The 72089-nt window shown below is 42.9% G+C and overlaps 1 long non-coding RNA gene across 2 annotated transcripts; it reads left to right on the forward strand.

The window, feature by feature from the left end:
* Positions 1-5005: 5005 nt before the first annotated feature.
* On the forward strand, positions 5006-35791 carry LOC130277589 (uncharacterized). 2 transcript variants are annotated; one of them, XR_008845482.1, is made up of 3 exons: positions 5006-5132; positions 10190-10824; positions 35665-35791. It is a non-coding gene; the product is annotated as an uncharacterized LOC130277589 (long non-coding RNA). The 2 variants fall into 2 exon arrangements; XR_008845481.1 differs by lacking the exon at positions 35665-35791 and adding an exon at positions 12979-13155.
* The last annotated feature ends 36298 nt before the right edge of the window (positions 35792-72089 follow it).

A 72089-nucleotide genomic window follows, 5' to 3' on the forward strand; every position in this document is an offset into this window, starting at 1 on the left:
TTTGATACCACATTTGCATATAAAAAACTTTTAATACATTTTTTATAATTTTTTTTTTCATAAAATGTATTTAAAAAGTAGGAATTTTGGACTTTTTTTTTTTTCGTTCACGCCGTTCACCGTAAGGGATCATTAACATTTTATTTTAATAGTTCGGACATTTACGCACATGGCGATACCAAATGTCTATAAAAAAATTTTTACGCTTTTTGGGGGTAAAATAGGAAAAAACGGACGTTTTACTTTTTTATTGGGGGAGGGGATTTTTCACTTTTTTTTTTTACTTTTACTTTTAAATTTTTTTACATTTTTTTTTACACTTGAATAGTCCCCATAGGGCACTATTCATAGCAATACCATGATTGCTAATACTGATCTGTTCTATGTATAGGACATAGAACAGATCAGTATTATCGGTCATCTCCTGCTCTGGTCTGCTCGATCACAGACCAGAGCAGGAGACGCCGGGAGCCGCACGGAGGAAGGAGAGGGGACCTCCGTGTGGCGTTATGAATGATCGGATCCCCGCAGCAGTGCTGCGGGCGATCCGATCATTCATTCAAATCGCGCACTGCCGCAGATGTCGGGATCTGTATTGATCCCGGCACCTGAGGGGTTAATGGCGGACGCCCGCGAGATCGCGGGCGTCGGCCATTGCCGGCAGGTCCCTGGCTGCGATCAGCAGCCGGGATCAGCCGCGCATGACACGGGCATCGCTCCGATGCCCGCGGTTATGCTTAGGACGTAAATGTACGTCCTGGTGCGGTAAGTACCACCGCACCAGGACGTACATTTACGTCCTGCGTCCTTAAGGGGTTAATCTTGCCATAAAATATGCTTATATGGTGTCAAACATTTTCAGGTCTAAAAAGCATGTGATATCTTACCACAATATTTCCTCATCCTCACCCAGGTCTTGTAGGGGTCCATAAAACTATACTGTTCAGATCGAGTGCAAAAGTGGAATAAAGGGGAATAAAGAGTCTACCACATTATTAAAGCAAACCATTGAGCTAGTATGGAGCTATTATAAGGCCTGTTTTGGGGAAGTGCCATAGCCAGGGCTTACAGCACTATTTTTTGTTACTTATGGGCGGTGTCAACCTACATAGAGCTCCTCCTCTGAAGATCTCTGCAATCTTAGTATATACATGAGAATATCAGTTTCATGGTCTGTTCCATTCTTGCTTAATATGGGAAGGAGAAATACATGCACTGGAGTCACCCGTCTGAAGATGGAAGAGCGGGGGAGTGAACAAGTAAAGGATGAAGCCTCATCTTCTAATGTGCTTTAGAGCCCGCTCTCCTCTATGCATTGTATACGTCTTCTCCTAATGTTAATCTTTACTCAATTGTCCCTCCTAAAAGCAAATAAATCTCTGCATTTCATCTTAAAGGCAAAAATATATTTTACAAGTTTCAAAGCTGAAGACAAAGCTCTTTCATGTGCTTGCTTCTCCAGATTTAACAGCAATAAAAATACATACATAAATGCCAATGCGTTAACATTCAATCTATAGATATTTCCATTTTTTCCACTGGAGCCTCGACCGGCTATGTTCAGCTTTTAAATAAACATATGAAGGCTTGAAGACGGCAGTATAAACATTCCCAAGTTCCTCAGCTCTAATTTAGGTAAAGTTCCAAGGTTGTTTGTACAGCAATGTTGTGTTTTTTTTTTTTTTCCTGTCCCGGCTATGTTTACTTTTAAAAGAGGCATGGAAATTATTTCACACAGAAAATCCCTGGATATCTTACTTAAAGCATCAGTCCATCCGAGCATGTGAAACTAAATAAACACCCCCTTAAAGGGTAGTCATTGTGGCCTAGGCTTCTAGGCATTAATATTTCCGTCCTTCACTATACAGGGGCAGCTTTATAGAAATCACATATTGGGCTGTGTATGTTTTGTATTTTTATAATTCTACCGCCTGCTTCTCTCCACATGTACATAGGTCTCCGTACTGTTTATGTCAATATTGATGTAAGGCAAAATGGTTGTATGATTATACAACTCTAGATTCCTTCTGTATGGGGGCTGCATACTAAAATTCGGTATATGCTATTTGTGTGAAGAGCAGCTAGGTCAGTGCTAAGCCGTGACTTCAGACACAGTCAACAAGTTTTACTGGTATATTACCTGATACATTTTGAGGGCACATACAATCTCATGTCTGAGAACCTTGTGCAGGTAAAACATAGAAGGGGTTTTCCAGAATGTTTTATTTATTTAATGGCTTATCCTCAGTAGGACATCAATATTAGATCTGTAGGAGATTCAACACCAGGCACCTATGCTGATCAGCTATTAGAAAGAACCCCAGCCTTGTGATAGTGCTGCTACCTCCTGATTATCTACCAGACCTGTAATCTGCAGTAGCAGTGGTGCAGCAGCAATGAAGGGGTTACACTAAGTACTGCAGCTACTGAGAAGCTAAAGGAAGGGGGAGAATACAAAGCTGCACTGTGGACATACATCAGCATGTTGACTACACCATACCCAAGTGACAGTTGCTTGTATGAGTGGTTTAGAGATGAGAGGGAAGCCTTGGTTTACCTTTGTGGATGATCTTCAGCAGGCTGATTGGCTCAGCTTACTTGTACACAGCCTAGGCTCTCTCAGCCTCTCTTTTCTGCATGTAGCGGATACTAACCCCCACCACTACTTCCTGTATTTTGTCCTGGATTACTAGAGACAGAAATCCCCTGGCAAAAGTCAGTGCACATCAGATTGCAAAGGAGTGAGACACCTGGTGGCCAAGAAATTAGGCTGTTTTCTGGATTAAGAAGTCATATTTGATAAATGAACTGATTTACAAATATATTAGCAATCACATGGCTATTACATGGAGGGAAGTTCTTTAAAACAACAGTGACCATTTATGTTTGCCATACCTATTTGACAAGTAATGGTACATGGTACACAATGATAACCTATAATCCCTAAAACAAATATTGGGATGGTGTGTTCTTTCCTTCTATTCTTTTCTTGTGCATGCATTGTTTCAAAATATGTTATAAACAAAACATTATATGACTCAGAGAACTTATTTAATATAGAATAATTGTGATATGAGAACTGGGACCCATGTAAATTTGGCTTCCTTTTTTTTCAGTCTCCCTCTATTCACTTTTAGTCTATTTTTTACTTAAACTTAGTGATTTGTGTAATCCTTGTTTGTTGTTTTTCTTTCTCCAGCAGAAGATTCTGAACTTGTCCTGATGCCGGTTCTGTACCCGTTATATAAACAGTATTTGTTTGAAAAAACATAACAAACTCCGACTGAATAAACAATTCTCACACAATCTACAGCTAAAATAGTTTCTTTCAGCTTCTCACAGCAAATTGTGTTCTTCTCTGGGTGCTATTTTAAGTCCTCTTCTTAGTCTACATTGGTCAATAAAAAAAAATAAAAAAAAGATTGAAGACAATCGTTTGACCATTGGGTTATACTCATCATAAAAACAGCTATATAGTGTACATCAACTGTGGTATCAACAAGGACCAAAAAGGGAGAGGCATTTCTCATGTAAAAAAAAAAAAAAGAAGAAAAAGAAATGGGGACAAACAAGCACAATGGGGGGGGGGCATTCATCATTGTAGGTGAAGCATTTTTTAAACACCTTTTTTGTGTGCTGGTAATGTGTAGGTGCACCAAATGTATTAAATTGTTGAAGGCAGGGGTCAAGTCCTGGAAAAAAAAAGGTGTGGGAACTCACCCAAGATTTCTAATACACCCCCCCCCCACCCAGTTTGCGCAAAAACAAAAATGTCCAAGTTAAAACCTGACATCCTGCACAGTTCCAGGATTCTTACAGGCCACAGCCATACAGCTGCCTACAGAGTATAAGTGTCACACTGTAACAAACCTCCTCCTCATGTAATCTCCTTACTACTGGGGTGACACAATGTAACAAATCTCCTTCCATGTAATAACCTTACTGCTGGGGTGACACCCTGTAACCAACCTCCTCCTTATATAATCCCCTTACTACTGGGGTGACACACTGTAACTGTCACGATTCGGCTGGCTGGAGGTGGATCCTCTGTGCCAGAGAGGGATTGGCGTGGACCGTGTTGGTGGACCGGTTCTAAGTTGCTACTGGTATTCACCAGAGCCCGCCGCAAAGCGGGATGGTCTTGCAGCGGCGGTAGCAACCAGGTCGTATCCACCAGCAACGGCTCAACCTCTCTGACTGCTGAAGATAAGCGCGGTACAAGGGAGTAGACAAGAGCAAGGTCGGACGTAGCAGAAGGTCAGGGCAGGCAGCAAGGATCGTAGTCAGGGGCAACGGCAGGAGGTCTGGAACACAGGCTAGGAACACACAACGGAACGCTTTCACTGGCACGATGGCAACAAGATCCGGTGATGGAGTGCAGGGGAAGTGAGGTATAAGTAGGGAGTGCACAGGTGATAACACTGATTAGGCCTGCTGCGCCAATCAGTGGCGCAGTGGCCCTTTAAATTGCAGAGACCCGGCGCGCGCGCCCCCTAAGGAGCGGGGCCGCGTGCCGGGACAAGACAGACGGGGAACGGGTCAGGTACGGGAGCCGGGAAGCGCATCGCGAGCGGGCGCCTCCCGCGTCGCGAATCGCATCCCGGCTGGGAGTGATATTGCAGTGCACCCGGTCAGCAGGTCTGACCGGGGCGCTGCGAATGAGAGGATGCTGTGAGCGCTCCGGGGAGGAGTGGGGACCCGGAGCGCTCGGCGTAACAGTAACAAACCCCCTCCTCATGTTCTCTCCTTTCTACTGGGGTGACACACTGTAACAAACCTCCTCCTCATGTAATCTCCTTACTACTGGGGTGACAAACTGTAACAAATCTCCTCCTCATGTAATCTCCTTACTACTAGGGTGACACACTGTAACAAACCCCCTTCTCATGTAATCTCCTTACTACTGTGGTGACACACTGTAACAAATCTCCTTCCATGTAATTACCTCACTGGGGTGACATGTGACATGTCTCCTACAGCTCAGCCCCGCCTCCTCCAAGCATCACACAGGTCCTTCAACCACAATCTTTCCTCTCCTCCACATCTAAGCTCCGCCCCCAACATGTGATGGTGACATCATCAAAGGTCCTACATCTCCAGCAGTCCGGGCCAGGGGAGGAGACTGAGGGAGGGTAAGAATAATTCAGAGATCGGTCCTGCAGGACTAATGTAACAGGGATGGCGTTCCTCCTCTGGAAAAAGTAAAGGAACACCGTTACTGTGCGTTCCTGCAGGACTCGAGCCCTGGTTGCAGGGCATTAAGGGGGAGATTTATCAAAACCTGTCCAGAGGAAAAGTTGCTGAGTTGCTCATAGCAACCAATCAGATGACTTTTTTCATTTTGCATAGGCGTTTTCAAAAATGTAAGAAGCGATCTGATTGGTTGCTATGGGCAACTCAGCAACTTTTCCTCTGGACAGGTTTTGATAAATCTCCCCCTGTGCAGGTACACATTTTCTGAAATTTCACTCTACACACACACCAAAAAGCTAAGCAGAGTTTGGGCTAGTGTATTTTTAAGACTTTTTGGTGGTTTTTGCACAAACATTGGTGACTTTTTTTTTTTAAGTCTCAGTTGATAAATTCATTACCACTACAAAAAACTAACATTAACAGCTGGCCTGTAAACAAAAAAGTTTCAAAAGAGAGCATGAGACGTTCCACTGCAACAACTTTGAGACAAATATACACACACAAATAGCTCTAAAGACAATGATAAATTCCCCACAATGCCTTCCTTACTGACCTAATGGTTATGTGTGTGCTGGTGTTATCAACCAGCACACACATAACCATTAGGTCAGTAAGGAAGGCATTGTGGGGAATTTATCATTGTCTTTAGAGCTATTTGTGTGTATATTTGTGTGTATATTTGTGGGCCCTTACCCACATATATCAAACAGTCTTTAAACTAGAAGAGTTTAGTGAAGAGGAGTGAGACAAAAATACCTAAAGCAACAATATTGAGTATTACTAAACAGTGGTGTGGTGGACCATCGGTAAATGGCAGGACCACGTGTGTAGCGGTGTAGGTGGTGGGATCAGATGTTATTAACCCCTAGTGTTTGTGACACCAGAGTGATTTTTGGTACTGGAACCACACAAACGGTATCTCTGCTATACCAATGGCTAGTTAAGGAAAGGAGAGTCCACAACCAGTTATGGTTTAACGGAGGCTTTACTGAGTTTAAGACACATTGAATTATCTTCATAGCTAGGCCAGATTCCCAGAGAGGTGGCCAGGAACTCAGAAGACCTCGCAGCTTGCTGGGACCAATTATACTTGTAATAGACTTGAAACAATTATCTTGAGGCTTGACTATGTGCAGGACTTGACTATTTGTAGTGACCGCAATGCTGCCAGCACTTTTGTAGCACTGCCGGCCATCATCGGGGGTGGGGAGGTGGGGGGTATCGTCAGGCACAGCTGCCTTCATTGTAGCAGGCAGGGAGCTGAGAGTTCGAACTCATGCTGTCAGGCCAGAGTGAGTCTGAAATCTATGCAAAGGCTTGCGGCCAGGACTGCTAGGGAGACCCCTAGTGGTCACTTTTTTAAACAGTAAAAATAAATAAAAGGAAGCAAGTTTTTTAAGGACAACCGGTTTGAAAGTTGTTCATTATGCATTCATCTATCATTTATACATTTATTTGTTTGATCAAAGGTACTCTTTAAAGGGATAAAGGGAAACTTCGCTGGGGGGGGGGGAATTAAGCAATAAGGGGTCAAACTACATTAGGAGATACAGTGGCAATGTTCATTAGGGGTCAGTGATAGAGTTTTTTAGGGACTAGTGACAAAGTTCATTAAGGTGCAGTATCGCAATTAGGGTGGCAATGGCACAAGTAGGATGGCAGTGGAACATTTCCTTGGTAAGCAGTGGCACAATTAAAGTTCCAGTGTTTTAGAGGCAGTGGCACAATTTTGGGGGCAGGGTTAATCCACTAGAGAGCAGCACCACAGTTTATTGGTGGAAAGTTGCAAACAATACATTAGGAGGGCTAAGGTATCATTCAATAAAAAGGCAGTATTTTCATTATTGTTTGAGAAACATCCTCACAATTCCTTAAGGGGGGAACAGTAGCATAATTCATTATTAAAGGAGGCACACAATGGCACAATGGCATGTTTCAGGGTACAAAGTGGCAAAATTATTCAGTGCAGGTTATAGCATATAGAAGTATTATATTTAGGAGCCAAGCATGGGACAGCATTGTATTCAGGGCCATAGGGGGAGATTTATCAAAACCTGTGCAGAGGAAAACTTTCCCAGTTACCTATAGCAACCAATCAGCTTGCTTCTTTCATTTTCATGAAGGCCTGTGAAAAATGAAAGAAGCGATCTGATTGGTTGCTATGGGCAACTGGACAACTTTTCCTCTGCAGAGGTTTTGACAAATCTCCCCCATAATGTGTAGAAGTATTCTATTTAGGGTACACTGTGTGTGGTAGTATTGTATTCAGGGCATAGTAACCGGCAGTATTGTGTTAATAGCACAGTATGTGGCAATATCGGATTCAGTATGTGGAATTTCTCTATTAAGGGGGCACTGTGTGTAGCAGTATTACATAGCAGACATAGCTAAAAGAAGTCTCCATTGCGGTCTGGGACAAATGGGGAAGACAAGGAAAAAGAATGACTGATCAAAGAAGATGTTACCTGTCAGCCATTAGATAAAACTATTCACTCTCTGTCTCTGAGTCTGATGAGTGCTGTAGCCCCTGTATGATCTGCAGTGAGGTGATGACTGACAGCTTTCTCACCTTTGTATAGGTCATACTGGGAGCTGAAAATTTACACATAACAGCAAAATAACTACAGTATAATCCAGGAAATGTCATGTAGTATGTGTCATATAATTTACAACATTTGGAGTTAAGAAGCTATAATCTGCAGAAGAAATAAGCCAATGGGTTTGACCAATGATGTGTATAGGAGCTTTTGACAGTAGATGTCGGAAGGGGGGGGTATCTTTACTTGTAGGTATCTTTACTTGTAAAAGTATGATGTAGCAGCCCATGGGTAAATAGAGCGAGTGATGACCAGAGGATCTGTGGGTATAACTAAAATGATTGGGATATTATTTTCCTGTGGTCAGGGTAACAGTGATGTTGTTCCCCCAGGGCACGCCCAATGTGGTGTCTGTCTGGACAGCATTGTGGCAAACCCAAAATGGTCCACGCAAGGCTAAAATTGGGCATGTTAACCCCTTAACGACGCAGGACGTATATTTACGTCCTGCGCCGGCTCCCGCGATATGAAGCGGGATGTCGCCGCGATCCAGCATCATATCGCGTCGGTACCGGCGCTCATCAACGGCCGGTACCCGCGGCTAATACGACACATCGCCGATCGCGGCGATGTGCGGTATTAACCCTTTAGAAGCGGCGGTCAAAGCTGACCACCGCTTCTAAAGTGAAAGTGACCCGGCTGCTCAGTCGGGCTGTTCGGGACCGCCACGGTGAAATCGCGGCGTCCCGAACAGCTGACCGGACACCGAGAGGGCCCTTACCTGCCTCCTCGGTGTCCGATCGACGAATGACTGCTCTGTGCCTGAGATCCAGGCAGGAGCAGTCAAGCGCCAATAACACTGATCACAGGCGTGTTAATACACGCCTGTGATCAGGATGAGAGATCAGTGTGTGCAGTGTTATAGGTCCCTATGGGACCTATAACAGTGCAAAAAAAATTTTAAAAAAAAATGTTAATAAAGGTCATTTAACCCCTTCCCTAATAAAAGTTTGAATCACCCCCCTTTTCCCATAAAAAAATTAAACAGTGTAAAAAAAAAAATAAATAAACATATGTGGTATCACCGCGTGTGTAAATGTCCGAACTATAAAAATATATAATTAATTAAACCGCACGGTCAATGGCGTACGCGCAAAAAAATTCCAAAGTCCAAAAAAGCGTATTTTGGTCACTTTTTATACCATTTAAAAATGAATAAAAAGTGATCAAAAAGTCCGATCAAAACAAATCATACCGATAAAAACTTCAGATCACGGCGCAAAAAATTAGTCCTCATACCGCCCTGTACGAGGAAAAATAAAAAAGTTATAGGGGTCAGAAGATGACATTTTTAAACGTATAAATTTTCCTGCATGTAGTTATGATTTTTTCCAGAAGTGCGACAAAATCAAACCTATATAAGTAGGGTATCATTTTAACCGTATGGACCTACAGAATAATTATAAGGTGTAGTTTTTACCGAAATTTGCACTGCGTAGAAACGGAAGCCCCCAAAAATTACAAAATGGCGTTTTTTTTTCGATTTTGTCGCACAATGATTTTTTTTCCATTTCGCCGTGCATTTTTGGGTAAAATGACTAATGTCCCTGCAAAGTAGAATTAGCGACGCAAAAAATAAGCCATAATATGGATTTTTAGGTGGAAAAATTGAAAGGGTTATGATTTTTAAAAGGTAAGGAGGAAAAAACGAAAGTGCAAAAACGGAAAAACCCTGAGTCCTTAAGGGGTTAATAACCTGAACAAACCTACAGTATATACTGGTATGCACAGGTTCTTTCATAAAAAGGTATAGTGTCTTAATGGAAAACAGTCATCTGTTCACCCACACTAAACCCAATACACTGGGTTGTAGTGTGGGTGAATAGGAGACCAATGAGGGGTTAATGGGTTAAATATGTGTCTTGCTGTAGGATCCTTGTATAAGTTATCTGCAGAGAATGAGGGGTATGTATATAACCTTTTACTCCATTATTTTGGCTGTAGTTTGTCTCTATTGTTTGGTGCAGTTGCTTCTTGCGACAATATTTTGCACCAAACCATATAGAACATTTTTTACAAAGTGACATTGGAAGTCGTGATTTCAGTTGAAATCATGCAGTGGTCAGGAATTTATGATTTGCGATTTTTTGCATATTTTGGCGCAACTACGCTTATTTAGGCACAATTGTACACCAGTGCTCAGTTGGCTTACAAATTGACTGTGGACAGCATTATTAAAAAGTTGCACATTTGTCGCACAGGTTAAAAAGTTGCACAAAAAGTCGCTGAGAAATGTGATCAGCATCAGATTTAGCCCTGCACCATGTAAAAAAATTGGTGCAGGTACACAGTTTCCAACACGAGAATTAATGGACTAAAAAGATTTTCACCTCCTCCACTTTTCATGCATACCCCCCAATGTCTTTCTCATTGCTCTACTCCACTTTCTTTTCTTTCAGATGAGGGACCAGGTTGAGGGAGTGTCCAAGATTTTGATCTGAGCAGGAGCTCCTGACAAAGTCTAAGAAAGAGAGAGGCTCTAGTACTCTTGTTTCCACCATAATCTATATAAGGCTCCTTCTCTTGTTCCGTTCCTCTTAGCAGGGAGGCTGGGCCAGAGCAAGACAGTGCATTCCCTTTCTAGATATGTTCATGTACATGTTAACCCTTCTGCTCCAGTCATATCTGATACAAATGTAATTCCAATATAAATTTTAAAACAGCATAAATTCATAAAGCACATGTGAAACAATGCACTAGTAGTATGACACCCAACCAAAGGCCATCTCACAGGGATCCCAAAGTTATTGGACCCCCCTCGCCATTGCAACTATATACTTTAGTAGGGCATATGAAAAGGCGTTGCCTAAAGAAAACAAAACCTATAATTTTGAATGGTGGAATAACAACACCAACTACATAGGTTACATACTATATGGTTACGCCACATCTGTAATACATAAATGGACAACTTCCTCTTTATTTTTATGAAATGTAACATTTAAAATAATTTCCACCTACCTATTATAATATAACACAAGCCATGAAGATAAATCATAAATGCGGATATTGTTGAAAGCTTAAACATCTCTAGGTAAGAAAGACCTTTAATGTTTTCATTTGCAACAAATACATAGAATATTGCAAGGGCCTTTCTTCGTAGGTACAGCTGAATGCTGAATATATTTAGCAAACAATATGTATTATCATGCTATTGAATTGTATAACAACCTCTCTCTAAACAGTGAACATGTCTGTTGACAGGAACATTGTATCTTCACAAAGTCAATCAGCGGACAGAATGAGAGAGACCCAGTACTAATGTGTATTTTGAAGGTTTTAGCATACTATTACACTTTCCATTCACTTCCAGGGTTATTTTAACATTACATGGCATTGTATGCACAGTTCTACATTATAAATACAGAACATAGTGGAGTAAATAGAATCAATTTATCATAACAATACAGAACAAAATGTAAGCCTACTGGTCTGTTTAGGCATCGATGTGCATGTGTACTAAGACCATGTTAAAATTTTGGTAACTGAGTACAGTGGTCCCTCAACATACGATGGTAATCCGTTTTTAAATGAACCATCGTTTGTTGAAACCATCGTATGTTGAGGGATCCATGCAATAAAAAGAATAGGAAGTTATACTCACCTGTCCCCGCCGCTCCAGAGCGTCAACGCTCGTCACCGCTACCCTGGATGTCGCCCTCCATCGCTGTTGCCGCATCCCAGGGGTGTCCCCGATGCTCCGGACGTCTCTGCTTCCCCCGGATCCTCGCTCTCCGTTGCCGCCATCACGTCACTACGCACGCTTCTCCTATTGGATGACGGGGCGACGTGATGACGACGAAGGAGAGCGCCGGTGATGCAGGAGATCCCGAAGATGACGCTCCGGAGCCCCGAGGACAGGTGAGAGACCATCACCAGAGCACACGGGGCACCATAAACGGCTATCCAGCGGCAGCTGAAGTAGTCTGCGTTGCCGGATAGCCGTTTATGCGATGGCCCCGACATACAAAAGCATTGTATGTTGATGCTGACTTCAACATGTTGAAATTATCATATGTCGGGGCCATCGTAGGTCGGGGGGTCACTGTATATCCGGTTTGTTTTTGTAGAAATCATGATATCATGCATGAGGGAAAATTTCAATGGGAATGTCTATGGTAGTAAATGTACAGTCCCTAGTTACTTCTGCTTAATGCCATGGGGTTTCCTGGACAAAAAGCAAAAGAGGCACCAGATTTTGGCCTTTGACTCCCCGCCATATGGATTTTGCACCAAAATCTGTCTTTCTTTTTTGCATTTGCCCAGGAAACTCTGTAGCAAGTAAGCAACACAGCTCTGGACTGACGAAAGGTAAGTATAATTTTGCTTTAAAATGTCTTTAATAATCTTTTTTTTTTTTTTTACTTTACGTGCCCTGAATTATTTAGGACTTTTTCAAATTTGAGGACTTAATTGAAAAGGAGATTATTATTATTATTATTTTTTTTTTTTATAAAAGTGTGTAACTGTATTTTATTCTCTTATTTATGTTTTCCTTAGTAGTGGTAGGCAGCAACCATTAATAAACTGGGCCTTAGAGTTATCCTGTAATGTGGATAGCACTAACCAATATATTGCCTTGGTATACACCACCATCAGAAATGGGACTCAGGGCCTGGAAGGTGGCAGGCTTGTATTATTAGATTAGGAAAGGCCAAAATAAATTTCCCTTCTCATCCTGGTAGTACTAGGCTGCTGCTTTGTTTTGCACCTGACTGGTTATGGAAAAGAGAGGGGACCCTGTGCTATTTAAAATAAAAAATATATCATTATTGGGGTCCACCCATTATATATAAATAAAAACTGTGAGGTCCACCCATTTTTTCCATAGGCAGCCAGTACAAAACCAAGCAGCAGAAGCCTAATACTATTAGGGTGGGAAGGGTTATTTATTTTGGCCCTTTCTAGGTTAACAACACCAACCTGCTACTGCCCAGAATCTGAGCCCAATTTCCAAGGCTTGGGGCTTGATGGTACTCAGCTATTCATATTATTCCTAGTACTAATACCAGGTAAGTATTGTGTCCCTGTATCTACAGTAAAGGTCCTCCAACCTGACCTATACTGTAGATACAGGCACACGATACTGACCTGGTATTACAGTGTCCCTGATATTCAAAGAGGTATACATTGGATATGTGGGGGTTGAGAATAATTTTTTCATGTTTTCCCTTTGCTTTTTCTACAGCATTTGAAGTGATAGTATGGTACTCCAGGAGTGATTCTGTTGTTCCCATTGAACCATATTCATGAAGGTGTCTTAGGTTTTGTTTTTCTAGGGGGGATTCCATTTTTTAAGAATTATTATTAAATGTAAATTTTTAATGCCCATGCTCCCTCTCTGTGTTTTTTTCTGGTGATGAACTTGGTGCACATATTATGAGTGCATATGCTTTATATGGGGAATGCCTAGCAAGGATTAGAGGGGGAACCATTAGGAAGTGCACGTTGGCCAGTTCCAAGCAGTACTCGAGCGTGGCCCCTAGTGGACAGAGCAGAAACTGCAGCAAAGGCTGAAGCAGCAGGAGAGAATTCAGAGGTTGCTTGATTCTGGTAAGAACACATAGTACACCAGTGGTTTTAACCAGCAGGGTTACAGCATGCTTAACCCCTTTAGGACCCAGCCCAAATATACCTTAAGGACCCAGCAATTTTTTGAACATCTGACCACTGACACTTCAAGCATTAATAACTCTGGAATGCTTTTACCTTTTATTCTGATTCCAAAATTGTTTTTTCGTGACATATTCTACTTTATGTTAGTGGTAAAATTTTGTCGATACTTGCATCATTTCTTGGTGAAGAATTCCAAAATTTGATGAAAAAATTGAAAATGTTGCATTTTTTTAAAACTTTGAAGCCCTCTGCTTATAAGGAAAATGGATATTCCAAATAAATTATACATTGATTCACATATACAATATGTCTACTTTATGTTTGCATCATAAAGTTTACATGTTTTTACTTTTGGAAGACATCAGAGGGCTTCAAAGTTCAGCAGCAATTTTCACATTTTTCACAAAATTTTCTAAATCGGAATTTTTCAGGGACCAGTTCAGTTTTGAAGTGGATTTGAAGGGCCTTCATATTAGAAATACCCCAGAAATGACCCCATTATAAAAACTGCACCCCTCGAAGTATTCAAAATGACATTCAGTAAGTGTGTTAACCCTTTAGGTGTTTCACAGGAATAGCAGCAAAGTGAAGGAGAAAATTCAAAATCTTCTTCATTTTTTACACTCTCATGTTCTTGTAGACCCAGTTTTTGCATTTTTACAAGTGGTAATAGGAGAAAAAGCCCCCAAAATGTGTAACCCAATTTCTCTCGAGTAAGGAAATACCTCATATGTGTATGTCAAGTGTTCGGCGGGCGCAGTAGAGGGCACAGAAGGGAAGGAGCGACAATGGGATTTTGGAGAGTGAATTTTTCTGAAATGGTTGTTGGGGGGCATGTCACATTTAGAAAGCCCCTATGGTGCCAGAACAGCAGAAAACACCACATGGCATACCATTTTGGAAACTAAACCCCTCAAGGCACGAAAAAAAGGGGCCAGTCAGCCTTAACGCCCCACAGGTGTTTGACAACTTTTCGTTAAAATTGGATGTGTAAATGAAAAAAAAAATTCACTAAAGTGCAGTTTTTTTCCCAAATTTACCATTTTTACAAAAGGTAATGGGAGAAAATGCTCCCCAAAATTTGTAACCCCATCTCTTCTGAGTATGGAAATACCCCATGTTATGACGTAAAATGCTCTGCGGGTGAACTACAATGCTCAGAAGAGAAGGAGTCCCATTTGGCTTTTAGAAAGAAAATTTTGCTGAAATGATTTTTGGTGGGCATGTCGCATTTAGGAAACATTGAGCGTGAGCCCTGCTGTGTGCCCACAGAGCATTTTACACCCACATATGGGGTATTTCCGTACTCAGGAGAAATTGCATTACAAATTTTGGGGGTCTTTTTTTCCTTGTGAAAATAAAAAGTATGGGGCAACACCAGCATGTTAGTGTAAACATTTTTTATTTTTTACACCAACAGGCTGGTGTAGCCCCCAACTTTTCCTTTTCATAAGGGGTAAAAGGAGAAAAAGCCCCACAAAATTTGTAGTGCAATTTCTCCCGAGTACGGAAATACCCCATATGTGGCCCGACAGTGGCTCCGAAGTGAGAGAGCGCCATGCGCATTTGAGGACTAAATTAGGGATTGCAAAGGGGTGGACATAGGGGTATTCTACACCAGTGATTCCCAAACAGAGTACCTTCAGCTGTTGCTAACCTCCCAGCATGCCTGGACAGTCAGTGGCTGTCCGGAAATGCTGGGAGTTGTTGTTTTGCAACAGCTGGAGGCTCCATTTTGGAAACACTGCCGTACGATACGTTTTTCATTTTTATGGGGGGGGGGGAGCAATGTAAGGGGGTGTATATGTAGTGTTTTACTCTCTATCTTGTGTTAGTGTAGTGTAGTCTTTTTAAGGCACATTCGCACTGGCGGGTTACTGCGAATTTCCCACTAGGAGTTTGCGATGCAGCTCAAACTTGAAGCAGGAAACTCACTGTAAACTCGCCCGGGTGAATGTACCCTGTACATTCACATGGGGGGAGGGGCAAACCTCCAGCTGTTTCAAAACTACAACTCCCAGCATGTACTGACAGACCGTGCATGCTGGGAGTTGTACTTTTGCAACAGCTGGAGGAACACTGGTTGGAAAACTTCAGTTAGGTTTTGTTACCTAACTCAGTATTTTCCAATCAGTGTGCCTCCAGCTGTTGCAAAACTACAACTCCACATGTAATGATCGCCGAAGGGCATGCTAGGAGATGTAGTTATGCAACAGCTGGAGGTGCACAACTACAACTCCCAGCATGCCGAGACAGCTGTTTGCTGTTTGGGCATGCTGGGATTTGCAGTTTTGCAACATCTGGAGGGCTACAGTTTAGAGACCACTGCACAGTGATCTCCAAACTGTGGCCCTCCAGATGTTGCAAAACTACAAATCCCAGCATGTCCAGACAGCAAACTGCTGTGTGTACATGCTAGGAGTTGTAGTTTTGCAAGATCTAGAGGGCCACAGTTTAGATACCACTGCATAGTGATCTCCAAACTGTAGCCCTCCAGCTGTTGCAAAACTACAAATCCCAGTATGCCCAAACAGCTGTCTGGGCATTCTGGGAGTTGTAGTTTTGCAACATCTAGAGGGTTACTGTTTAGAGACCACTGTACAGTGGTCTCAAACCGTAGCCCTCCAGATGTTGCTAGGCAGCTCACCAGCATTCATAGGATCCAGGGAACCGCATCGCCGTCCTCTGCTGCCGCCAATCACTGTTGCCGATCATCGCCTCCGCTGCCGTCGATGGGTAAGTGGACGCCAGTCTTCCTCGGTTTCCCTGTTTTGCCCCGCCTATTGTGGGTAGGCAGAACAGGGAAACAGAACGTTAACCCCCCGCTCCCGATCTGCTATTGGTCGTCGCTTCTAGACGACCAATAGCCAGGATATGGGGGGGTGGCACTTTCAGGGGGATCATGGGTGTCTTGGACAACCCTTATTTTCCGGGTCACCGGGTCACCATAGACCCGTATGACCTGGAATTGCTCAAATCGCTGGTGTGAATTCACCAGCGATTTGCAGCGATTGCCAACCTGGAGGAGTCTGATGACCCCCCTGGGCATTTGCGTGGGGTGCCTGCTGATCAATATCAGCAGTCACCCCGGTCCGGTCCCCGCCTGGTACGCGGTGGGGACCGAAATTCCTATGGATGTACATGCACGTCATGGGTCCTTAACTAACAGGGTCCCATGACGTAGCGGTACGACATGGGTCCTTAACACGTTAAGTCAAGCAATCTTACTGGTGTTTATTTGAATTTATGTCCCTAGGACATGTCAAATGTTTTTATAATAACAGGTACACTTTAAGATTAATAGTCTATTCATGTTTAGCTATTGGGAAACCCAATTCTGCAATTTAGGGCTCCTAGTTCTGTATGTAAAGAAAATAAAGGAAATGGTAAAGCTAAACAAGGGACATTGGGATCAAAAATAGGTGCAAATGCTGTGTGCCAAACCGATCCTCCCCTTCACCAACACTACTTATGCCATCTTACTTTCTCAAACTTCACAGCATTTATGGTCAGTCAGCTCTCCCCATTCTACATTTATATAGGATATCACTGTCACTACTTTGGGATAAGGGAAGAGAAAAGGCCAGATGTCAAAAAATCCTTTCAAGATGTTCATGGTAAGAAGCTTACAAGTCTAAGAATAAAATTGTCTTTTAAAGTTGGTTGCTAACCTGGGGATAACAAAGAACCATGGGGTGCTATAGCAAACAGCAAAGTTTAAAATTGAGCACCTCTTTAGCACAATCACATTCAACAGCAAAGGAGTTAAACATATCATAAAGGCTCATAATTTTGTATGTTCACTTAGTGACTTTTATCTGTCCTTAGTGATCTAAAAGAAAAAAAATTCTACCATCCCTTTCATCAACCTGAGTTGGGCACTTTTGACTAAAAGGTGGGCCATTTTGATTAATGTGTCCAGTAGAAGTGGCTATGACTGCCACCCTTAACGGCAACCCCTGTGTGAGATGTAATGGAAACACCATTGGTTATTTATAAACAAAATACCCCATAAGAACCGTTTTTTTATTTTTGTTCATTTTTGAAACTTAAAGTCCAAATTTGTTTTCAGGATAGAAAACCTACTAAATTGTAAAGCGATTAAACAGGAGTTCATGGCTTTGTTAGAAAATTGTGTTGTAATGGAGACCTTGAGCTTGTAAGATATGCCATATGGTTTGTCTGAGATCTCCTTCTATAGAGGTTATCTACATCCTGTTAACATGTTCAAGTGTAAAACGTATTAGGTCTTCTTAAAACCTGTTCTAATCACAAATCCTTTTTCCAACGTCCTTCTAATCATGCATTCCCAACACAGTATTTCTCAAATGAGTGTTTGACAGCTCCCAGACAAAACAAACACCATACTGTCTGCAAAGACATTTTTTGTACTTTTCAAAATGTCACAGACGTACCTTCCAAAGAGTATTTAATTTGACATAGAGCACCAGGGTAAGGACATCAATACTTTATATGTATAATTTTAAAGCAGCAATAAAACCCTTAGCCCCTTAAGGACCTTGGCATATGGGTACGCGTATGGGTACGCACCGGGCAGGGACCCAAACGGGATGCCTGCTGAAATCCCCCCCCCCCCATTTTGGCGATTGTGACCCGGAAAAAAAGGGTGATTGTGAAGTCTGAGTCGGCCCCAATCACCCTTGCCCAGCAGGAGTGAGGTGGCACCGGTGCCACCTCATGGTGTGATTACCCATCCTGCTGGACCAATCACCTGTCCTGCTGGGCGGCATTGGAAGGGCATCGGTGGTGGAGGGAGGGGGTGATTGGTGGTGGGGGGAGGCTTAGGGAGGCTTACCCGGGGTCCGGTGTGGCGGCAGTCCCGAGCGGTGGCGTTACCCAGCGGTGGCGTTCCCCAGCAGCGGCGGTCCGGGCGGTCTTCTGCAGAGGGATCTAACAGCAGGGGGTAAGCAACTCCCAGCATGCACAGGCAAAGGGCATGCTTGGAGTTGTAGTTTTGCAACAACTGGAGGCACAACTGCAACTCCCAGCATGCCCTTTGGCTGTCTGGGCATGCTGGGAGTTGTAGTTTTGAAAATTTGTGCCTCCAGCTGTTTCATAACTACAACTCCCACCATGCATGGACAGCCAAAGGCATGCTGGGAGCTGTAGTAGTGTGCCTCCAGCTGTTTCAAAACTACAACGCTCAGCATGTCCTTCGGCTGTCAGTGAATGCTGAGAGTTGTAGTTTTGCAACAGCTGAAGGCACACTTGTTGTGAAACACAGAGTTTGTTACCTAACTCAGTGTTTTGCAACTAGTATGCCTCCAGCTGTTGCAAAACTACAACTCCCAGCATGCACTGACAGACCGTACATGCTGGGAGTTGTAGTTTTGCAACAGCTGGATGCACACTGGTTGCGAAACACTGAGTTAAGCAACAAACTCTCAGTGTTTTGCAACCATTGAGCCTCCAGCTGTTGCATAACTACAACCCCCAGCATGCACGAACAGCCAAAGGGCATGCTGGAAGTTGTAGTTTCGCAACAGCTGGAGGTTTGCCAACCCCCACCCCCCCATGTGAATGTACAGGGTATATTCACACGGGCGGGGGTTTATAGCAAGATTCTAATTGCAAGTTTCAGAAGCAGTAAATTTTCCGCTGCAGCTCAAATTCCCATGGTAAAACTCACTGTGAACCCCCGCCCGTGTGAATGTACCCTAAAAACACTACACAACTCTACACTAACACAATAAAAAGTAAAGAACACTACATATACACACCCCTACACAGTCCCTTACCCCCTCCCCAAGAAGGAAGGGGGCTATGAGGAGGCAAAATCTCAGCTTGCTTTTTGCCGAAAATATCCTGGTAAGCCTTGGGAGGGGCCGGTAAGGGTGGAACCTCAGGAGTTAGACAAGTGGGAGCAGATGTGAGGCATCGTTTGTGACAAGAGGAACCCCAATTTTTGATCTCCCCGGTGGTCCAGTCAAGGGTGGGAGAATGACGTTGGAGCCATGGCAGACCGGGGAGGACTTCAGAGGTGCAGTTGAGCAGAACAAAAAATTCAATTTTTTCGTGATGCAGTCCAATGCTCATAAGCAGGGGTTCTGTGCGGTAACGCACAGTGCAGTCCAATTTTTCTCTGTTGCGAGAAGAAATGTAGAGCGGCTTGACGAGACGGGTTACTGGGATGCTGAACCTATAAACAAAAGAGGCCAAAACAAAATTTCCAGCAGAACCAGAGTCCAAGAAGGCCACAGCTGAGAAGGAGGAGTTGGCAGAAGGAGAAATCCGCACAGGCACAGTGAGACGAGGAGAAGCAGAAGTCACACCAAGGGACGCCACTCCCATGTGAACAGGGTGCGTGCGTGCGTTTCCCAGACGCGGAGGACGAATAGGGCAGTCCACTAGGAAATGTTCGGTACTAGCGCAGTACAGGCATAAGTTTTTATCTCTGCGACGAGACCTCTCTTCATGGGTCAGGCGAGACCGATCCACTTGCATAGCCTCCTCGGCGGGAGGCACAGGGGTAGATTGCAAAGGATACTGGGAGAGAGGTGCCCAGAGATCAAGGTCCTTTTCCTGGCGGAGCTCCTGGTGTCTTTCAGGAAAACCCTTGTCGATGCGGGTGGCCAAAAGGATAAGTTCAGACAGGTTAGCTGGAATTTCTCGTGCGGCCAGTAGATCTTTGATTTTGCTGGATAAGCCTTTCTTGAAGGTCGCGCAGAGGGCCTCATTGTTCCAGGCTAGCTCTGAGGCGAGGGTACGAAACTGGATGGCGTAATCGCCTACGGAAGAAGTTCCTTGGACTAGGTTCAGCAAAGCAGTCTTGCGGAGGAGGCCCGGGCTGGCTCCTCGAAGACACTACGGACTTCAGCGAAGAAGGACTGGACTGTGGCTGTGGCAGGATCATTGCGGTCTCAGAGCGGTATGGCCCAAGACAAGGCCTTTCCAGACAGAAGACTAACTACGAAAGCCACCTTAGACCGTTCTGTAGGAAATTGGTCCAACAACATCTCCAAATGTAGGGAACATTGAGACAGGAAACCACAGCAGAGTCTAGAGTCCCCATCAAATTTGTCCGGCAGGGACAAGCGGAGGCTAGGAGCGGGCACTCGCTGCGGAGGAGGTGCAGGAGCTGGCGGAGGAGATGGTTGCTGCTGTAGCTGTGGCAGAAGTTGCTGTAGCATGGCGGTCAACTGCGACAGCTGCTGTCCCTGTTGGGCGAACTGTTGGGATTGCTGGGCGACGACCGTGGATAGGTCAGCGAGACTTGGCAGCGGCACCTCAGCGGGATCCATGGCGGGATCTACTGTCAGGATTCGGCAGGCTGGAGGTGGATCCTCTGTGTCAGAGAGGGATTGGCGTGGACCGTACCGGTGGACCGGTTCTAAGTTGCTACTGGTATTCACCAGAGCCCGCCGCAAAGCGGGATGGTCTTGCTGCGGCGGTAGCAACCAGGTCGTATCCACCGGTAACGGCTCAACCTCTCTGACTGCTGAGACAGGCGCGGTACAGAAGGACAAGGCAAGAGCAAGGTCGGAAGTAGCAGAAGGTCAGGGCAGGCAGCAAGGGTCGTAGTTAGGGGCAACAGCAGAAGGTCTGGAACACAGGCTTGGGACATACACAAATGCTTTCACTGGCACAAGGCAACAAGATCCGGCAATGCAGGGAAGGGGAAGTGAGGTTATAAAGGCGTGGAGCAGGTGGAAGTTAATTACAGTGATTGGGCCAGGCACCAATCAGTGGTGCACTGGCCCTTGAAATCTTAGAGAGCTGGCGCGTGCGTGCCCTAGAGAGCGGAGCCAGGACGTGACAGCCGGGGACCGGGACAGGTAAGTAGCTTGGGATGTGATTCGCGAGCGGGCGCGTCCCGCTATGCGAATCACATCCCCGCCAGTACCAGTGCAGCGCTCCCGGTCAGCGGGTCTGACCGGGGCGCTGCAGAGAGGAGAACGCCGCGAGCGCTCCGGGGAGGAGCAGGGACCCGGAGCGCTCGGCGCAACAAACGTCTGGTATGGCAGTGTTTCCAAAACGGAGCCTCCAGCTGATACAAAACAACTCCCAGCATTTCTGGACAGCCAATGACTGTCCAGGCATGCTGGAAGTTTTCCACCAGCTAGAGGCACCCTGTTTGGGATTCACTGGCATAGAATACCCCTATGTCCACCCCAATGGAAATCCCTAATAAAGGCCTCAAATGCGCATGGCACTCTCTCACTTCAGGCAACAGTTTAGGGTCACATATGGGGTATTTCCGTACTGGGGAAAAATTGCCTAACAAATTTTTAAGGTTTTTTTCTCCTTTCACCCCTTATTTCCAAGGTAAAAAAAAATGCAACATTTTCAAATTCTTCATTTTTCACCAAGAAATGATGCAAGTATCATATCAAAGTAGAATATGTCATGAAAAAATGTTCTCGAAATCAGAATGAAAAGTAAAATCATCCCAGAGTTATTAATGCTTAAAGTGACAGTGGTCAGATGTGCAAAAAATGATCGGGTGCTTAAGAGGTTAATGTTTTATTGTAACCACTATGGGGGAGATTTATCAAAACCTGTCAGGAGGAAAAGTTGCTGAGTTGCCCATAGCAACCAATCAGATAGGGTGACCACGTGTCCCGGATTGCCCGGGACAGTCCCGCATTTGGAGAGTCTGTCCCGGGTCCTTGTCACCCTCATTCCGGGACAATGCAGTGTCCCGGAATCAGGCCCGGACTGGCCCTTGGGCACACCGGGCATTTTCCCGATGGGCCGGGTTGTCCCCCTGCCTGCTCTTAATACTAAGCAGCCGCAGGTATAAGAGCTGTGCCCAGGGCCGTCATCAGGGGGTACAGTGACTGACAGGTCTGAAAGCCTGTGAAGTTTTTATTGACAGCTTCCCCCTTCAGGCCCTTTTCAATCAGCGCAGGGGCCGCACTGACTCTCTGGGAAGAGAAAAACAGCTGAGAGCAACGCTCCTCCCCCACATGACCCCCTGTGTGCAGTCTGAATGGAGGAGCAGGAGCATGCTGTATTTCCTGCTTCACAACAGACTCTAAAGCTGCCCAGGGAAAAGGAAGCCTTCCCCTGCTCACAGCTGGTGCCATGTACAGTAAGTAACTTTATATATATATATCTCTACTTTTCATCTCACTCTCTTTCATGTCACCAGGGTGCCTCCAGCTGTTGCAAAAAAAAAAACAACTCCCAGTATGTCTCTGTGTGTGTGGACGTGCTGGGAGTTGTAGTTTTGCAACAGCTGGAGGCACCCTGGTTCAGACACACTGATCTGTCTATTAATCTATCAATCTATCTCTTAGTGTTTTCTAACAGGGGGGGGCTCCAACTATTTCATAACTACAACTTCCAGCATGCCTTTGGCTGTGTGGGCATGCTGAAAGTTGTAGTTTTGCAACAGCTGGAGGCACACTGGTTGGGAAACACTGATCTATCTATCTCATGTCGATCTCATATCTATCTATCTCATATATATATCTATCTATCCATATCATATCTATCTATCTCATATCTATCTATCTATCTATCTATCTATCTCATATCTATCTCATATCTATCTATCTCATGTCTAACTATCTATCTATCTATCTCATGTATATCTCATATCTATCTATCTATCTATCTCATATCTATCTCATATTTATCTTATATCATATCTATCTCTATTTATCTTATATATGTCTGTCTTTCTATTTATCTTATATCTATCTTATATTCAGGGACTTTCCTGAGAGGGGGACAGACTTTTTTTTTCCATTTACTCATTGCATACTTAAAGGAAAACTGTCAGCAAAGCACCTGCACTAACCAGTGGTACTGGCTGGCAGTATGGGTGACGCTGATTAAAATTATGCTAACCTTGCCCGAATCCGTCACCTCGTTGTGCTGTTATATTCATTTTTGTGATTATGGTAATGAGGACCAAGTGGCACAGGCAAGCAGAGAAGCTTGCCTTCGGGCACTGTGACATCGGCCAGGCTAATGACCATTCATTCCCTCCCTCCGCTTCTCCCTCTCCGCTTCCCAAACACATCTTCTGCACATGTGCTGCTTCCTGGGTACACCCGGAAGTGGCCTCTGCGCAGCTTAAGTACAGCCCAGGAAGCGGCACATGACAGAAGACATGTTTGGGAAGCGGAGAGGAGAGGGAATGAATATTAATTAGCCCGGCCGATGTCACAGTGCCCGAAGGCAAGCTTCTCACCCCACCTGTGCCACTTGGTCCCCATTACCATAATCACAAAACTGAATATAACAGCGCAACGAGGTGACGGATCCGGGCAAGGTTAGCATCATTTTAATCAGCGTCACCCACACTACCAGCCAGTACCACTGGTTAGTGCGGGTGCTTTGCTGACAGTTTTCCTTTAAATGGCAGAAAGGGGGCCCGCTGCCAGCCCGTAACCCCAAGTCTAGCCCCAAACCTCTATTCACTTAGACTGCAGGATGGGCTGTGGGTACTTTAAAGCCAGCACAGGGGCTGCCAGGGGTAGGCACTACTTTCTGGGGGCACTATCTACTGGGGCACTATCTACTGGGCGCATTACTTACCTGGGTAAAGTACCTACTGGGGGCACAACTTATTATGGGCATTACCTACTGAGGGCACTACCTACAAGGTGCATTAACCACCTGGGGGGGGGGGGCACTAGCTACTGGAACATTACCTGTCTTGGGACTTACCTACTATCTACTTGGGGGTATTACCTACCTGCGGGGGTACTACCTACTGGGGGACATTACCTACTACCTTTTGGGACATTAACTACAACTTACCTGGGGGCATCACCTGGTACCTACTGGGGGCATAACCTACCTGGGGGCATTACTTTCTGGTAGTATTGGCTACAACCTACCTACTGGGGGCATTACCTCCCTGGGAGCAATACGAGGGGCATTCCCTACGTACTGGGGGCACTACCAACCTACTGGGGACTTCTACCTTATTGGGGAGATTCTCTACCTACCTACTGGGGGCATTACCTAGGGCAGAAGAAGAATTCATGACGATCTAAGCAAGACAGAGAAGAAAAGATAAGAGAACGGCTCCAAGAAGACTCTTTCTGTGAGTCAGTAGATGTAACTGCACCGTAATCACTTATACGGTCTGCAGCGCCTGTATAGAGCCAGGGTCACTACTCTATGGGCTTTGTATTGTGGATATTGGCTTATTTTCTGTAGTTTTTATACAGTCAGTATTATTCTTATTTGTATACTGGTATTATTGGTAATATTGGTCTCAGTATACAGGATTTGGTCAGTAACAGTATAATGTTGATATGTATAGTGATAATACTCCTCCTTTTATACTGGTATTATTGGTAATATTCGTCTCAGTATACAGGATTTGATCAGTAACAGTATAATGTTGATATGTATGGTGATAATACTCCTCCTTTTATACTGGTGTTATTGGTAATATTGGTCTCAGTATACAGGATTTGGTCAGTAACAATATGATGATAATATGTATGGTGATAATATTTCTCCTTATATATTAGTGTTATTTTGTAACTGTATGATTTATTTAGAGGTTTTTATCATGAGAAATTGTCGAAGTTTGACGAAATGCACTAAGTGTCCCTGAATGGCAGTTAGGAAATGTGGTCACCCTACAATCAGATTGCTTTTTTCATTTTTTTAAAAGGCCTCTTAAAAAATTAAAGAAGCAATCTGATTGGTTGCTATGGGCAACTCTGCAACTTTTCCTCTGGACAGGTTTTGACAAATCTTCTCCTATAAGTTCACCACAACGGAAAAAAAAAAAAAAAAAGACATAGGGGGGTAATTACGAATAATGACTGTGGTATGTGTTTTTTTACTCCATTTTTTCATGGGTGGCTTTTTAAACTCACTGCACCAAATTAACAAAAAGGTGCAAGTCGGCTATAAATTTGGTGCAACTTCAGAGATGACTGTCATATGTGTGAATTTACCCACCTTTCAGGTGATAGTTCCTGGAAGCTCTTTCAGAGGGGATTCCTTGTGTGTTACTGCAGCTTCATTGTGAATGTCCTTTATTTTACATTTCATTTTACATCTTTTTGTGGTGTCCAGGTACTGTACACGTACTGTACCTTGTCTTATAAGTCCCCAAAGTCCGAGTTCCTCCGCACTGATAGGTTACTCTTAGTGGGATAACCCCTAGTCACCTCTTCCTTCTTTAATTTTATGTATTTGTAATATATATATAATGTATGGTGTAAATATTGCTTCCAGGACCTTAGGTCACATGATTAATAATTATATTGTGACCTTTCAGGTCATGTGCTCATGTCACGTGTTGTACCTTAAAGGGGTATTCCAGGCAAAATCTTTTTTATATATATGTCAACTTGCCCAGGAAAGTTATAAATTACTTCTATTAAAAAATCTTAATTCTTCCAATAGTTATTAGCTTCTGAAGTTTTCTGTCTAACTGCTCAATGATGATATCACGTCCCGGGAGCTGTGCATGATGGGAGAATATCCCCATAGGAACTGCACAGCTCCCGGGACGTGAGTCATCAGAGAGCAGTTAGACAGAAAAAACAACTCAACTTCAGAAGCTAATAACTATTGGAAGGTTTAAGATTTTTTAATAGAAGCAATTTACAAATCTGTTTAACTTTCCGGAGACAGTTGATATATAAAAAAAAGTTTTGGCCTGGAATACCCCTTTAATGCCTTGTATTAGAACTGACAGGTCTGGAGGACCAATAAGCTTGAAGCCCGCCCCTTTAGACATAAGGGCGCTGTTATCCAATCATCGCTCTCTTTCCCTTGGGATATGACAGCGAGCGGAGTTCTGTGTATACCTTCAAGACAAATCTAGGCCTGAAGCCTGCTAACTTCAGCCGAATACAAAACCGTGAGTTCAATCTAACTCAATCCTAATCCTACGTGACTGCTGGACCTAAACAATTTCCCTATTCCAGTGGAACAGCGTAAAGCAATAACTTCAAGCTTATTCCTTAAGGGGGTTATCCAGGAAAAAAAAAATTTTTTATATATTAACTGGCTCCAGAAAGTTAAACAGATTTGTAAATTACTTCTATTAAAAAATCTTAATCCTTTCAGTACTTATGAGTTTCTGAAGTTAAGGTTGTTCTTTTCTGTCTAAGTGCTCTCTGATGACACGTGTCTCGAGAACCGCCCAGTTTAGAAGAGGTTTGCTCTGGGGATTTTCTTCTAAACTGGGCGGTTCCCGAGACACGTGTGGTGGGATGTGATTGGTGCACCTGCTTATGCAGCCTTGTCCATGAGACATATCTTGTCCATGACTCATGGACAAGCCTAAAGCTGCTGCATGACTGGTTAGTGTCCAAGTAGGTATGGGGACCCCTAATTTGCATCCGAAAAACGTAGTAATTTTTATTTTAAATTAATAATTTGGATATATATGTAAACAAGTATGGTTTGTAAACTTAATTGTACCAAATATCCAGACTTTAAAACATGTCCATCCTAACCATATTGAAAAATATTTACAAAAAAAAAAAGGAAATAAATATACTGTGTGTGTGTGTGTGTGTGTATATATATATATATATATATATATATATATATATATATATATATATACTCCAAATAGCAAGGTGATCTGCTAATATCAATGAGTAATTTCAACTAATGTTTGTAATGTGTGTTTTATGCCACTTTTTTTATGGTGGTGATTTGTGCCATTTTAAAAGTCACATTTTTATAAGTTCTTGACCACTGCAAAAATCCGACTCAAAACACACATACCACAGCTAAACACAGGAATGCGGGTATATGAAAAGTCACAAAAAAAAATTGCAAAAAACACACTGTGCCAAAATATTGAGACAATTTTACGCAAGAAAACAAGGGTAAAATGCTTCATAATGCCTACATGAGGTGTCTTTGGTGTTGGTGACCAGGAAGGTCGCCAATTTACCCCAAAGAGGTATACCTCTTTAAGCTAAAACACATATAGTATGTAGAAAAAGGAAGGCTGAATAACAAAGTTAAAATGGGATACATTGAATGGCAGATTGCATATTGCCTAGACCATTAGTTAAAGGGGTATTCCGGGTATTTTTTTTATTTGCTGTGCTACAGGGGCTGAAAGTTAGTGTAGTTCATAATATAGTGTCTTTACCTGTGTGTGACGGTTTTCTCACAATTCTTCTGTGATTTTCACCCCAATATTTATTTTTACCAGCATACAAAATGACTGTTGTCTCGGAGGTTTCCCAGCTTGGAATGCGTCCGAGACCTGACTCACTAGTCAGCTGATGACAGGAAGCCTGTCTGCTTCAATGGGTGGAGGGATCCCTTGGTGGGAGAGAGATCAACGGCAACTAATGCAACAGCTGTAGGCACCCTGATTGAAAACCACAGGTCTTTTGTTTCAATGGGTGGGGTGGCTGATGTGTGGGAGGGAGGAAAATGGCATTGTGGGATTTGTAGTCAAAAAAACATAAGTCAAACAGGAAATACAAGTTCACAGAAAGCTAGCCACAGTATTATGGTAATCTCACAACATAGCCATTTAGCCCCAAGACAAGCACAGATCCTTCCTAAGCATGTCCATTACTGTCTGCCAGATGCGTACAAAAATCACCTTATGGTGGAGAACCCCTTTAATAAGGGCAACTATTTTTTTCACCTTCCATTTAGTGGAATTCATTTTACCCTTTTTTCTTTTTTTTTAGCCCGCTCAGGGGGCTAAAACATGCAATCTTCTGATTGCATACACTCTGCCATTGCAAAGCACTGATCAGTGTAGCCGTTGCTCTGCTTCTCCTGCCGGCTGTGCAGAGATGGAGCAGTAGATCGCAGATCGGATAACCGAGAGGCAGGTGAGGACCCTCCCGTTGTCCGATGCTATTTCTGTTTATTTACACCTTGGCGTACAGTAACTAGCACTGAAACAGTCTTAGCGGATACTATAGGCTGTGCTGTCCTGATCCCACCGGACCTCCCTACTCATCCAATAAGGGACTTGGGACACTGAAGCCACTGATTGGCTGTGCAGACAGGTCCTGTGTGGTTGAGGTAGCACAGAACAGCTGAAACAGCTACGACCAGTGGAGGACTGAGATCTGTAGGGGAGGTGAGCAAATTTTTGTTTTGTCCAGACAATTCTTTTCTGGGGTTAAACATGGACATGCACATATTCTATATAGATAAATGATTACCCCCTCAGAATTCCTTTGATGGGCCCAGGAATTAACAACTGACACTGATATCATAGGTGAGTGGTTACAATGTACAAAGAAACAGCTCACTGACCAGTTCAGTTATGCTACACTTAGAGAAGATTTCTTCAACAATTAACAGAGCTTTCTGTATGCTTTCAGGTTGAGACAAGGCAGAGATTTTCATTACTTGTCTTTCCCTGCCCTGGCTCCAAAAAATAAAGCTGATGTATGCAGGCTCCAGCCCCATCAACCTCTTAATCAGGAATTATAAAAACTGCGGACGTGTCTAATTTAACATAGTTAACGTTTATGGAAATGCGAAAAGATCAGGGGGAAAAAATGTGGTCATCGGCAGCCATCAGCACATGACATTTTTATTTAAAAAAGTATTTTCTAAAGTGTTTTTTCAGTACTCTAAAAAATGAATTGTACATTTAATTATCTCACCATGTCAGCACAATTATACCTATTGATTTTACTCCCATCAGCTCATTGGCATCGTGTCTATTGATATTACGCAGATAGAAGGGTATAAATCACATTAAAACTCTGAAAGATGGAAAAATAGAACTTTAGATTCAATTATGGCATTTAACAGTTTTGCCAATGTGTAGAAAATGGGGCTGAAAAATGTAAGTACGATTATATGCCAACTGGTATTACAAATGCCACAAAAGCTTGACTAAATGGCTACTTGTTCTATGTGATGTCCAGAACCATAAATCTATTTACAATGTTCCCTGTTTGAGCTGATTTACCACTCAAATATAATCAGACCCTTTCACAGTCATAGCTAGGCTTTGCTTCACCTTGGAGTAAACATACATTTGCTACCTTAGCTGTGTATATAAATGACCTTACCAGTACAGAGTGGCTTATTTGGGGCCTACCCTGGAACCCAACACCTGAGGAAAACAAACAACCAGGCCATAACTAGCTGGAAAGAAACCTGATTGCCCAAGGTAAATCCATGCAAATGTGGTTGGTCCTAGGTAGATCGAATTTCAGGATTGCATTTATTAATTTATTTTTTTTTTTTTTTTAAAGGGCCTCAAATGCATTTAACCCCTTAAGGACCAGGCCCATTTTGGCCTTAAGGCCCAGGCCAATTTTATTTTTGCATTTTAGTTTTTCCCTCCTCGCATTCTAAAAACATAACTCTGTTATATTTCCATCCACAGACTCAAATGAGGGGTTGTTTTTTGCGTCACCAATTTTACTCTGTAATGACTTATTTTAATATAAAATGTACGGCACAAGCAAAAAAATATTATTTATGTGGGAGAATTGAAAAGAAAACCGCAATGTAGCAAATTTTGGAAGGTTTTGTTTTCAAGATGTACACTTTACAGTTAAAATGACATGTTTTCTTTATTCTATGGGTCAATTTGATTAAAATGATACCCATGTTATATGCCTTTTTATAATTGTATCACTTAAAAAAAATCTCAAACTATTTTAACAAATTTAGTATGTGTGAAATTGCCCTATTTTGACTACCTATAATCTTCTAATTTTTCCGTAGAAGCGACTGTATGAGGGCTAATTTTTTGTGCCGCGATCTGTAGTTTTTATTAATACCACTTTTGTTTATATTTTACTTTTTAAAAATTTTTATAAAAATGTTTTTAAATAAAATGTTACAAAAAAGCAGCAATTTGGAATTTTTTTTCTTTTACGTTTACACCGTTCACCGTACAGGATAATTAAAAATACATTTTGATAGTTCAGACTTTTATGAATGCGGTGATACCAAATATGTTTATTAATTATTTTTTACTCTTTTGGGGGGGGGGGGGGGGTAAAATGGGAAAAGGGATGATTTACTTTTTTATTGGGGAGGGGATTTTTCAAATTCTTTTACTTTTTTATTTTTTTTTACACTTTAACCCCTTAACGACGCAGGACGTATATTTACGTCCTGCGCCGGCTCCCGCGATATGAAGCGGGATCGCGCCGCGATCCCGCATCATATCGCGTGGGTCCCGGCGCTAATCAACGGCCGGGACCCGCGGCTAATACCACACATCGCCGATCGCGGCGATGTGCGGTATTAACCCTTTAGAAGCGGCGGTCAAAGCTGACCGCCGCTTCTAAAGTGAAAGTGAAAGTGACCCGGCTGCTCAGTCGGGCTGTTCGGGACCGCCGCGGTGAAATCGCGGCGTCCCGAACAGCTGATCGGACACCGGGAGGGTTCTTACCTGCCTCCCCGGTGTCCGATCGACGAATGACTGCTCCGTGCCTGAGATCCAGGCAGGAGCAGTCAAGCGCCGATAATGCTGATCACAGGCGTGTTAATGCACGCCAGTGATCAGCATTAGAGATCAGTGTGTGCAGTGTTATAGGTCCCTATGGGACCTATAACACTGCAAAAAAAATGTAAAAAAAAAGTGTTAATAAAGGTCATTTAACCCCTTCCCTAATAAAAGTTTGAATCACCCCCCTTTTCCCATAAAAAAAATAAAACAGTGTAAAAAAAATAAAAAATAAACATATGTGGTATCTCCGCGTGCGTAAATGTCCGAACTATAAAAATATATCATTAATTAAGCCGTACGGTCAATGGCGTACGCGCAAAAAAATTCCAAAGTCCAAAAAAGCGTATTTTGGTCACTTTTTATATCATTAAAAAATGAATAAAAAGTGATCAAAAAGTCCGATCAAAACAAAAATCATACCGATAAAAACTTCAGATCACGGCGCAAAAAATGAGTCCTCATACCACCCCATACATGGAAAAATAAAAAAGTTATAGGGGTCAGAAGATGACATTTTTAAACGTATAAATTTTCCTGCATGTAGTTATGATTTTTTCCAGAAGTGCGACAAAATCAAACCTATATAAGTAGGGTATCATTTTAACCGTATGGACCTACAGAATAATGATAAGGTGTAATTTTTACCGAAATATGCACTGCGTAGAAACGAAAGCCCCCAAAAGTTACAAAATGGCGTTTTTTTTTCGATTTTGTCGCACAATGATTTTTTTTTCCGTTTCGCTGTGCATTTTTGGGTAAAATGACTAATGTCACTGCAAAGTAGAATTGGCGACGCAAAAAATAAGCCATAATATGGATTTTTAGGTGGAAAATTGAAAGGGTTATGATTTTTAAAAGGTAAGGAGGAAAAAACGAAAGTGCAAAAACGGAAAAACCCTGAGTCCTTAAGGGGTTAATAGTCCCCATTGGGTACTATTTATAGCAATCATATGATTGCTAATACTGTTCAGTGCTATGATTAGAGCATATCACTGAGCAGTATTATTGGCAACCTTCTGCTCTTGTTTGCTCAATCTCAGACCAGAGCAAAAGACCCCAGGAGATGGCAGGAGCCAGGTGAGGGGACCTCCGGCCGCCATGCTGGATGATCGGATCCCCGTGGCAGCGCTGCAGGCGAACCGTCCATCCACTTAAAGTGCCGCACTTCCACAGATGCCGTTATCTAAATTGACCACAGCATCTGAGGGGTTAATGGTGGACATCTGTGCAATCGCAGATGTCCACCGTTACGGGAGGGTCCCTGACATGGTGGAGCGTAAATGTACATCATGGGGCGTTAAGTACCAAAGCACCATGACATACAGTTATGTCCATTGTCGTTAAGGGGTTAAAGGAGTTGTGTACAGAAAATTTTTCAGTCCGTTGTGCCCGGGCTGAAAAAAAAAAAAGAAAAGAAACTTTGACTCACCCTCTTCGCTACAGCTGTTCGGTCCTCTGGTCCGGTCTTCTTCCTTCTTCCGTGTGCATGGATCATCACACTGCGCTCAGCATATCACCGGCCACAGCGATGTCCCGTGTTGGCCGGTGATAGGCTGAGCGTCATGTGATGATTCGTGCACACAGAAGAAGGAAGAAGACTAGACCTGAGGACTGAACCGCTGTAGTGGCTCTACGGGGGGAACAGAGGAAGGTGAGTTAAAGTTTCTTTTCTTTTTTTTTTTCAGCCCGGGCACAGCAGACTGGGAAAACTTTTCTGTACATAACTCCTATAAATAACAGAGCAGCAGCAGCTCATATTTCCACTAACTTGCTGATCCTCTTTTCAGGTGTTGGTCAGAACCCCACACACTGTACAGTGTATGTATAACTGTATACATTTACTTGTGTTAATGGTGCTAAGAGGAGTTATAAATGTTGGGGACGAGAACATCTATATTTTTCCTCTATCTGCCAGATTTCAAGTGCTTTATCTGAGAAAAGAGTTTTAGAGTTCACAAGCAAAAACAGTGTATGTAATATTATCACTGTGTCATTTTCTAAGAAGGACAATGTCATTAGGCCCCTTGCAATACTAACCCCTCAGATGCCGTGATCAGTACAGATCACGGCATCTGCTTCAATGCACATGTTAAAATAGATGATCGCATCGCCCACAGCGCTGCCGCGGTGATCCGATCAACTGTAACGGCGGACGGAGGTCCCCTCACCAGCCTCCATCTGTATCCTCGGGTCTTCTGCTCTGGTTTGAGATCTAGCAGACCAGAGCAGAAGATGACCGATAATACTGATTAGTGCTATGCTAAATGATTTAATGATCAAATGATTGCTATAGATAGTCCCCTATGAGGACATAAAAAGTGTTAAAAAAAAGTGTTAAAGAAAATTTCCCTCCCCCAATAAAAATTTAAATTGTCCGTTTTTCCCATTTAACTCCAAAAATAGTAATTGTTTTTATGAACTTATTTGATATTGCCACATGCGTAAATGTCCAAACTATCAAAATATAATGTTAATGATCCCGTACGGTGAACGGCGTAAACGTAAAAAATAAAAAAGTCCAAAAATGCTGCTTTTTTGTCACATTTTATTCCCCAAAAAATTAATAAAAAATTATCTAAAAGTTTTATATATGCAAATGTGGTATCAATAAAAAGTACAGATGACGGCGCAAAAAATTAGCCCTCATACCGCTCTATATACGGAAAAATGAAAAAGTTATAGGTGATCAAAATAGGGCAATTTCAGATTACTGATTTTGTACAAAAAGTTTTAGATTTTTTTTTAAGCGGTACAAAAACATAAAAGTATCTAGCCATGGGTAACATTTTAATCGTATTGACCCACAGAATAAAGAACACGTCATTTTTACCGTAAAGTGTACAGTGTGAAAACAAAACCCTCCAAAATGTGCAAAATTGTGGTTTTCATTTAAATTTCCTCCCTAAAAAAATGTTTTGGGGGTACGCCGTACATTTTATGGTAAAATGAAAGCTTTTATTACAAAGTAAAATTGGTCATGCAAAAAACAAGCCCTCATATGGGTCTGTAGATGTAAAAGAGTTATGGATTTTAGAAGGCGAGGAGGAAAAAATGAAAACGCAAAAATAAAATTAGCCTGGTCTTTAAGGTTAAATGGTCTTGGTCATTAACCCCTTAAGGACCAAGCCCATTTTCAACTTAAGGACCAGGACAATTTTATTTTTGCATTTTCGTTTTTTCCTCCTCGCCTTCTAAAATCCATAACTCCTTTATATTTCCATCTACAGACCCATATAAGGGCTTGTTTTTTTTTGCATGACCAATTGTACTATGTAATGAAACTTCTCATTTTACCATAAAATGTATGGCGAACCCAAAAAAAAAACTTTAGGGAGGAAATTTTAATGAAAACCCAAATTTTGCGCATTTTGGAGGGTTTTGTTTTCACACTATACAAATGACATGTGTTATTTATTTTTTGGGTCAATACGATTAAAATGATACCCATGGCTAGATACTTTTATATTTTTGTACCGCTTGAAAAAAATCTAAAACTTTTTGTACAAAATCAGTAATCTAAAATCGCACTATTTTGACCACCTTTAACTTTTTCATTTTTACATATATAGGGCGTAATGAGGGCTAATTTTTTGCGCCATCATCTGTTCTTTTTATAGATACCACATTTGCATATATAAAACTTTTAGATAATTTTTTATAAATTTCTTTAATAAAATGTGACAAAAATGCAGCATTTTGGGACTTTTGTAATTTTTTATGTTTTCCCCATTCACTGTACGGGATAATTAACATTATATTTTGATAGTTCGGACATTTACGCACGTTGCGATACCAAATAGGTTTATAAAAAAAAATTACGCTTTTTGGGGGTAACATGGGAAAACGGACAATTTTAATTTTTATTGGGGGAGGGGATTTTTCACTTTTTTTACTTTTTATTTTTACATTTTTAAACTTTTATTTTACACTTTTTACATCCCCATAGGGGACTACCTATAGCAATCGTTTGATTGCTAATACTGTTCAGTGCTATGTATAGGACACAGCACTTATCAGTATTATCGGTAATCTTCTGCTCTGGTCTGCTCGATTGCAGACCAGAGCAGAAGACGCCGGGAGACGGCCGCAGCCAGGTGAGGGGACCTTCGGCCGCCATGCTGGATGAACGGATCGCCACGGCAGCGCTGCGGGCGATCTGATCATCCATTCAAAGTACCACACTGCCGCAGATGTTGTGATCTGTATTGATCACGGCATCTGAGGGGTTAATGGCGGACATCCGCGCAATCGCGGGGCCAGCCATTACAGGTGGGTCCTCGGCTGCTACTTGCACCCAGAACCTGCCATGTATGACGGAATAGCTCGCGGTCATACAAAGGACGTAAATGTATGTCCTGGTGCGGGAAGTCCCGCCAAACCAGGACGTATATTTACGTCCGTGGTCGTTAAGGGGTTAAGCGGTTAATACTTCCCAACTTTTAAAAATTCAAAACAAATCTCTAAAAGTATGACATACTTAAAAGCACACGGCACAATAGGATAAGAACTATGTATGAAAGGAAGAACATCATGAAGTTTTGACTATCCCAGCAGTTCGGAGATATTTATGAATGTACTAGTCTTTTTATTAGTAAAGAAAAATTTTGAAGGAAAGGTGATTTGGGCCCAGAAGGTATTTTTGGGTTCATAATATGGGTCCATACAGGGTCTATGTATATGGCAATACAGTGTACATAGACCCTTACTGTGTATGACAACTACTTTATTACTTTATCTAAAATTTGCAGGATTAAAAATGATATGAGAGTATGAGCTAATAAGATTCTGTTCTTGATAACATTTCATATCAATTATAACTCAGCTAAAAATCATTTTGAATGACCGCTAATAGGTTAATTTTTTTTCTTTTCATCTCTTAATATTTTTCAGATTATTTAGCAAAATCTACCCTCTGGCAGGAATTACATTGGATGACAAAACTTCAACTCCACCACACACAGTCAAAATTAAAAACACATGTTGTGAAAATATTTGCTGTAAAGATGGTCTCAGTGTTGACCTAAATATTGGATTTATTAGTATGGAATATGTCTGTTCTGTTCTATTAGTTGTGGTTACCCCAGTGATTACCGGCTCCTCACCAGCAGGAATTATGATTTAAAGTGGGACAACAGGGAAAAATGGTGATCAATGTTTCAAGAAATTGGATTTTCAGATGATTTATAACAGAAGCTTGAAATTATATTTATTGATGACACATATATAGGGTGCACGTACTCCTTCATGAACATTCCATTGGTAGAAAGTATGAGGAAAATATAAATACACACTACTGAAAATACACTGTTAACAACAGGGCTACCAACACCCCCCCCCCCCCAATAAATTACCCCAAGTTCCAGGACGGAGCAAGTTGCCATTGGCTATGTTGTATCTCATGCGGGTGGTTATTGAAAAGTTGCAGCCAGCAGGAAACTTGCTCTCCGCTTGCAAGTAAAAAAACTTACAGTATTATGGAAATACAGCTTTACTGTAAGTGGTCACCATGTATATCTGTTTATTACAGCCTCATATAGTAGGCAACTCTGTGGAGTTGAAAAGAAATACAGTGATCTCTCAACTTGCAATGGCCTTACGTCACAATATTTTCAACATACAATGGTCTATTCTGTAACGTGAAACCACACTCAACATACAATGTTACAGTCCAGAACTGCAAAATATGTCAATATGTCAAGAACTGACCAATCTGAATGGACATTTCACTGATAAAATACCTGTATTTCTGTAGCGCATGCACTGACTGGCTGTCTGGTAGGTAAAGGTAGTACATGTTCTGTACTACTCTTTACCTTTGGGCACTATGTGAGGGCGGCTCCATTTTACTTTTTTTTGGGACACTGTGTGTACTGGACAGGACCCTGAAGAAGCTCCTGTCCTCCACATAGACAGTAATTTAAAGCTTCCAGCAGATCTTTTTATGTAAGGACTTGCTTTATCTGCATTAGTTATCTACTTTTTTTTACTTCAATCCTCACTTTTTTATGACATTTTGTGGCTTCAGAACAAATTAACAGTTTTCCAAAGAGTTACGGTCCCAACATAAAATGGTTTCAACATACAATGGTCATCCTGATACCTATCAATATTGTTAGGGACCACTGTACAGAGTGCACAAGTCATGCCCTGGACAGCGGTGCGGGGCAAGTAGAAGCAAAAGAGGAGTTCCAGAACATCTATAAGATTTAAAGCATTATTAAAAACTACATATACAAGTCAGCAGAGATCCATAAAAAGTCAGCAGTCCTGTACAAATCCCATACGTTTCAGGTTTGTTTCCTCAGGGTTCGAAATGTGTCAGTTTGTATGAGACTACTAGTTTTATGGATTCCTACTGACTTGTTTACGTATTCAATAAAGCTTTGAACTTTATGGATGTTCCACTCCTCCCTCTTAACTATTACTATATTACTCCTAGGCAACTCAGTAATTAAAGGCGTTGTATGAAATTAAACAAAGCTTGCCTATGCCACTGTTATCTATGGTGTTAGAAGTATTGAAGCTCAGTCTTGTACACTTATTCATGTACTCCAGGGTGTCAGGGAGGTGCCAAGATTCTAGTTGGCCAGCCCAAATATTTAGATGAAACTTGGGACAGCAATCTAGCAAGTGACAGAAAACCTGCCATTGCAAATTTAAGCCTGAACTATTTAGGAGTATTTTTTTTTTTTTATCTTTCATTACAAATTTTAATAGAAATATGATATTCTGTTTATTCTGTGGAACTTTCCACCTTCTATGTGCAATATGTTCTTCTTTTGTAAACAGGATCTTTAACTTGAATTTCCTGGTATTGCAATACACTTGGTTTTCACTTTGGCTTCCCAAAACATATGAGAACAGGCTGGTTCTTCTGTAGAAAGCCACAAGTTGTTGATGGAAATTCTAGAAAAACCTCATCAAATTAGAATTTAACTAGTATGTTTAACTATCTGTTTCTCTTGGAATTTTATCTGGATCACTCTATGGCTTTTTCTGGATAGATTATTGTTGATCTACTCCTAGGATAGTGCACTAAGGTGTAATTGGTGGGGGTCTAAACCACAAGACTCTCATCAATAACAGTGTTCTACTTCTCTTAAATGGGGCTAGGAGCAGGGCCGGATCATCATTGGCGCTCATGGAGCACCTGCTCCAGGCCCCGTGCCAGCAGGGGGCCCCGTCACATTCGGGACATCCCTGTGGGCTGCTCAGTAGCGGATCGAGGCCCCCCAATATCATGGCCGCGGCCACTTTAAAACAGTGACGGTGTCAGGGACGTCACTCATCATTTCCTGCTGCTGCGGCCGCTACAGGGCACAGTTTTCTTCATTACACCCCAGTGCTGCAGGAAATGACGAGTGACGTCCCTGACGACCTGCAGAGGAGCCACAGGATACGTCACTCATCACAGCCCACAAGACCCGACGCACCACCTGATCCTTCCGAGCGTGGCCAGGTAAGGAAATATGAAAAATAGAAAAAGGAGGAGGAGGGAGGAGCAATGAGCAGGGGAGGATTATGAGTGGGGGAGGATGATGAGGCAGAGGGGGGTAATGATGAGCAGGGGGGGTGTAATGATGAGCAGGGGGGGAGAATGATGAGCAGGGGGGGAGAATGATGAGCAGGGGGGGAGAATGATGAGCAGGGGGGGAGAATGATGAGCAGGGGGGAGAATGATGAGCAGGCGGGAGAATGATGAGCAGGGGGAGAATGATGAGCATGGGGGGATGATGAGCAGGGGAGGAATGATGAGCAGTAGGGAGAATGGTGAGCGGGGGGGGGAATGATGAGCGGGGGGGGGGGAATGATGAGCAGGTGGGAGAATGATGAGCAGGGGAAAACTCGGGAAAGGAGGCGGGGGGGGTTAAATATTGCACAGGGGTTGATAAAAGGGGGAGGAAGGAGGGGGGCAAACTGAGGATCAAGGGGAATCAAAGTTGGGGGGATAATGAGGCATATAGTTCAGAGCTATAGTCATTTATTTTACATTTATTTTTTCCCCTCAAATTTTCCTGTGAAAATGAGGGTACGTGTTATATTCCAGTGCATGTTATACGCAGATAAATACTGTCGTAACCCCTCCCCCCCCCCTAACATTCTGCAGGACATCCCTGTGTCCTGAAAGATCTTTTCGGGACACAAGGATGTCCCGGTTACCTTTGTATGGCCCCGCAATAACTTTAAAAATGCAGGGGCCGCGGGGAGGTAGCGCACGCAGGGACATCGCTGACGTCCTGTGCATGCGCCCATAGGAGCGGAGAAGCGAGGATGCACGCATGGTAAGTTACCTACACGTCATCTTCAGTGCTCCGACCACCGCTCCTGCGGTCCCGGGACCTACTGCTATGGCCCCTAGGCCATAGCATTAGATCATGACCCCAGACCAGAGGAGCGGGGGTCAGAGCACTGAAGTGGGGCAGTACACAGACATACAGTTCTCCAGCCATACACTGTATATGGCTGGAGGCTGTATGTCTGTGGGGGACACTGCCAACGTAATGTGGGGGGACTACAACCTATTGCGGGAGAACTGCCACCTACAGTGGGGAAACTACAATCTAATGTGGGGGAACTGGGGGGGGGGGGTTGGTGAAGAAAAGTGTAGTGGAGAAGGACCAGGAGGGCATGGGGGGCTGTAGTGAGGTTGTTGGGGGGGGGTGAGGTAAGGTAAGTGTGGGTTTGGTAAAGGGGGCAGAGGAGTGTGAAGGGGACTGAGGGGGTGTAGGGGGAGCAGAAAAGTGGAATAGTGGAGAAAGACCAGGAGTGTTGAAGGAGGGGACTTAAAGGGGTAAGATGTCTAGGGGTGGAGTACCCCTTTAAGCACCAGGGGAGGACTAAGGCTAAGTTTACAGAGAAGGCAAAAGCACAAGAAAAAAATACCAAAAAATTACCATAACACAGGAAAAAGCAGTAGCAGTTTTTCTGTGTTTTTGCAGGTAAAAAAAGGGGGAAACCTAGCCTTAGGGGTCTCTGGGAGCAGGAGTCTGGAGGAGGACTTAGGGGTCTGGGGGGGGGGGCAGAGAGGTCTAGGGGAATATTTGTTTTCAATGGGATGCTGCTGCTCTGTGCACACTACAGAAGACACAGTGTGTGGTAGTATTATTTTTAGAGGGCATGATGTTTGGCATATAATATACAGGGTTTGGCAGTATTATATTTAGGATCGGCTGGCAAAGTGAGGAACCAATGATGTCCAGGTGTCAAACTTTACAGAGGAAGATGGAGCTGGAAGATGACATGGCGTCCGGACCAGATGAAGAAGAAAAGGAAAGACAACAGAGAAGACGTCTCCTGTGAGTCATTTTATGTTTGTGTATTCTCCTGACTGTCCCATTAGATCTCTCGTCACTTCTAAGTTTTGCAGTAATAATGGATGACACTGTACCCCAATTTAGGCTCCAGTTGTCACAAAACTACAACTCCTATAATGCCTGAAGCTCTCCAGACATAATGGGTGTTGTAGCTTTGCAACAGCTGGAAAGAGTGACTTGAACTGAAGTGATTTTAGACCATGCAGCCCATTTTATTTTAACGAGGGCCTGACTCCTGTGACACCCACCAAAAAAAAAAAAAAAAAATGGGACATAGTCTAATATACCCAGGCCTATTTTTGGTCTCAGTCTGTTCCTTAATTGACAGGCCCGCAACAGGTCTCAGTGGAAGGGAAGGGGGACTATCGGGGGGGGGGGGCATCATAATGAAGTGCTCCGTCTTCCAGGCAGTCTTAATCTGGCCCTGGCTAGGAGACAATACTTGACACAAGGATGTTGTTGTGCTAGTTACTACCATTACAGGGTCATTCAATTTGCAGTGGCGGTATACAGGCATCTGTCCACTACTGATCATACACTGATGGCCTAAACAAAGAATAATTCCTTAAAAGGTATAACCCAGATAAATACTTTAAAGGGGGTTAGTAGGGTTGTCCAGCCCAAAAAAAAAACTGCATCCCCTATGCACAGAATAGAGGATAAGTGTCAAATATTCAGCTCCATGTCCTATGGTTAATTCTTAATATTCTGGTTTCCTGTAACCACCGTTGGGGGAGCTGTAGATTTTACTACATACTGTTAATATATTGAACTCAACATTTTGTAAGTTCCTTCAACTAGGAGTTGAAGGCAGACAGATTTGTATAATTTTACTATATGTCAATGCAGAGGATTTGAAGCTAAGAACCAGACAAACAAGCTTCTATCTCTATAAAGGTATGTTTACACATGCATATTTTTCTGCAGATTTTGCTTCCCATTGACTTCAATAGGTATAAAAATCTCTTACAGGAGATCTGCAGCAGAAAATACACACGTGTGAACTACGGAAGTCCTGATACCGATACTGGACATTTGCATGAGTACTTGTACTCATGAAAATGTTCCCGATACCTAATCCGAAACCCACCAGCAGGGGTATCACAGAGGTGCCCTGTGCATGCTACTTATGAGCTACTGAGCGCGTGTCATAGCTGAGATCGGTGATTAATGCTGAATATCACCAATTGTGGTGATGCCCGGCATTAACCCTTTAGACACTGAGGTCAATAGCATAATAGCATTGATCAGTGTGTAATAATCCCCTATGGAGACTAGAAAAATAGTTAAAAAATATTTACATTTTTTTTTTTAAATAATAAATGTGAATTAACCCCTTCCCTAATAAAAGTTTAGATCTCCCACTTTTAAAAATGTCTAAATAAAATAAAAAATGTACAATTTTAATATAAAAAAGCCATTCTATTAATAAAAAAAAAAACTTTTGCCATTTAATAAAAAAAAATTTTTCAATGACACATGATATGGAAAAAAAATATCGGTAATTGGTTTCGGCAAGTACTAAAAAATGTATCAGTACTCATACATGTTATTGGGACATCCCTAGTGGGAACTGACATAAAGGTATATAAACCCATTAATACAAAATTACTTACATTATGTACTTCATCAGCGGAATGTCTATCCCCTAGTAACATGTAACTGTACGCCATTCCTGATCACATGAGAACAGCTGTGCCCATTTGATCGGCTGTACCAAATGGGATAAGAAAAATGTTGGTTCTAAAGCCTTGAAGGATACCTATCCTTTTAACAAACTTCTTGAATGTCTTCATAATATGTCAGAAGGTTTAATCAGTAGGGGACTTAGCTGACTGTTGTGCCTATTTGTTTCTACTTGGCACTGCTTGGTTCTCCTCAGAGGAAGGCATCCTGTGCTCCATCCCACCCCTTCTGAATGAAACAGTGGTCAGTCATACATGCTGTCACTCAATTCACTAAATATAGGACTGCCAGAGAAAGCCAAGAATAGTACACTCAGCCAGAAAGTGAATGGAGTTGCAGTGCGCATACATGGCCACTACTCTATTATTCCTTCATAGGGACGGCACATTTTTGTAATAAGTGGGGATCCCAGCAATCATACCCCAATAATCAGATACTTATCACCTATCCTATCAATTGTACTTTCAGGAAAACCCCTTTAAGGGATCAAATATTCATGCAAGTAGCATTTACATGATTATTCCAGCTTTTAATAAAAATACTAATTAGTCTAATTTTTGTGAATATAATTTGTGATCTAGACACCTTTGTTGATGTTTAATTGGTTGAATAACTTTGCAGGGCAGTGGGCATACAAAACACGAATAGACCTAGAAATGTGAGGCACAGAGATATACGACTGTGCAGTTGCTTTTAATAGTACAAAATGAAGACATTTCAGAAATTAGTGTAATGATGTCCATCATTATTCCTCAAGGAAAGCACAAAGTCCAGAATTGCAGAATGCATAGTAGTGTTAATTAATTAATTGCATACTAATTGGGGAAAACCTTTAAATCTCTGCCAGGTCAGTGGCTCTGGAGAACAAAGTTAGCCAAAAACCAGATATGCACATTTAATAGAATCTTATAAAAGAACAGAAATAACTGAGACTCTTGGGAAAACATGAACTGACCCTACGCAAGACGACTAATAATATGTGTGTAATAGAGGATTAATTATGTGATGTAATGAGTCAAGCCTGAAATCATTGAGTTACTTAAAGGGTGGTTTCATGAACTAATCTGATCTACTAATCTTGTATAAATACTTAGATAGCATACCCATAAGACAGTCTAAGGATACACCAGATTTTTACATCCAACATGTTAGTTGACTTACTTTCTGTAATTTTATACCAAAATTTGTATCAAAATCTTTGGCATAATTTTGACATGATAAGTCATGTCTTCCTCCCCTTTTAGCCATGCCCTCTTGTATAACAAACCAACATCCATTTGTTAAACAAGGCAATAAAAAGTAATAAATGTGATACAAGGTCATGTTGTGCGCCAGTTGCTTTTTTTTTTACAAAATGAGTCACAATTTTCCATATGCATATTCCCCACAGTGTTTTTAATGGAGTAGTAAGAGCTAAAGCCAGTGGTGGGTTGAAAAGGAATGAGAACTATAAAGTATGTGTGGTGCCCCTGACCTGTCTGTCAGGTGGATGTCACCAAACGTGTCTGCTCCAGGCCCACTACTCAGGTTTATATGCAATATGTATTGCACTCTAATATACTGGCTTTAGCTCAAACTATGCCCTTTTTATGCTTTATTTTGCGCTTAAGGGTTAACCTGTTTATGTAGAAGGATGCAGAGGGGATCACTTGCTTGCTTCAGCAAATCAGGGCTGCAGTCCTGCTCCCCTTAGGCTAGTTTAGTTGTGTGAGGAGAGAGAGTGGAGATCACCTTCAGACCTCTGCTGTAGTACTGTATCCCACCAGATGAAGACAGGCTTAAGAAAATCCAGTTTCTGCACTAATCTGTTCAGAGCGACAACACCCTTTACAGGATCCTGCTGACCAGGTCATCTAGTAGACCTAATTCAAGTTAGAAGCAAGTCTGCAGTGGGGAGAAGAGCCCAAGAACCCCATTAGCAAAAAAAGAGGATGACAGGAGCAAGAAAGCCTTGGGCAACTTCGGTCCATAAATCTAGAGTCTAAACCTGGCAGTGAGCCCTAATTCAGAATTCCTAAGTGGAGAGCAGAGTCAGTATTGGTCAGCTCCCAAGTCTTATACAAGCTATACAATCAAATCCAGATCAGTCTAAAATATAATTCGGCAAGCAAGAAGATAGTCAGCTAGGACTACAAGTCCCATAGTGCCCTGAAGCATACTCCAGCAAACTTTTCCCTAACTGTTAAACTGTTAACCCTGCATCTGTGGTCATTATTACCCCAGTGCTTGGCCCAGGAAGCTACTACCCTTGGAGCTTGGAGGTTAATGCTACCATGGTGTCACAAACCTTCTACTTGACACATCACCCATAGTTCCACATTTATAGTAACTAGTGTTGCTCACGAATATTCGCAATGCGAATTTTATTTGCGAGTATCGCATATTCGCGAATTTGCGAATATTCACAAATATAGCACTATATATTCGTAATTACGAATATTCGTTTTTTTTTTTTTTGTTTTTTTTTCACAGTACACATCCCAGTGATCATCCCTCTCTGCTTCCAGCTTGTGTGGTGTAAGAAGGCTCTAATACTACTGTGTGAGACTGGGGCGCAAATTTTTGCATATGCGAAAATTGGCACATGCTAATTTTCACATATGCGAATGTTCTCTTATGCTAATTTTCGCATGCGCGAATATTCGCATATGCGAAAATAAAACGGGGATATTATGAATATGCGAATATTCGCGAATATATGACGAATATTCGTCCATATATTTGCGAATATTCGCGAATTCGAATATGGCCTATGCCACTCAACACTAATAGTAACTAGCTGAGTACCAGGCGTTACCTGTTTTTTCCTACCTAATCATTGTGGTGGAGGAAAAGCAACATAGGAGGTAGGACTTGTCCTCATATCCCGTCCTTATATACCAACCTTCTATTCTGACCTCATATCCAGTCCTCATATCCAGTCCTCATATCCCATCCTCATATCCAGTTCTCATATCCCGTCCTCATATCCCATCCTCATATCCCATCCTCATATCCCAACCTCATATCCCGTCCTCATATCCTGACCTCATATCCCATCCTCATACCCTGTCCCCTTATCCCAACCTCATATCCCATCCTTATCTCTAGCTCTCATACCCTGTCCTCATATCCCATCCCCATATCCCAACCTCATATCCCATTCTTATCTCCTGCTCTCATACCCCGTCCTCATATCCCCACCACATATCATGTCCTCATATCCCATCCTCATATCCCGTCCTCATATCCCATCCTCATATCCTGTCCTCATATCCTGTCCTCATATCCCAACCTCACATGCTGACCTCATATCCCATCCTCATATCCTGACCTCATATCCTGTCCTCATATCCTGTCCTCATATTCTGACCTCACATCCTGACCTCACATTCTGACCTCATATCCTGTCCTCCTCTCCCGCCCTCATTTCTCATCCTCATATCCCGCCCTCATATTTCATCCTCATATCCTGTGCTCATATCCTGACCTCATATCTCCTCCTCATCTCCTGTCCTCATATCTCATCCTCATATCCCATCCTCAGATTGGGCTGAGTTGTGATGAAGAGATTGTAGAGTAAAAATAGAAGGAGGCAGGGTTTTGTGGAAGTGGGCATGACTTACAATCCGAACCAATGCACAAAAAGGATAGAAAATAAAAAGGGATGTGGCTTAAATGGTGGGTGTGGCTTTGTGAGATAGGGTGTGGCATGCAGGAGGGGTGTGGCTTTGATGCATTCACCAGGAGATGCAGAGCAGAGCTTGTTGAGTAAGGTAATGGAAGTCTCATATACTTACATGGGACTTAAGATTAAAAAAAAACATCTTTTATGTAAGAGGGTAGGTTAGGGTCAATATAACTATCATATAGTTTTATTAGACATAAAAGTGACGTGTACTAATTTTCATTAAAATATCTCCTGCCATTTGGAAGTTATGCTGGAACATACCTTTCCCATAGACTTGCATGGGACTTTAAACAAAAATCCTGACCGTCGGGGGTGGGTAAGGGTTAATTTATCTATCCTATGTTTGTAATTGCCATATAAGTAACGTGTACCAAGTTTCATGAAAAGATCTTTAGCCGTTTGGAAGTGATGCTGGAACATACACACATACACATATACACACATACATTGAGTTTTATATATATATAGATTGCTGAACTCCAAGCCAAAAAAACAACTCCTAGTTTATATTTTCAGTCTTTGCTAAATCCATTAAAGACCTATGGGAACACTCTTGAAATGTTTAGTTTTTCTCCTATTTGGTCTTCTGTTTCCTAAGCAATGATTACAAACTAAAAACAGATTTATTAAAATTTATGAGCAATAAAAAAATCTGTCCACGCCAGAGAAAACAATTTTAAACTTGTTTACTTTTACCAACAAATACAAAAATAATTCTAATTTAAGCTGATGTATCCCAAAAAGTGAAATTCGGTCTGGTCATGATGTCCAATAAATCCAGTGGTTACAAGAAGCACTTAAAGAATAAAACCAAAAAACCACAATTATGTGTTATGAGACTGTTAACAATACTTGTTTTTTCCCTTTTCCGTTATTTCCCTTTTTTTTTGCCACTAAGTATGCTTTTCTTTTTCTTGTTTTCATTGATTCTTTTTACTTGATAAAATGCTTTATTTTTTATTTTATTTTCATGTTTCTTTTTTATTTCTTTTTTATTTTATTTTGTTCTTTATTTTGTATTTATTTTGTATTTATTTTTTTGCTAAACTTTTTTTATTAAACACTCTACAGATCCTAGAAAGTAACATTTATTTTGGAAGCTAGGAAGTTTCTGACAGTGTCTCATTAACTGGCGCATATGTAACTACAATCACAATCTGTCATTTATTGTCTGTGTCTTCCAATGTATACAGGGCACGGTGTTCAATATTAAATTAAATAGACTCTTTTGCTTGCTGTTTATAAATTGTGTATTTTTAATTAAAAGCCGTTTCTAAGTAAACATACCATAAATGTAATATTCTGTTGCTATACAACATATGCATACAAATAAGACAGTGTTTGCCGTATGTGAATCCTGTCAGCTTAGTGGACTTAAACATATATCTGGTCAATGTAAACACATAATAAAACTTTTAAATTAAAAGCAGTGTTTTACAGTGTTTATTGAGTGTATTGTATATACAGAATCCATAGCACTCGTCAAATTTCTCTCCCTATGGGGATTTGAACCATATATTGTTATTTATCTGATATTAGGCCCTTCATACAATTCACTTGGTCTATTCAAAGTTTATGGGACATGGACATGGGACAAGACTGTGAAAATATAAACTATAAAAGCAGGTTACGACAAAATGTACACAATGTAAAATACGAATGCAGCGTTTGAGAATTTATTCATTTTAATTCACTATCAAAGGAAAATTTTCTTTTTTCTGTTTGATCCCAGTCATCATGAAACTGTGATCCCATATTATATAATTTACCATTTCATCCTCTGAACATTGAGAAATAGCTTGCATTGCTTCTAGGAGAGACCTACAAGCGATTGTCATTTACAGGCTTTCTAACAGTCAACTTTATTCCCTGCAGAAACACTGTAATCATTGCATTGCAAGAGTTTTCAGAAGGATAAGAACCGATACAGTAGGAAACTTTGCCAACAGTCAAATGTCATTGCCTAAGTCTAGCCAAAGTTTTCTTAAACAAGCATGTCCTTTTGTCAAAATCTTGCCATCTATGCCATCCAAAAACCCTATTGCCTGATGTAAATCTAGATTAAGTCACCCACCCTAGCCTTGTGTCTAAATACCATGCTCAAGGTATGTTGGCACCCATTTGAGGGCCCTCGTTCTCCCAGGCTATACATGTATCCCATTCCTGCCTGTAGATGTGCTATATGTCTTGTTGAGGACTGAAAATATTCTAGCAATACAATAATGGAGGGTGGGATCTACCCCCTCGTGGCATCACGTCATGCCCCCTCCATTCATGTCTATGAGAGGGGGTGGGATGGCCATCTTGCCCCCTCTCATAGAACATGAGTAGAGGGGGACTGGCGTAACATTACAAGGAGGCGTGGCGTGATGTCATGACCCGGCCTCCCGAACCCCTGCGATCAGATATCTTATACCCTATCCCCTGCGATCAGATATCTTATACCCTATACCCTATCCTTTGTTTTCAATGTTTCATTTTCTTGTTAGATGTATGTGGGAGACCCAGGACCATTGTTAGTGTGGCCAAACACATAAGATTATCATAGGGGGATGGTAGAACTAGCAGTGACTCATCTGATCATTTGTCTGGACAACTGTCCCGAACACTAAATGACAAATATGTTAGCAAAAATAATAACTGGCAGATGAAAAGGAAGTTATGTAAAAGAAAAGGGTGTTATTTAGTCACCCCATTTCTGGGTGTATATTGAGTGTTTCCTCAAATCTATTACAAACATTCGATAACTAAATAACAATCCTTACCACAAATGCAGACACAAAATGGCTCCCAATAAAAATGCAGCCACAATTAGACATATACGGAAAAAAATATTTGTGATATTTGTGCACACATGCAACAATGCAAAGGCAACCCGCCACCAAAAAAAAAAGTTGCTCAAAGACAAAAAATGAATGAACATTCTCTGATCCACTTACAGATTACCCATATATGCTGTCTAGTGTTGCTCTCGAATATTCGCAATTCAATTTTTATTCGTGAATATCGCATATTCGCGAATTCGCGAATATTCGCGAATATAGCACTATATATTATAAATTACAAATATTCTCTTTTTTTTCACAGTACACATCACAGTGATAATCCCTCTCTGCTTCCAGCTTGTGTGGTCTAAAGAAGGCTCTAATACTACTGTGTGAGACCGCCGGGCGAATATTCGCATATGCGAATATTCGCGAATATTGATCCCTCCCTTCTGCTGCTTCTATCAATTTACACTGATATACTTGCTATGAAGTGCATAAATTTTCACATATGCAAATTTTCACATATGCGAATTTTCACATATGCGAATATTCGCATATGCGAATATTCGCATAAGCAAATTTACGAATATGCGAAGTGAACGTAAATATTACGAATATGTGAATTTGGCGAATATATGACGAATATTCGTCCATATATTCGCGAAATATCGCAAATTCGAATATGGCCTAGGCCGCTCAACACTAATGCTGTCATCTACTTGTCTGACAGAATCTCCCATACATTCGTGGCCATGGGCAAAATAATCCTACATGAATGGTCCTTCACAGGTGTTTTTACAGGGTGACTTCTAAGTCATGTGTATGGCCAGCCTTGGGCCTTCGACTGCCATTGAAAACAATTATCATCCTGCAATCGTGTAGTTAGCTAATAGAGGGAGCCCTGTGGCATTTTTCTATTAGATTTAGCAATTTCAATGCCTATGAAATCATCCTGATAAAAAGTAATTAATGGCAGATATTTACATCATGAAATGCCAAAGAGGTAAGAATTGTTAAAAAGCTTACTTATTGTTGACTTCACTGTCCGCTGTGTTACCACCGAAGATGTATAGCATTGCATTTTTAAAATAGCTCCCAGACACCCTACAGATTTGACTGTAGGCTTCTCGTACTTATGTTATTAAGTTTATTATGTTCTATCTCCCTTCACTGGTAAAACTGCTATGTTAGATAATTTCATGCAAATATCCAGAACAGTATATTCCCCAAATTCCATATAACAATACTTTATACAGTTCTAGAACATGTGCAGGAGTCAGCGTGTCCTCCCTTTTTTTTATTACATAAAATCATTAGCACAACACTTGAACACTTCCTCCTGTGCTATAAACATGTCTTTCAAATTCTATTATCTGCTTCTAGCAGCCGCGAAACTCAACACAAATGACGATTTCCCACCCATTATATACGTGAACATGAAGTTACCAGGCTCATGTGTTTCAACAATATCTATGCCAATGGCCATTTTCCCGGTAAAAGTGTAATTGCATGTTCTCAGTGTGCACATTAGTCTATTCATTCACAAAGTAGGTATGAGTACAATATTTTGATTTTGAAAGGGTTATCCCAAGATTATAACTGATCACCTATCCTCGTTATCTGATTGTGGGGGCTTGACTGCTGGGATCCCCACCGATTACAAGAATGGAGGAGAAAATGGACATCCATCCACCCTTGCAGCCTAACATGGCCTGGCCATAAGGAAAGACAAAGCCTAAACATGGACATATTAAAAAATGTCACCTTGTAGTGTTCACTTAACTACCACCTGCCTCATTGAGGAACAGAAGAGTACCCTCCCTCTTTCAAAAATTTGGTTCGCCCAATTTGGTGAATTTTCCAGAAAAATTTGTCTCGATCTGAATATATTCGTGGTGAATTGCTATTAAAATGGCTAGGGGTGTAGAACACTTTGCCTTACTGTAAAATGCATAGGGAGTGTGTTGGGGGAGTGAAATAATACTGTTATTCAGTATGACATGCAGATTGCAGGCATCGCCAGTAGAATGCCTGCCGCAGAGCGGCACAATGACAGAGTCTGGAAAAAAGCGTACTCTCTCTCTCTGAACTTTCCCTGCCTGTACTATGGTTGCTTGTAGTCTTTGAGTGGGGATTGCTCCCAGTTCTGAAGTCAATTGGCAGACTCTGAAACAACTTCTGAACTGTCCCTGCCTGCACTATGGTTGCTTGCAGTCTTTGATTTGGGAGTGCTTCCTGTGATGATCTCAATTGGAAGACTGTGAAACGACTTTTAAACTCTCCCTGCCTGCCTGCAATGATGCGGGCTTGAGGTTAATGGATTTCCCCTGTGCTGATCTGTATTGTCAGTGGCGCTGATTAGTAACCACACAGTGTCTGCTCTCTCTTACACAAAGTCCTACTTCGGCAATAGCTGTGGAATATATAGGGCTGTGACATCACAGGGCTGGCTGGCTGCTGATAGGCTGCATTTCGCCATGCGATTCAGAGTGATCACGCCTATCCGCCTTCTCAGACTTCCTTGCCCCATGTCCTCACACTTGTAGCCGCCATTTTAGCCCTCAGCCTGCACAAAATGTAGTGAATGAAACAATTCATTACCACGAAGCACGAGGAAATTTGGATTCTTTCAGAATCAAATTTTTCATGAAGTTCGGAACAAATTCGACTTTGTTATCTTTGATTTGCCCATTTCTAGTGTCCTCCATTAAAGGTGTTCTCCGGTGCTTAGACATCTTATCTCCTATCCAAAGGATAGGGGATAAGATGCCTGATCGTGGGAGTCCCGCCGCTGGGGACCCCCGTGATCTTGCATGCGGCACCCCGTTTATAATCAGTCCCCGGAGCGTGTTCGCTCCGGGTCTGATTACCGGCGACCACAGGGCTGACGGCGTGTGATGTCACGCCTCCACCCCTCAATGCAAGCCTATGGAAGGGGGCGTGACAGCTATCACGCCCCCTCCCATAGGCTTGCATTGAGGGGCGGAGCGTGATGTCACACGGGGACGGAGACGTGACGTCACACGCTGTCGGCCCTGTGGTTGCCGGTAATCAGACCTGGATCGAACACGCTTCGGGGACTCATTATAAACGGGGTGCCGCGTGCAAGATCATGGGGGTCCCCAGCGACGGGACTCCCGCGATCAGGCATCTTATCCCCTATCCTTTGGATAGGGGATAAGATGTCTAAGCACCGGAGAACCCCATTAAATCCTAATGTGGTAGTGCTTAATGGAGAGAGCTGAAGAGAATATGTAGGGCCAATTTGAGATGGGTTGTGGTCATTCACCTACACCAAATATATGATCCACCATTAATAACCTAGACTACACCATCTTTCCAGTTAGATAATATGAAAGTGCCTGGTGGAAGTGGAAAAAGATTAAACCAACCCTAGCATTGATGGTGCACATTATGAGCCCCCAGGACAGTGACTCCATATCAACCATATCTAGTGGGCACCAATGGGATCTATACATAAAGTAAAGCTGATCTTTGCACCTTATAAGGAATATCCTAGAACAAGATAATTCTGTAATATTAAGACTTTCTTCTTTTATAGTTTTAATTTCTTTCCAGCTATAACCTGAGCATCTGTTATCACGGACACCAACACACAAAAAAAAAAAAAACCCTGTGCGTTCTTCTGGTCAGACAAGATAGGTTGATAATGATTGTGACTGAATAAAATTGATGAAGGCTGTCAAGAAAATAGTTTAGCATTAAACAGTGGATAGTTCTCTTATTTGGGAGGCAGCGATGTGATGCGAACAGCGGAGATTACAAGCAACTCTTGAAAACCTGCACGATAGGAGCGAGTTAGGGGTTTAAATATTGTTCTCTGCAGCGAATACATTGACTCCGCATCATTTCAGCTTTTTCTAGCATGACTAGTCTAATAAACTTTTAAGTGCTTTCTGTGTTGAAAAGGCTGGAACCCAGAGATATATTAGTGTTATATTCTCTACTTTTGAAGGTTTTTCTGCCTTTGCCAACTGCTATGATTATACAAATGTATTACAAAATGCAAAGTGTAGCTGTGTGGGGGAAGGGAGGGCTGGATTTTAAATATCTCTTTAGAGATTGAGACTTGGAACCATTAAAGAAAACATTATATCACCCACTGACAATATTTAAATGTCTTTTTTACTTAGTGTATGAATAATTTTTACCTTTATGGAGTAGAAAACCCTTTGTGTCCTTTTTATGTTTCCATATCAGACTTCGAGGCTGTAGAAGATCAATTTCACACATGTACTTTCGACAGTTAAAGAAGTATTGCACTGTTATATTGTTATGTCATATCGCTACATTTTGATTATTGGATCTCTGAGCATTGGGCTAATCCAGAAACTTAAAAAAGTTTCTTTTTTCTTTTTTGCCTGCATTGCGGCACACCTAAAAGCTTTTTACCCTGGTGCAAAAGTTCAACTTGGTTCCACTTGAGCCTCTCTCTTACACATGTATTTATGTAGCTGTCGGTTCTGCACCTTCAGTTGTTTTTCTGGGTCTCATAAGTGGCCTATTGATATAACACCATCACCCAGGGACTTAGGGTCTTAAAAGTTCATGGGTACAAACTCCACTTATCTTTTGTCTTCACACCCAAAAAATGTATACATCATAGCCAGGCTTACTTGCACAAGCTTAGCCCATGCATGATTGCATACCTCTAAATAACACAACCGCAAACAGTGGCCAGATACCAGCTGCACACAGTGGAGAGAAAATACAGCATGGATAAAGGGGGTTATCACTAAAATATCATCTATCTGCAGAAGTGATAAATGTATGCTAACTAAGGACCTGACCACTAGGACCCCCATCAATCACTAAGATGGATGTTCCGAGTCCCATGCTCCCATTTGTACATTTCAAGGTAATAGTGCACGCTTTTGTTTTCCAAAGAGTAATCAATTTCCAAATGTACCCAGCACAAAATAACAATGCCCCCTTTGTGTCCCACTGTAACAAAGTCCCCTGTTGTGTCTGAGGTCACCCTCCTTAACCAGAATGAAGGAGACAGGTAAGAAGCCAAAAAAAAAATGTTCAATTTGTAAAGTTAAAAAGAAGTCTTTGGGAAGCTTGAATTTTTACAACACATATGTTTCAAGGCTTTGTTGGCTTTGGACAATTCTCTTAGTTTGAAAGGTCCCCCATTTATAAGCTACTAAAAAGAAGTCTTGCCACAGTGCCCCCATGCAATCAGCTGTAAACTAAATATTACAATCAGGGATTTATCATTCTACATGAATTCAAGAGCGGAGTACTATCCTTACCGCAGATTGAAGTAAACCTAATGGGAACATAGAATCTGTAAGTTCCCTCTGCAGTGCCCCCCGAGAATATACAAGGAATGGCAGAATTACATTACTCAAATCAAGGGTCTGTCTCTTTGGGGAGCCACAAGAACATTGAAATTTAGGAAGGCAAAGTTCATTCAGCTCAGAGAAGCCCTTAACATAATTAACTGGGATAATGTCCTCAAAAACAAGAATACGGACACTCTGGGAAATTTTTTAAAATATCTTAAATTCTTATGGTGAGAGGTGATAGGAATAAAAGTGTCAGAATGTCCAGGAAAGTGACACATCATGTGAATATCTTTGGCTCCCTATTGAGATGCATACAGAGGGGGTGTCGGCCACAGCTTCGTGCCATGGTTGACACACCACTTTCTAGGCACAGGGGGTTCTCGCTATTGGACCCCTTGCAATCTGACACTTAAGCCATATCCTGTGGAAAGGGAATAAGATTTGTTATACTGGACTACTCCTTTTACCACTGCACAAATCACTAGTCAGACCATACATGTAATAGTGTGTACAGTACTGAGCACCAGGGTACAAGAAAGATATAGTGGAGCTGGACAGGGTTCAAAGACGGGACACCAGAGTAATATATGGAATAGGAAGACTACTGTACCCAGAAAGATTATCAGAATTAGGGTTATTTAGTTTAGAGAAAAAAAACGACTTAGGGGGCAACCTAATAACTATGTATACCAAAGGGCAGTACAGAGATCTCTCCTATGATCCTTTTATACCCAGAACTGTATCTATAAGGGGGGGGGGGGGCATCCTCTTCGTCCAAGAATTCATTCTGATTGCCATGTTTGGAGTTGAGAAGGGATTTTTCCCCTGGCATGGGGAAATTGGCAACAGCCTCATAAGGGTTTTTTTTTTTCCTTCCTCTGGATCAACACAGTAGGACCCAATAGAGATATAGGTTGAACAATTCTGGTCTGTTTCCAATATTATGAACTATTTGACTATGTAATACTGGGACATTGTGGGTCCTCTACAGTTCAATACCGATATAAAGAGAGATCCTCTAACTCCAGCAGAGTAATACAAGTGCTGAGACCAGAATAAAAGCAAGGATTCTTTATTCCCACAATGCAACACATTTTGCGGAAGGTCCGCTTCTTCAGGCAAAACGCATTTCATTGTGGGAATAAAGAATCCTTGCTTTTAGTCTGGTCTCAGCTGTTGTATTACTCTGCTGGAGTTGGAGAACGTCTCTTTATATCGGTAATTGTTTGATGTGAAGCGGCTGCAGAGACCTCATAGCAATACGATTTAATCCATGGTTGTACTTGGAAGGAGTGCAACCACCTCTCGTAAGCACAAATTCACACCTTGCGTTTTGTATCTTGCCTGAAGATATCACACTACGGAGCGCATCCTGTTGTCTTTTATTTCTACAGTTCAAGATATTCTTACTAGCTGCTATTTGCTCTTTGCTGTTTGTTTGATGGTACTGAATGGATGATAATTCTCTTATTATCCAGATTTAAAAATAGTGTTTCTAAACCAGACATCCCCTTTAAGAGCAGTTATTATCCACTTGCACAAATGTCAAACTAAAACAATCTGCAAACTTTAGTATTTAACATGGCACCATTAATAAATAATAACATTGGTAAAAATCATAAAGAATAATATGAAAAGTCCTGGAGACTTTGTATGAGAAATACTGAGGATTTATGCCAATATTACCATAAAGCTATCAGGACTTATAACAACATAGTGAGTTAAAAGAAAGTGTCGCTCCTCTCCTAGCATGAATAGTCTTATGGACTCTTGTTCATTGAGATTTACAGCCTGAATGCTGGATATGATTCAGTTGCATTCAGTCTATAGTCAAATAGATTAAGAGCCAAAAAATTGGGTGCCTCTAGACTGTACTTTTTTTTTCTACTTTAAAGGGATTGGCCAGTTCCAAAAAGCCATTTTCATATGCCATATTAGGGAATTTTTATAACAAGCAAGGGCTTCTGTTGAGGACCCTTATCTTCTAGAAAGAGTAAAGAAAGTCTCTCAGTCTTGAATGACACAGACAACAAATTCATTTAAATAAACAAAGTGTAATACCTAATTTTCCCTGTGGCGGGTGTCACGATTCGGCTTACAGGTAGTGGATCCTCTGTGTCAGCGAGGGACTGGCGTGGACCGTGCTGGTGGACCGGTTCTAAGAGGCTACTGGTGTTCACCAGAGCCCGCCGCAAAGCGGGATGGACTTGCTGCGGCAGTAGCAACCAGGTCGTATCCACTAGCAACGGCTCAACCTCGCTGACTGCTGAGAAGGCGTGGGACAGAAGGACTAGGCAGAGGCAAGGTCAGACGTAGCAGAAGGTCGGGGCAGGCGGCAAGGTTCGTAGTCAATATGGATAGCAAGAGATCAGGAAACACAGGCTTGGACAACACTAAACGCTTTCACTGGCACAATGCAACAAGATCCGGCAAGGGAGTGCAGGGGAGGTGATCAGATATAGCCAGGGAGCAGGTGGAAGCCAATTAAGCTAATTGGGCCAGGCACCAATCATTGGTGCACTGGCCCTTTAAGTCTCAGAGAGCTGGCGCGCGCGCGCCCTAGAGAGCGGAGCCGCGCGCGCCAGCACATGACAGGAGGGGTCCGGGACGGGTAAGTGACCTGGGATGCGATTCGCGAGCGAGCGCGTCCCGCTGTGCGAATCGCATCCCCGACGGCCATGTCAGTGCAGCGCTCCCGGTCAGCGGGACTGACCGGGGCGCTGCAGGGAGAGAGACGCCGTGAGCGCTTCGGGGAGGAGCGGGGACCCGGAGCGCTAGGCGTAACAGCGGGGCTGCAGGGACATCAAACACATGGTGCCAGGTTTTCCTATACAGTAGATTAAAGCTAATCCTAGAGGGATCATAGCAGAGGAACACTTTATAATCAGCCTGCCATGTGACCCTTCTACCAAGTACAGGTTGTCTAAAGCTGACAATCTTTTAATGTATTTTCTCTTTAATGCAAAACTCACATTGCAGGACCCTCTGTGATTGTCTTTACGTTGAACATCAAATGGGGTTGTCAGGCCTTTCAGGCCCTGTTGTTCAATGGGCCTTTAATTACTTTCAGAGTCTGACCCCACTCAGTGGTGCTTTGTTTCCCCAGGATGGCGGTAACTGTGTTTAAAGATTGTCAGGAAACAAAAACAAAAAAACAAGAAAAAAAAAAACAGTAGTGAACCCATAAGACAGAGTCAATGCAGATGTTGCCCTTGGTTAGATTCAAACTCAAGACAGTATATTTCCCCGTGGCGGGGCTGCAGGGACATTAAACACATAATGCCATATGGTGCACCACTGCGGTGAATGGCGCAACCACGGGTGTTGCGGTGTGAGTGGTGGGATCAGAAGTTATTAACCCTGGGGGTCGGATGGTATTAAAACCTATGTGTTTGTGACGCCAGTGTGGTTTTCGGGTTCCGGAACACCACACGCCCAGATTCTCCACTTTCCCACGGGCTAGTAGTGAATAAAGAGTCCACAACCAGTTATGAGTAAATGGAGGCTTTACTGAATAGAAGACAGGTGTAATTATCTTCACAGCTAAGGCCAGAATTCCCAGAGAGGAGGCCAGTACCCAGAGGACCTTGCAGCTTGCTGGACCAATGCTTGTAATAAACTTGACTTGTACTATGTGCAGGACTTGACTAACTTCAGTGAAAGCAGACATAGACTTGTAGACTTACTGGAGAGTTGTAGCTTTGTGGTACTCCAGATGCTGAACACTTGTCTCTAAGGTTCTCTGGAAGCTCAATCAGCAAATACTTGGACGTTACAGCTATGAGCACGCCATGCCATGATTAAGAACCATATGGTTTGAAAGGCATCAGCATTTCTGCTGTGCTTTTATCTTTTTGTTTTTCACCTATTTTTTAAACATGTGAGTTAAATTTTGGATTTTTAATGTTTCCTTTTGGGAGCTGGATTATTTCCTTTTTTTGTCAAGTACAGCTATGAGCACATAACTCAAAGACATAATTAAGATGGCTGCCCCATTATATAGTGAGGGGGCTGGACTAAAGCCCATTGGTCAAGCTGTGGGTCATAGGTTAAAGCTGGCGCTCACTGGCAGTACATGTTGCAACAAATCATATAACTGAATAATATAACATGTGACAGGATTACTCACGTAGGTCCCTGAGTCCTCCAAAGGGCCTGTATACTATCTAGACATAAGGATCCTGTCTATGCTCTTAAAGATACACACACCACATTTAATAAATTAACAAGAGAACAAGGGGAGTCCCTGCAGGGGAGCCCCCAGGTCACTGAGGGACTCAACTTGACAGGGCCCACAGGTAGTACAGGAATGTGTACTTGTACTGGGACATCATAAACCCCCTCGCTTAACAAAAGTCGTCCTCAACATAAGGTTCGTTCAGGCTTGAGGAACGAAATGGCTGTGGGAGCCATATGCAGTCCTGACGCATTTTATGCACAAATGTCCATTTCAGGCTGATGAAATAACAGATAATATTAAAGTCCTTGTATAATAGTTTATACACTCTTTTGTTGTTAACCAGGATTGCGAACAGGATTTATGAATGGGACTATGAACAGTATTGAAGATTGTTTATTACTGTACATATACTGTTACTTTACTTGTAAAGACCTTTTCTATGTACTTTATAACTGGAATATGCATTTTATAGCTGGACTATGCATGTTATAATTAACTATACACAACTGACACTTCTGACTATGCATTTACTGACTTGTATAACTGTTTACTAGACATGACAATTTTGACTATGCATGTGACATACTATGCATGTGTGATACTATGCATGACTAGACATTATTTACTAGACATTATATACAAGACTAGACTCATGACTGTAGACTAGTGTTGCTCGCGAATATTCGCAATACAAATTTTATTTTATTTATACAAATATTCGCGAATATAGCACTATATATTCGTAATTACGAATATTCTTTTTTTTTTTTCACAGTACACATCACAGTGATCATCCCTCTCTGCTTCCAGCTTGTGTAGTGTAAAGAAGGCTCTAATACTACTGTGTGAGACTGGTGTGCGAATTTTCGCATATGCGAAAATTTGCATATGCAAATTTTCGTATAAGCGAATTTTTGCTTGTGCGGGTTCTTGTATATGCAAATTTTCGCATATGATAATTTTTGCACACGCGAATATTTGCATATGCGAAAATAAAACACGAATATTCGCCAATATATGACGAATATTCGTCCATATATTTGTGAATATTCGCAAATTCGAATATGGCCTATGGCGCTCAACACTACTGTAGACTTATAGTTGTGGATTGGGTTGCCGGAGGCTCTCTGCCCAATGCCTTGGCTACTGGGGTCCCTTGGCATAAAACACTTCTCCCCCGAACACTATTTTTTACTTTATGCTAGACATTTCTATGCTAGACATTTGATACAGATAACACTTTGACATTCATGTTACCTTTACTGTTTACGTGCTTTAGGTTAGTTTCAGGAATACTTACTGGCCAGGAAAGTTTTCTGTACACGAACAGGATGATAAATGACATTAGATACATCAGACATGTTACTTGTTACTAGACTGTGTAATGTGAGTGATACAGCTCTACCTTATGTGACTGAAGTATACTTGACTTGTGTTTACTAGACTATGTGTACTGTAGTATACTTACACATACTATTTACATTTGTTTTTATTTTAGTCCCTGTATCTAGCAGGCATCTGCCCTAATGTGGTCCGTTGGGACCTACGCAGCACCATTTCCGGAGGCTATGGAACCGCAACCTCTTCAGGAGCTCTTGACTCTGCTAGGCTGACAGTAGGTTCTTCTCTTTTCACAGCTGGAACTGGTGATGACTCTTGACTGACAGGTTGGACACTTGGAGTTGGGGATTCTGACATAAGTGAGGCAGACGGACTGGAGGCTGGAGTAAACTCCTGTGCCATTGGTGAAAGAACTTGGGCCGGCGGAGTAGCTATCGTTTGCAGCACAGGCCCACAGACTGGTATGAACCTGAAGACTGTAATTTGGTCCAGAGGGAACAGGGGATCATCCATGGAGTGAGAGTGAAGAAGGCTGCAGTGACACTGGCAAGTCTTCCTTGCGACACAGCTTGATTCGATTACGGTGAACAACATGGGGCTCGTACCCTGCCTTCTGAATTGCATATGCATCGGTATCATGATAGGGTACGGTGGTCATTGTATAGGGCTCTGTATCCCATATGGAGTCCAATTTATGGGTTCTCTGGAATTTCTTCAACCAGACCTTTCTGGAGTTGCTTGGCGGAGGCATGATGATTATAGTCTTGCTGCTGCCTCTGTTGTGCCTCACCCATTTTTCTGTTGACAATTTCCTTTACCTCCTGGATCCTCTTCTGGTGTTCCTGCAGAGAAGTGGAGAAAAAGGACCAACAATTTCCAGGCGCTGCAAGCTCAAAACACCGGAGGCACGAGTTATGGATGAAAGATTCTTGCAGGGATCATGTTTATTAAAAAATAACAAAAGTACAGATTACGCATTTCGAGGGTAACCCCCTCTTCCTCAGATCAACATGTTATTGTCCAGATAGACAGTGAACAGGGTGGCAGCCAAGTAGTCCTTAAACTTCTCGGTCACTGCCCATATGAGGGCTAGGAGCTCCAACTTGAATGAACTGTAGTTTGCATTGTTCTTTTCAGCTCTTTGCAGATTACGACTGGCATAGGCTATTACCCGTTCCTGTCCTCCTCGGACTTGGGATAAGACTGCCCCTAATCCTTCAAAGCTGGCATCCGTATACAACCGGAATGGCTGAGTGTAATCTGGATACGCTAGGATGGGGGGTTCGGTCAATAGGTGCTTCAGAGGTTGGAATGCCGTTTCTTGTTCCTTGGTCCATTCCACAGGTAGCTTCCCACTGTAATTTTCCTTTGCTATGCCTGACAGGAGAGAGGTTAGGGGCTCGGCAATCTGAGCGAAGTGAGGAATGAAGTGGAGGTAATAGCCAGCAAATCCCAGGAAGCTCCTTACATGCTTCACTGTGTGCAGGGTAGGCCAGTTCTTGACGATTTCCATCTCGTCAGGATTAGGCTGGACTCCCTCAGTGCTGACAACATGAAAAAGGGTGCTTGAGCAGATGGCACAGTCCGTGTTTGATCAACACTTGGAAGACATCAGGCAGGTGACCCATCAGCTGTTGGAAAGTCACAGAGGCATTGCACAACCCAAATGGCATACTCTTGAACTCAAACAAACCCATGGGGGTCACAAAGGCCGTCTTCTCTCGGTCTTCCACAGCCATGGGTACTTTCCAGTGGTCAGATCCAAGGTGGAGAAGTAGGCGGCTGATCCCAGGGCGGTGAGTGACTCCTGGATCCTTGGGAGAGGATAAGCATCTTTGTGAGTAATGTCATTCAACTTCCGATAAGCTACACAGAAACAGATGGTTCCGTCCTTCTTCTTGACTAAAACCATGGGTGCAGCCCAGGGACTCTGACTTTTCTGAATCACGTCTGCAACCTTCTTCTCTACTAGCAATTTTTTCACGGTCTGGTACATACCCGATGCAACCGGATGGTGTCTCTCCTTAATGGATGGTTTGTCACTGGTCGAAATTCGATGTTGTATCATGGACGTTTGTCCAAAGTCCGTTGGATGTTTGCTGAATGCGTCTTGGTATTTCTTTGCCACATTGATGACTCCTTTGACTTGCTCTTGTGGGGTAGTTTGATCTCCCACCTGAAGCTGCATCCACCACGGTTCCGGGGGACTTCTTGTGGGCTCACTGCTGGGCCATCTTGCGTTCCGACAAGACATCAGTAGGTTCCAGGAAATATAGTTGAGCCACTGACGTATTCTTCGGCAGAATGGTAACTACACTGGATAAATTGACCAAGTGAACTGGAACTCTCCCGTTGACTACGGTAACTAAGCTTCTGGCAGCTCGAATCAAGGGGTAATCTTCAGACTGCATTGGTTCCAGTAGGGCTTGATAGTCTTGATTCCTCACTCTTGGGTGCGCTCGGCACCATAGAATTGTCTCAGTATTCGGCTCCAAGGTCACTGACCTGATTTCTTGAATCCAGACTTACAGATTTCTCCTCTTTCATTAACAAACTTCTGCTCCGCTACAAGAACTTTGAGATGGTGCTGCGCAGCCCGCTGGCCTGAAAGGGACGTATAGGTGAGAGAGGCATGCAAAGAATCTACAATATCCGTGAAGCAGAGTCTCATAATGTTCATCCCCAATATGAATTCGGTGGAGCCCTTTTCAGATACATCAGTAACAATTACTCCTTGCCCTCTAAGTACATGGTTCCCCAGCTGAATCGTGGGCTCCCAGTATCCATGCCTGGGGACTGGTTTCCCATTGCCTGCCATCACCCTGAAATCTACGTCATCCGGTTCACACAATGAATCAACATTCCAATATTTGTAGAAAAGACTCTTAGAGATAGTAGACACTTGGGACCCTGTGTCACTTAATGCCTGTAGCTGAATACCATCTATAGTGACAGTAACATAGGGGCAGGGGGCGATGTATAACGAGAGTCCTGATTTAGGTTGTTCTGTTGGCGGACCTGAGATCTGCTCTCCTGAGGGCTGGTCCTCGACCTCAAGGGAAGCAACAGCCTGAGTCAATTGGGCAATGTTTTGTTTGACACTCTGAATTTCTGAGGCTGTGTAGGAGGGCAGAGTGTTGACCACTGGTGCGGGAGCCGGTGGTGGTGGTGGTACAGGGCTGGCTGCCGCACCAAGTGGTTCTGACATAGGGGCAAGACTTTCTTCAGAATCTGTCCCAGGCTCTATGACTTGGATAGCCAATTGTTTAAAGGCAGAAAAGGACAAATTGGGGTTCTGCACCGCTAACATTCTTAACTGAGCCTTGTCCCATTTGTTGTGAGGCCCATCTATGAACCTGTCCATTAAGACTTTATTACCCTTATCGGGAGTTATACATCTAACTTTTGGACCACCTCAAGGGTATTCTGTAAGGCCACTGCATATGCTCTTAGTGTCTCACCTGGCCTTTGTCGCCTCTCGTACAACCGGAGGCGTACCTCTGAGGGAGAATGTGATTCAAATACCTGGTATAGCCCCTCAAAGATCTGTTCCACTGTTGACTTCGCGGAGGCGGGCCAGGTGCGGACCTCTTCAAGTGCTGGTCCTAGTAGCTGTCCAGTAAGCAACGGCACCTGTTGATTAGGGGGAAGAGAATAGAAAACAAACAAGCTCTGGATGCTCTCTTTGAAATCCCTCAGGGTAAAGGGATCTCCTCTGTAAGTAGGAAGGACAGGTTTCCCCAGGAACATGGGGGGAGCCACAGGAACTCCTGAGCTGTGGCATTGAACTGGAGGTGAAGGTGGTAAAAACCTCTGGGTTTCCACAGCAGGAGGTGATCTAGCCACTGAAATTGAAGAAACATCCTCGTCCGGTGATCCTGGAGAACTAGGTGCTGACATCTTACCAGCTGGATTGGGTGCATTGGCCCTTTAAAAAGATTTGAGAGCGTCTTCGCTGAGGGAAGAATTGAGTTAGCTGTTTCTTTAAGAAGACTTGAGTACATTGTCTCCGCAGGAATTGAGTGTATTGTCTATGCAGGAATTTAGTGCGCTGTTCCTTAAAGCTGGCCAGCAGTAAACTGGAATGAGTACCTGCAGTCTTAACTGGGCACCAAAGGGTTAATGCTGGCAACCTCTGGCTCTGGAAACTTTCTGCAGCAATTTCAGTAACGTTACACAAAGTCTGTGCTGCCACGGGTACTTGACGGTATTCCGTAGAGTCGGGTGCCGCCGCTGGAATCGTTGCTATGGCTACGCCCAGGACACTTCCTGTTTGGTCCGTCGGTAAATGCTTCCCCTGTGCAACAAAGTCGGATTCTTAGTTCCGGCTCGCACACTGAAGAGGCGTCACCACTGAGGACTGACTGGGCGGAGCTGCGACCGTTCCCACACGTGGGAAACACCGGACTTGGTTTAACCCCTTCAGGTACGGACTTTACGCAGCTAGAAATGGCAGTTAACAGTTCTTCCTTCATCTTCCCCACTACTCTTATCCGCGCCACAGTAAAGCAAACTTTTATAACACAGTCCTGTACACTTTGTTGGCACACACTTCTCCGCGACTGTATGCGGTTTAGTATCAGACACAGTTCAGACTTGGGGGGAAAGGACTTGCGGCAACTTGTCCGTCGGCACACACTTTTATACTGTTGCAGGTGGCCGGACTTGACTGGGTGACTGAATGGTTAAGGCACACACCTGTATCCTGTCGTAGGTGGCTTGCGGTAGCTGAGTGGTTAAGGCACACCCCCGCCAAGATTTGTGGTGCACCACTGCGGTGAATGGCACAACCAAGGGTGTTGTGGTGTGAATGGTGGGATCAGATGTTATTAACCCCGGGGGTCGGATGGTATTAAACCCTATGTGTTTGTGACGCCAGTGTGGTTTTTGGGTTCCTGAAGACTACACGCCCGGATTCTCCGCTATCCCACGGGCTAGTAGTGAATAAAGAGTCCAAAACCAGTTATGGGTAAACGGAGGCTTTACTGAATAGAAGACAGGTGTAATTAATTTAACAGCTATGGCCAGAATTCCCAGAGATGTGACCAGTACCCAGAGGACCTCTCAGCTTGCTGGACCAATACTTGACTTTGACTTGTAATTTAGACTTGACTTGTACTATGTGCAGGACTTCTTGACTAATTTCAATGACAGCAGACATAGACTTGTAGACTTACTGAAGAGTTGTAGCTTTGTGGTACTCCAGATGCTGAACACTTGTCTCTAAGGCTCTCTGGTAGCTGCCTCAGCAAAGACTTGGATGTTACAGCTATGAGCACATAACTCAAAGAGACAGAATTAAGATGGCTGCCCCATTATATAGTGAGGGGTTTGGACTAAAGCCCATTGGTCAAGCTGTGGGTCAAAGGTTAAAGCTGGTGCTCTTTGGGTGTACATATTGCAACAAATCATATATCTGAATAGCATAACATGGATAACTCACGCAGGTCACTGAGTCCTCCAAAGGTCCTGTATACTATCTAGACATAAGGATCCTGTCTATGCTCTTAAAAATACACACACCACATTTAATAAATTAACAAGAGAACAAGGGGAGTCCCTGCAGGGGAGCCCCCAGGTCACTGAGGGACTCAACCTGACAGGGCCTACAAGTAGTACTGGAACGTCTACCTGTACTGGGACATCACAGCCAGGTTTTCCTATAGATTAAAGCAGATCACTAGGTTTCATAGCAGGGGAACACTTTATGATCAGCCTGCCATGTGACCCTTCTACCAAGTATGGGTTGTGTAAAGCTGACAGTCTTTTAATGTATTTTCTCTTTAATGCAAACCTCAGATTGCAGGTCCCTCTGTGATTGTCTCTACATTCAACATCAAATGAGGTTGTCAGACATTTCGGGCCCTGTTATTCTAAATGGCCTTTTTTTTTAACTTTCAGAGCCTGACCCCACTCAGTGGTGCTCTGTTACCCCAGGGTGGGGGTATCTGTGTTTAAAGCTTGGCAGGAAACAAAAAACTAGTAGTGAACCCATCAGACAAACTCAATGCAGATGTTGCCCTTGGTCGGATTCAGGCTCAGGACCTCAGTGCAGCAGCACTAACCGGCAGTACAATAAATTGATGACAACTCTACTCAAATTAATTCCACCCCTGATAGGACGTCGGAAACTCAACCTCTTCATCTCCCTTGTGCTCTTCATCTGTTAAGTTCATATGGAATCTTTCTGCATTCCTGGATCAGCTCAACAAGGTGGACATTGTGTTTGTTACAGATGTGAACTTGCTGAGTTTTTTAGTGAAACCCAGCCCGCAAGAACTCCATAAACAAATGACAGTGTTTGGAAAAAGAAGGGAGTTCATTTCCTTTGATAAAATGCAGGGAATTTAAACAGCGTGTGTTTATAATTACTGTCTGGTTCAGCTGCATCAATGGAATCTACTTGTTACCCATTTCCAAATAAACAAGATAGATTCCCCCACCCCCCTTCCCTTTAGTCGACAGCGGGTGGAATGAGTTTATTTTCATTTTTTATTTGAATACAGACAAAGCACTTACTGTACACTTATACCATATTCCCTTCCAGTTTAAACAAATTCTACCAGTTTCCTAAAATTCAGCTCCATTTTTCAAAATTCTCTATTCCTCTTGTCAAACTCTATTGTTTAAGATACACTCATTTTTTTCCTTTTTGAAAAATCTGTTCATCAGACCTCCAGACTTGGTATGTAACCAGAAATATGATTTGTTTGGCAGCCTTTGTAGACAACGTTCGCTACTGCTTAGCTAATTGTAAACTACAATCAAATTAGCAATCCTTGCGAGAGTTGGCTGCCATCCGTAGATCGTTTACAAGCTTGTAGGACAAGACGCTTTAAGACCGCAGAACTTTATACAAGTCAGTAAAGATGAGAGGAATCATTTTTACAGTTTACTGCCTGACAATATCAACATTTATCCAAGTGCTGCTAAGTACATGAGATTGTTTGGGGTACAAGCTCTATTCTTCTCAAGAGAATAAAAGAGATGCTGGTTCTTACTGAAGAGACCCACTTAGTGTATGGAGACATATTCAGGCAGTGATACATCGGATGTAGGCAAATTAGCTTCCCTCTTGAGAGAATACAGTCTCATATGTTTTGGGGTATGTGTCCCTCATTGGTCAGATTAGCGTATTGATTGGATCTCACCCAGGTGTTGTACATTGGAACTCCTGGACATGGTGCCTCTAAATCTATTTACCTATGCCCCTGGTTTGTCTGCTACTTGAGTCTTTAATCTTATTATTTGACTGATAGTTTCCATGTGACCATGGGGTAAAAGAGCCCAATTTGGTGGAGGCTCACATACCACCACATGAGCCATGATTAAGATCTGTTAACAGATCAAAACACATTGGCGTTTAGTTTGGGGTTTTCTCTATTTACCCCATTTGTTATGTAATAACAAGTCTACAATTAAGCTTTGTAGGATTTTAAATACGGTGCTGGAGAATCTATATTTTTTCTCTTGAATCCCATCCCACCATCCGAAATGGTGCCATTTGGTAGGCTACAGGGTCAGGCAAACATGTGGACCAGTACCACATGGCACCAACTGGACAACTGATGCCCTTAATGCTGTTGGGATATTAGCAACTGAGTCAAGAGAACTAGCGATCATACAGCGGAGTACCCCTTTAAACCACAGAACTGAAGGATGAGGGAGCATTTGTTTTTCTACATATGACTGGTGACGAGGTTGGAATCCCCTCTTATTTGTTTCCACACATCACCACTGTCATAAGAAGTACAGCCTGTAATTTTTAGGACCATACATTTTTCCTAGGGTTGAACTGTATTAATACGTTAAATTACTTGCACTTGCTATAAATTACTGTCTGGTTCAGCTGCAGCAATGGAATCTACTTGTTACCCATTTCCAAATAAACAAGATAGATTCCCCCACCCCCCTTCCCTTTAGTCGACAGCGGGTGGAATGAGTTTATTTTCATTTTTTATTTGAATATTTTTTCTCTTGAATCCCATCCCACCATCCGAAATGGTGCCATTTGGTAGGCTGCAGGGTCAGGCAAACATGTGGACCAGTACCACATGGCACCAACTGGACAACTGATGCCCTTAATGCTGTTGGGATATTAGCAACTGAGTCAAGAGAACTAGCGATCATACAGCGGAGTACCCCTTTAAACCACAGAACTGAAGGATGAGGGAGCATTTGTTTTTCTACATATGACTGGTGAAGAGGTTGGAATCCCCTCTTATTTGTTTCCACACATCACCACTGTCATAAGAAGTACAGCCTGTAATTTTTAGGACCATACATTTTTCCTAGGGTTGAACTGTATTAATACGTTAAATTACTTGCACTTGCTATAAATTGCAACTTTATTTTTAACTTTTACCTGACTTCTATGATTTGGTCTGTAGTTTATCGGCCTGTGGCAAACCTACCATCATGGCTATCAGTACAATGTCCCAAGAGTTGTCACCTAGCTTTTTCAGGTTTCTGAATGGCAATCACACCTAGTTCTGATGGAGAAATACATTTCCTTTCCTTATATAAAATATATGCCCTTTAGAGAACTAAAAAAAAGCTTGGTGACAACAGCGATTTATATGAAAGAAAAAGTTATTGGGGGAGATTTATCGAAACCTGTCCAGAGGAAAAGTTGCTAAGTTGCCCATAGCAACCAATCAGATCGTTTCTTTTATTTTTGAAAAGGCCTCTGAAAAATAAAAGAAGCAATCTGATTGGTTGCTTTTGGCAACTCAGCAACTTTTCCCCTGGACCGGTTTTGATAAATCCCCCCCCCCCCATTATGTCTATGTTCTGACAGTGAATAATAAGCCATATGTTTTAACCTCTTCAGGACGCAGGGTGTATGCATACACCCTGCATCCTGAGTCCTTAAGGACGTAGGGCGTTCAGGTACGCTCGTGGGAATTCCGGCCCCCGACGCTAGCCGGTCGGGTACCGGACCGGGATGCCTGGTGAAATCCTTCTGCAGGCATCACAGCACATCGCAGGCCCTCTATATCTTGCAAAACTACAACTCTCAGCATGCCCACACAGCAGTTTGCTGTCTGGGCATGCTGGGATTTGTAGTTTTGCAACATCTGGAGGGCCACAATTTGGAGATCACTGTGCGGTGACTCTCTAAATCTTGCCAAACTACAACTCCCAGCATGCACAAACAGCAAATGACTGTCTTGCCATGCTGGGAGTTGTAGTTGCGTACCTCCAGCTGTTGTATAACTACATCTCCCAGCATGCCCTTTAGTGATCAGTGCATGCTGGGAGTTGTAGTTTTGCAACAGCTGAAGGCACACTGGCTGGAAAATATTGAGTTATGTAACAGAACTTAACTGAAGGTTTTCCAACCAGTGTGGATTCAGCTGTTGCAAAAGTGCAACTCTCAGCATGCACAGTCTGTCAGTGCATGCTAAGAGTTGTAGTTTTGCAACAGCTGGAGGTTTGCCCCCCCATGTGAATGTACAGGGCACATTCACAAGGACAGGTTTACTGCTTCAAGTTTCCTGCTTCAAGTTTGAGCTGCTATAAATTTGTCGCCGCAGCGCAAACTCCTAGCGGGAAACTCACCATAAAACCCCGCCCGTGTGAATGTACCCTAAAAATATTACACTACACTAACGCATAATGAAGGGTAAGACACTACATATACACCTCCTTACACTGTCCCCCATAATAGAAAAGAAAAATATATTGTACGGCAGTGTTTCCAAAACGGAGCCTCTAGCTGTTGCAAAACAACAACTCCCAGCATTTCTGGACAGCCACTGACTGTCCAGGCATGCTTGGAGTTTAGCAACAGTTGGAGACACCCCGTTTGGGAATCACTGGAATAGAATATGTGGTGTCCCACTACAGGTACATAGTCCTGTATTACCTGTAGGCCCTCTCAGGTTGAGTCCCTCAGTGACCTAGGGGCTCCCCTGCAGGGACTCTTTGTGTTATCTTGATAGTTTATTAAATGTGGTGTATGTTACCGTGAGACCATAGATAAGATTCTAATGTATAGATAGTATAAAGGACCTTTGGAGGACTCCAAGGACCTGTGAGTAAGCCTGATCACATGTTATGTTATACTATTTGTTGCAATATGTAATCCCAGAGATCACCAGGTTTAACCTATGGCCCACAGCTTGACCAATGGGCTTTAGTCCAGCCCCCTCACTATATAATGGGACAGCCATCTTAATTCAGTCTCTTAGCTTTACCACCTGCTGCTGAGAACAAGTCTTTGCTGAAGCAGGTATGTTACGCCGAGCGCTCCGGGTCCCCGCTCCTCCCTGGAGCGCTCACAGTGTTCTCCTATTCGCAGGGCCCCAGTCGGACCTGCCGACCGGGTGCGCTGCGATAATGTTCCCAGCCGGGATGCGATTCGCGGTGCGGGACGCGCCCGCTCGCGATGCGCATCCCGACTCGCTTTCCAGACCCATTCCCCGTCTGTGCTGTCCCGGCGCGCGCGGCCCCGCTCCCTAGGGCACGCGCGCGCCGGGTCTTTGCGATTTAAAGGGCCACTGCGCCACTGATTGGCGCATGAGGTTTTAATCAGTACCGTCACCTGTGCACTTCCCTACTTATACCTCACTTCCCCTGCACTCCCTTGCCGGATCTTGTTGCCATTGTGCCAGTGAAAGCGTTTCCTTGTGTGTTCCTAGCCTGTGTTCCAGACCTCCTGCCGTTGCCCCTGATTACGATCCTTGCTGCCTGCCCTGACCTTCTGCTACGTCCGACCTTGCTCTTGTCTACTCCCTTGTACCGCGCTTATCTCAGCAGTCAGAGAGGTTGAGCCGTTGCCGGTGGATACGACCTGTTTGCTACCGCCGCTGCAAGACCATCCCGCTTTGCGGCGGGCTCTGGTGAATACCAGTAGGAACTTAGAACCGGTCCACTGACACGGTCCACGCCAATCCCTCTCTGCCACAGAGGATCCACCTCCAGCCAGCCGAATCGTGACAAATTACCAGAGGTCTTAGAGACCAGTGTTCAGTGTCTGGAGTACCACAAAGCTACAACTCTCCAGTAAGTCAAGTCTATGTCTGCTGTCACTGCATCTAGTCAAGTCCTGCACATAGTCAAGTCTAGTCTAATAACAGTCAAGTCTAAATTACAAATCCAAGTCAAGTTTATTACAAGTATTGGTCCAGCAAGATGTGAGGTCCTCTGAGTACTGGTCACCTCTCTGGGACAATCTGGCAATAGCTGTGAAGATAATTACACCTGTCTTCTATTAAGTAAAGCCTCCCTTTACCTGGAAGTGGTTGTGGACTCTTTATTCACTACTAACCCGTGGGATAGCGGAGAATCCGGGCATGTGGCATTCCTGAACCCGAAAACCACACTGGCGTCATGAACACATAGGGGTTAATACCATCCGACCCCCGGGGTTAATAACATCTGATCCCACCACTCACTGCAACACCCGTGGCCCTGCCACTATTCACTATAGTGGCACACCACATATTTCGGCGTCCCACGAACAGGATTCGGGTGCCTTAACCATTGCCTTAACCATTCAGTCACCAAATCAAGTTCTTCCCCCCCAAGTCTGGACTGTGTCTGATACTAAACCTCATATAGTCGTGGAAAAGTGTGCACCCACAAAGTGTACGGGACTGGGCTACAAGAGTTTGTCTTATTGTGTTGCAAATACAAGTAGTGGGAAACGTGAAGGAAAACTGTATAAAGTCCGTACCTGAAGGGGTTAAACTAAGTCCGGTGTTTCCCGCACGCGGGAGCCTTCGCAGCTCCACCCAGTCAATCCCCAGCGGTGACGCCTCTTCGGTGTGCGAGCCAGAACTAAAGATCCGCCCTGTGTCGCACAGAGGAAACATTTACCGACTGGACCAAACCAGAAGTTCCCTGGGGGCAGCCATAGCAACGATTCCGGCGGCTGCGCCCGACTCTGCAGAATACCGGAAAGTACCCGCGGCAGCACAGACTTTGTTCAATACTACCGAAGCTGCTACAGAAAGCATTAACCCCTGGGTGTCCAGTCAAGGCCACAGGTACCCATTCCAGTTCATTGCCAGACAGCTTAAAGGAACAGCGCACTCAATTCATGCATAGACACCGCTCTCAAATCTTCTTATAGAGACAACGCTCCCAAATCTTCTTAAAGAGACAACGCTCTCAAACCTTCTTAAAGAGACAACGCTCTCAAATCTTCTTAAAGGGCCAGCGCACCCAATCAAGCCAGCAAGATGTCAGCACCTAGTTCTCCAGGATCACCAGACAAAGGTGCTTCTTCATTTCCACCTGCTGGATCAGCTCCTGCTGTAGAAACCCGGAGGTTTCTATCCCCTTCACCTCCAATTCAACGCCTCAGCTTAGGAGTTCCTGTGGCTTCCCCATTGTTCATGGGGAAACCTGTCCTTCCTACCTACAGTGGAGATCCCTTTACCCTGAAGGTTTTCCAGGATAGCATCCAGAGCTTGTTTGTTTTCTATTCTCTTCCTCCTAATCAACAGGTGCCATTGCTCACGGGACAGCTAAAGGGACCGGTACTAGGGAAAGTCCGCACCTGGCCCGCCTCCGAGAAGGCAACAGTGGACCAGATCTTTGAGGGATTATATCAGGTATTCAAAACGCATTCCCCCTCAGAGGTATGCCTCCGACTGTACGAGAGGCGATAAAGGCCAGGTGAGACATTAAAAGCATATGCAGTGGCCCTACAAAATGCCCTTGAGGCAGTCCAAAAGTTAGATGGTATAACCCCCGATCAGGGTAATAAACTCTTAATGGAAAGGTTCATAGATGGGGTCCACAACAAATGGGACAAAGCCCAGTTAAGGATGCTAGCGGTGCAGAACCCCAATTTGCCCTTCTCTGCATTCAAATGTTTGGCTATCCAAGTTATGAAGCCCGAGACAGATCCTGAAAGCAGTCTTGCCCCTAAGTCAGAACCACTGGGTGCGGCAGCCAACTCTGTAAAACCACCACCGCCCCCCCCCCCCCGCACCAGAGGTCAACACTCTGTCCTCCTCCACAGCCTCAGAAATTCAGAGTGTCAAACAAGACATTGCCCAATTGACACAGTCTGTGAAGGAATTT

Source organism: Hyla sarda, chromosome 6, assembly GCF_029499605.1.
Source record: "Hyla sarda isolate aHylSar1 chromosome 6, aHylSar1.hap1, whole genome shotgun sequence".
In the NCBI taxonomy this organism is placed as follows: Eukaryota; Metazoa; Chordata; class Amphibia; order Anura; family Hylidae; genus Hyla; species Hyla sarda.